We start from the raw sequence: 72,089 nt of genomic DNA, 5'->3' as shown, positions 1-72,089 counted from the left end.
TTTGCCATTCTTCCTTTTTTTTCAAAGCTCCCATAGTTGTTGGAACTCCTTAAAACATGCCCATGATGATGTTGGTCGTGAGGAATGGATCTTTCATGCTTCAATTCAACTCTTCGTAATCTTTCCTCCAACTTTTTCATAGCTTCGTCCTTTAGAGCAAGGGTGCATTTTGCCTCTTTTAATTCATTAAGAATAGAAGCTCTATGAGGAGAGTGTGGTTTGGAAGAGTCACCACTTGAATATGCAGCCATTAGAAAAAGAAAACAGCAAACACAAAGAACAAACAATTTCAAGAAAAACAAGGTTAGAAAATGGAACAATTATAGTGCTGTAATGAAAATTAAAAGACACTCAAAGCACTCCAAGAAAGAATACTTCCCTCAACCAATCTGCTCTTGAGGTATTGGTAACTCTCAAATGAAATATGTCAAAGCAAAGCACTCTCTCTTAAAGCCAATACACCACAAAACTTAAAGAACAATAAAAGACAATCAAGAAAAGGTGTAAACAAGAAAAGGCTATAGCAAAAGGAATACAAGATATATGAAAAACTCAAAGAATAGTGAAGAAAAGACAATCAAGAAAAATAAGGTACTCAATTAAAAGATGGCACACAAAAGAAACCTAGAGAAAAGCACTAGAATAGATGAAGAAAACAAAAAAACAGAACTACTGTAATTTTATGTAAACTGTGCGTGACTTTACAGATTTATCTAGAACTGAAGAAAGCAAACTGGATTATAAAATTTAAACCAATGTAAGTTCAAGATCTTATATCAACAATGGCATTGAAATCACACAAAAATAGTGCGCCAATTTATTTTGATAAATTTTGCAAAATTACTGCCAGTTTACCGTATATTTTTTGCCAAAATTACACACTGGACGTATTTTATCATTTTTTTTATATTGAATTTTGATGTACTTATTTTTTTCACTCTTTTATAACACCTCATAATACTGAAATCCAGAATTTCAGAATTTTCCAGAAAGCATAGAAATTTTGATAAACCAAACAGTCAACATGTTTTCAAGAAAAACAGAGGTAACATATTCTGGAATTAAAATCGGAATTGAGAAACTTCAAAAGACATAATAGAATTGATGTTTCAAGAACTTGTATAGATCTAAAATACAAGTAAGAACTCAAATCTAAAGAGAAAATGCACCAAAGGATCAAGAAAAAAAACACATAAAACTGCAGTCAAAACAAAATCAAGAAACCAAAATTATCAACAAAAGGACTACATAGAATTGATAACATTTTTGGAGAAACATGACTTTGACAAAACTTATAGAGATTCAAAAATCAAAATGACACAAACGCAATGTATTAAGAACAAGAAAACATAAAGAAATACCCAAAAATAAACCTAAAACAGAAAGGTAAAGACAAAAATGTAAAGTTCTTGAATTAAAAGTGCCAAAACAACTCAAACATACACAAGAACACACCTAAGGCTCTGATACCACATGATGTGAACCCAAGAACATGATATGGATATGATATGAACATGTGATGGATTCAATAAGAGTTGGAATGTGATTAGGAAATTTTTAAGAATTGGATCAATATTCTTAAACATTCAAGAACTCACCAAATCACAAGAACCAAGCCAAATTCACATAGAAACACATTTTTGGACATATGAACCGATTGAAACAAAGAAGAACACAAATGCACCGATTGAAACTCCAAGAAACGCAATTAAAACCATAAGAACAGCAAACTAAAGCAAACTACCGAACATAAACACAAACTAAACAAGTTCTACCGATTGAATCAACAAGAAACAACAAACACATGTTTTAGAGTTTGTTTCGGAATGGAAATGGAAGAAGAAGATGAAAAGGACAAGGAAACTTATGTGGTTGGAGCTCTTGGAATTGTGCACGCCACTTGAACGCTGGTTGGCTTCAAGATGAGTGTTGTTGTCGCCACTTGAGAGTCCAGGAATTCACTCAAGATAAGACTAGAAGAGAAGAAGACACAAGTCTCTCTCACTCACTCACCAATTTGGTAGAGGTTCTTTACTCTCTAAAACCAATCTTAACTTCTTATTTCAAAGACCCAAGCACCCCTTTTATAATAGAGAGGGCTGGTCACAAATGTACAAGAGAAGGAACTTTGAAGAGTCAATCTTCTAGTCTATTACTAAATTGAGCAAGAGAAGGAAAAGTCACTTTTTCTATCCCTTTCGTAAAAACTAACGCCTAAGGTACTTTACCAAAGAGGTGTCTTTTTGGTTTCCCTCTTAGCACCTTCCTAAACATTACTCCTATATGGTTTACAAATTTATAAAAAAGAAATTACAAAGAGAGATATTAATTGGAGCCCATTTTTGAAAGCTTGTAGTCTTCTTTTAGGCTTGATCCTCTCTTTATTTAATTTCTTCTTTATTTTTGAGAAGATTAGAAGGAAGAACTTTAAATGCTTGGGTGGATGGCCTCTTCCCCATTAATGAAATCCTCTTCTACTTGATCTCCATCAGAGATCCTGGCCCAGCCGTGCTCGTGGGACTCAGCTTATGTGGCCCCATCATTAGTAGCGGTCAATGACACCCGAGAAATGGTCGGTACACAAGCCTCCCAGTCTCGAGCTGTAACTTGTTCAACGAAGAGACTAAGTCCTCGCCCCTGGCGACCTACGTGGCTCTGTGTGATAAACCCTAAACCCTAAACCAAAACAACCTTACCCCCCCTCAAATCGATTACAAGGCCCTCTACCCTTGCGCCTCTGAGGACCTCCTTGCTGAGACCTATAAGCTTACCTCCGGCGACGATGTGGCCAAGCACCGGGAGGACGAAGCTGCTCACATGAATCATGTGTTCGAGCTGGAATGCGACGCTTAAGTTTTTGTTCGCCCCTGTGCGGAGGGCGAGCCTGTGTGTGTTGATGATCGCACCAACTATGGGGAACCCTTCTTCTTCCTCTATGCCACCATCTTCAAGCAGATAAAACTTCGTCTTCCTCTCACAGGATTCGAGCGGGCGCTTTTAACAGAAATAAACGTGGCCCCAGCTCAACTGCGACCCAACGGTTGGGCGTTTGTAAGAACGTTCGCCATCTTGTGCAATCACCTGGGGTTCTCTCCTTCCGTGGACATCTTCCTCTACTTCTTCGAGGCTAAGAGTCTAGGGACGAAGCTTTAGGTAAGCTTCAATGGTGTGGTGGGGAGAGCTCTCCTGACCTTGTTCCAGCAATCCTACAAGGGCTTCAAGGGGAAGTTCTTCAGGGTGTGCTGCACTACTTACGACCCCACCCTCCTAGATGGGTTTCCCCTTTACTGGGTGGGGAAACTGAAATTCAAAAAGGCCAGGGGTCTTGAGGACCTAACACCCCCTGATCGGGAACTCTGCCAATTCCTCTCAAGCTTGAGAGTAGTGTTCAACACCGCTCAGTTAATCAAGCACGAGTTCAGCCCCAAAAACCTTAAGGGCTACATTGGTATCAGTTTCTGCCCTTTCTTAGTCTTTGCCTGCCTTTACTTGCATTCTTGAACTGTGTAAAAACTCATGTTCATTCTCTTTGTGTAGAAATGGTGCTTACCGAGCAGAAAAAACTTAGGCTCGCCGAGGCTCTTGCTCGCCGTTAGGGCACCCCGACCGAGGCTGACCCCTCTACAACTGCTCCCACCAATGCCAGCCCCTTGGTTGTTGCTCCACCTGCCCAAAACTCCCCCAACCCACCTGTTGATGTGGTGGCCATCGACTCTGACGATGAGGTCACCGGGGAGGGTATAACTTTCAAGAGACGAAAGGTGGTCTCGGCGGCGACCTCGCGTTCCTCCAACGAAGCCCCCCTTTCATCTTACCGAGAGCACCCTCCTAACACTTCCTCTCCCCACGAACCACTCGCTATTGAAGGTGGTGAGGAGAACATTCCTGAGGGTGTTTCGGTACCACCCGCTCCCGAGCTTCCTTCTGCCCTCCAACATGCCCTCAAGAGATTTCAAGAAAGAAGGATTGGGGATGCATTGAACGAGGGTCCTCTGAAAGAGCGAATGGGGCTAAGTCTCATGGACTTCCTCGCCGACTCCCTCGCCTTCACGAGCAAGGCGAGGCTGGGGGCTTAGGAGGAGCTCGAGGCCAAGGTGAGGGAAATGGAGGCTAAGGCCAAGGAAGAACTCGCTCGCCAAACTCAAGCCTTTGCCCATCGTGAGACTTCCCTGACCCAGGAACTGAGCTGCCTTCGTCAAGCGGAGAAAAACCTCAAGAAGCGGATCTTCGACAAGTGTCAAGAGTACACCCAGTTGGAGTCAAAGGTTTTGCCTCTGCGCACCCGGGTGGTGGAGCTTAAGGAAGAGGCCGAGGCAACCAAAGCAAAAATGGTCAAACTGGAGGAAATGGTCGTTTCCCAAGAGGTCCAACTGCGTAAGGTGGAAGGCGAGCTTGCTGAGAAGACATAGCAATTCCAAAAGGTTGAGGCGGAGCTTCTCGAAGATGTCGCGGATGGTTACGGAGGAGGGTTTGAAGACGCCCTAGCTCAGATTGCCTTGGTGCACCCTGACTGGGACGTTACCCCCTTTTCCGCACTGAAACGAATTGTTGATGGGTAGCTCATGCCCGTTGCCCCTCCCTCTTAGGCTCGTGGACAAATTCTTGTTTTACTTGTATTGCTGAAGAACAATTGTATTTATAACTGTTGTTTTTTATTTCCATTGCTTGAGCTCTTAATTGCTTTAACCTTCTTGATTCTTGATTTGTCTGAACGCTGGTCTTAACTTGCGCTCTTTGTCTTGACCATTAACTGTTGCACTTCATACGAATGCCTCTATCAACGCCTCTAACGAACTCTTTGAACTTTAGGTAGCACGCTTGCCCGTCTCATCTACTGCGTACTCTTCGTTAGGTAGCGGGGCTTTGCACACTAACCTGAACTGACCTCACCCTTGCTCAGAATCAAGGGAGGACTAAACTATAAACTGCGATACTCAACTTTCGCGTTCTCACTCGAGAGGGAGGTGTTCTCTACGAACCTGCCCTTTCCTCTCTCGAGGCTTCTAACCAAAGGAAAAGCCTGTGACTGGCCTCTTAAAAGAGGATTTCACTGATGAACCATTTCTCTTAACCTTAACGTTCTCACTCGAAGGGAAGGTTTTTTCTGCGAACCTACCTCTCCCGCACTTGAGATCCTCTAACGCAAGGGAATGGCTCGTATCTGACCTCGTCCTTGCTCAAAGGCGAGGGAGGATTTCTCTGGTGAACCATACTTGTTCATTCTTGGTGTTCTCTACGAACCTACCCTTCCCACACTCGAGACTTCTAACCCAAGCGAACGGTTCGACCCTGACCTCATCTTCGCTCAAAGGCGAGAAGGATTTAACTGGTGAACTATTTCGTTCAAGCTTGGCGTTCTCACTCAAGGGGGGAGGTGTTCTCTGCGAACCTACCTTTCCTGCTCTCGAGACCTCTAACGCAAGGGAATGAGTTCGCAACAGACCTCATTTTTGCTCAAAGGCGAGGAGGATTTAACTGGTGAACTATTTCGTTCAACCTTGGCATTCTCACTCGTGGGGGGAAGTGTTCTCTACAAACCTACCTTTCTCTCTCTCGACACCTCTTACGCAAGGGAACAAGTTCGTAACTGCATTGTACCAAAATTCAAGAACATATTTCACCGAAATTTATTGGGTGACCTCATTAAAAAAACCCTTATAAGGGAAAAAGAGTGTCCCTTAAGAACTACGTACAATGTTACTGTTCAACTGAAATAAAACTTGAGGTTGGCCGCATTCAATGTATGAGGAATCGCGCCTCCTTCCAATGTCTCAAGCTTGTATGCTCCATTCCCAAGGGCCTCTATCACTCTGAAAGGACCAGTCCACTTGGGGGACAACTTGTTCTCTAGCTGATAGGGGTGGGCCTTCCGCATCACCAGGTCGGTGACCTGGAACTGGCAAGGCTTCAGCTTCGAGCTGTACTTGTACTCCATCCTTCTCTTCAACGCTTCGGCTTTTATTCTTGCTTCCTTCCTGACCTCATTCAGTAGGTCCAGGTTCAACTTTCTTTCTTCGTTAGACTCTTCAGCCACAAAGTTCAAGAAGTGTGGCGAGTTCTCCTGGATCTCCACTGGAATCATCGCGTCTGACCTATACACCAAGCTGAAGGGTGTCTCTCTAGTGGTGGACTAGGGAGTGGTGTGGTAAGCCCACACTATTCTGGGAACCTCCTCTGCCCAGGTGCCTTTGGCCTTCTCGAGCCTTCTCTTCAGCCCTCTGAGCAGGACTCTGTTGGCAGACTCGACCTACCCATTCGTCTGGGGGTGCTCGACTGATGCGAACACTTGTTTTATTCCAACCTCCGAGCATAACTTACCCAGTTGTTGGCTTGCAAGCTGTGTGCCATTGTCAGACACCAAGCGCTTCGGTACCCCCGAAGCGACACACTATACTCTTCCACACGAAGTGCGTGATCTTGTGAGTCGTGATCTGGGCCACGGGCTCAGCCTCGATCCACTTTGTGAAGTACTCTATGGCAACCACGTGGTACTTCATTTGTCTTATCGCCAAAGGAAAGGGCCCTAGGATATCGATTCCCCATGTATGGAAAAGCCAAGGGCTATAAATCGACCTGAGCTCTTTTGGCGGCACCTTGTGCCAGTCAGTGTGTTGTTGACACTGCTTGCACTACTGTGCGTACCTCATGTAGTCTTCTCTTGCGGTTGGCCAACAGTGTCCCGCACGAATGGCTTTTGATGCTAGAGATCGTCCACAAATGTGACTTCCACATATTCCTTCGTGGAGCTTTGCCATTATCCGCGCACATTGGTCTCCGCTTACACATACCAAGATTGGATGGGTGAACCCATGTCTAAACAGCTATCCGTCAATGAGAGTGTACTTGGTAGAGTTTTTCTTGATTTTCCTGGATTCTGTGGGTTCCAGTGGGAGTATCCCATCAACCAAGTAGTGCTTGTAGGGCGTCATCCAGGTGTCTCCTGTTCGACTAGGAAAACCTGCATTGATTCCACCCCAGGACTGAATACAGGCTTTGGGAGTCTGCAGTGTTTCCTAAGTCAATGACCGATGACTCCTCGCCCTTCCTTTTGTCGTGCTGACCTGATCCACCCCCACCCCAATTATCTATGGTGAATGTTCTAGGTGTCTTCAGGGTTTCCTGTGTGACCGTCCTCTGTCTGCCCCCCTTGCCTGAACTGGCGAACTTAGCTAGCAAGTCAGCTCAGGCCTTTTGCTCTCTTGGGACATGCACCAACTCGAACACCATGAATGACCCATTCAGAATCTGGACATACCCTACGTAGGCAGCCATCTGAGGGTCATTGGCCTAGTATTCACCAGTCACCTGGCCCGTGACTAATAGGGAGTCCCTCTTTGCTAACAGGCTCTGTACTCCCATCTCCTTCCCAACAACATGCCTGCTATGAGGGCTTCGTACTCCGTCTGATTGTTATTGGCCTTGAAGGCGAACCGTAAGGCCTGTTCGTTTCGCCCTATCATGGGTGTTAGCACTCGGTCCATCAGCCTCTGGTAGGTGGCGCCTGTGTTTTTGAGCCCGAAGGGCATCACGGTGTAACAGTAAAAAGACAGCTCTGTCATGAACGTCGTATTGCACTCGTCCCTAGGGTGCATCTTGATCTGGTTGTACCCAGAGAAAGCATCCAACAAGCTGAGCATCTTACAGCTCGAGGCACTGTCTACCAAGGCGTCGATGCTTGGTAGAGGATATGAGTCCTTTGTGTTGAACCTTGTGGTGTTCATGTTTTGAAGAATCCAAATCCTTTGAAGGATGTTGAAGCCTCTGCTATGCTTGATGTTGTTGTGCTGGTTTAAGCTTTGTTATGGGGTAGTTTATATGTTGTAATCCACCCTGTGATTAAATCTAAAGCATTAGCATTCTCAATCTTTGTGAAAGTAAAATGTTTTCAAACTAAGTTAAAACAACCGATTGTTTTGTTGAAACAACTGATTGTTTATACTTAGGTGTTTTGTGAAAAAGATTGAAAACTGTTTTGAATGGTTGAACTGTTAAGTACCAAAACAACCGATTGATTCGAGGAAACAACCGATTGTTTGTTTTGGGACCATAACAGAAAAACTATTTTCTTATTGACTGAGCTTTAAATGTTTTAACTGCTTACGCTCTAGTCATTAAATGCTTTGACCAATCTTTTAATGCAATTTAAGAGTTTGTTAAGATTTGATAACAAACTACATCTTTGAATAAATTCAGGAAAATAGATTTGACAATTAAGAATCTTTGACAAAGTTTTTCAAGAGAGTTTTTCAAAGTGCTGAGATTGCTAAGAGTTTGTGATTGATCAAAGTGTTGGAATAGGATTCTGCTTGTATTGATTTCAGATTATCTTATGTAACAAGTGTAATCCTTGTACTCTGTTGAACAATTCGTTTTCTGTGTTTGCTGAGATTGATTGTGTGTTCTCGAGGTGTTCAAGATCAGCAATCTTAGTGTTGACCAAGGAGAGTGTGTTTCTTGAGGTGTTCAAGGTCATTCTCTTGGTCTGTTTTGTAAGTGATCAAGTGGTGATTGCTTAGTGGATATCCTCAGGGTTTCTAAGAAGACTGGATGTAGCTCTGGATTTGGAGTGAACCAGTATAAATAACTGTGTACAATTTCTCTATCCCTATCTCTTTAAATTCAGTTTTGTCAATTAATAACTGGTATAAACAACCGATTGTTTCGGTAAAACAACCGATTGTTTCGGTAAAACAACCGATTGTTTCGGTAAAACAACCGATTGTTTTTCCAGTATTGTGATTTTGCTTTATGTTTTGAAAAACTAAATTCTTAATCAAGGTTTTCTTGAAGTATTTTTCATTCTAAGCTTAAAAGTTTACTAAAATCTTTCTTAAACAATTCACCCCCCCTCTCGTTTAAGGCCATATATTCTAACACTTTGGGCATGCTTTGTTGAGGTCGGTGAAGTCAACTCACATCCTCCACTTCCCGTTGGCCTTCTTCACCAAGACCATGTTGGCCAACCACTCAGGGTACTGGATCTCCCTTTTGTAGTTGGCGCTCAACAACTTTTTCGTCTCTTCTTTAATGACCTGCCGCCTTTCTTCGTTGATCTTCCTTCTTCTCTAGCGGACAGGCCTGACCTTGGGGTCCATGGTGAGGCGGTGGCACAGGAAGTCTGGGTCTATGCCTGGCATGTCCGAGGCAGACCATGCGAAGCCATCTAGGTGCCATGCTATGACCTCGGCGATCTGGTCCTGTGCTGCTTGGGCTAACGATTTTCCAAGCTTGAACGTCTTACCTCCAATCTCCCTCTCCAGGACTTTCCCTGTTGGTTCGGGTCGCCTCTCACGGGCGATCTCCGCTCGGACTATCTCTTGTGGGGCGACCACTTCTTTACTTGGTGCCCTGGTGGTAACCATGAACATCCCTCTCTTCGTCTTGAGGCTTTTCTCATAACATCTTTTATCCTCCTTCTGATCTGACTTAATGGTAATCACCTTTCCCCCCAAGTCAGGCAACTTCATCTTCATATGCCTTGTCGATGATACCGCCCTCAGCCTGTTCAGCGTAGGTCTGCCTAGCAGTATGTTATAAGCGGAGGGGGCATTGACGACTAGGTATCTGATGTTTTCTGTGCGGGACGCAGCGCCATCTGTGAAGGCGGTCCTCAGCTCTAAGTGTCCGCGCACCTCCACCTGGTCTCCCGCGAAACCGTATAGGCAGCCAGTATATGGCCTTAGCAGGTCAGGGGACAACTGCAGTTTGTTGAAAGTCACCCAGAACATCACGTCTGTCGAGCTTCCTTGATCCACCAGTACACGGTGTACCTTCCTCCCAGCGGTTACTACTGAGATCACCACCGGGTCGTTTTCGAGTGGGACGAAATCTTAGAGGTCAACGTCAAGGGCGTCATTTGCCTCTTGCGCTTCTACCGACATCACTGCTCGTGCGTACGTCTTCCGCTGAGAAGCGGTGCATCCTCCTCCTGAAAAACCTCCCGAAATGGTGTGGATTTCACCATGCACGGGGATTTCATGCCCCTAGTCACCCCCTGTCACCACCACGTCCTCGACACCCTGTGTTTACTGCAAGTAATCCCTCAGGAAACCGTTCTTCACCAACTCGTCCAGCTGGTGTCCTAGTGCCAAACAGTTGCGTATGGGGTGCCCAAACGCTTGGTGGAACTCACACCAGGCGTTCTTGTTGGGCCCAAACTTCTTGTCTATCTTTGCGGGTATCTTCAGTCTTTCTGCTATGTTGGGGATAGCGATGAGGTCCTTTAATTCTACCACGAAGTCATGCCTTAGTAGTATATTTTCCCTTGCACGCCCTCTGGTTTGGGGCTTCCTGGGTTGGTAGGGTTGCTGCTTCGCCGGAGTCTTCTTCTCTGTCGTTGCCTCGTGTACCCTCAAGGGTTGAGGTCAACCTGGTGCTCGTGGGCGTGTGGGAACAACACACATACACTTCTCGTTGACTTCTCCCTCTGTAGCGATGTGAGCCACCGCGCCTTATTTCATCGAAAGTTTTGGGACAGTTTCTGATGAGTGATTCGCTGAAAAGACCTGGTACGATTCCCTTTCTAAACGCGTGCACCATCATTGTTTCGTCCTTAATGTTTAGCCTCACCACCTGTGCTCCAAAGCGGTAGAGGAATTCTTTCAGGGACTCTTCTTGATACTGTCTTACGTTAAAGAGATCGTAAGAGATAGGTGGGGGAGCCCGATTCGCGATGTACTGCTCCCTGAACAGCTTGGACAGTTGCGTGAATGACGTTATATGGCCATCAGGGAGGCTGATGAACCAATCCATCATCGTTCCCACCAGAGTGCTCATGAACAACTTGCATCGCACCGCGTCAGAAGCCCCGACAAACATTATCTGCGTATGGAAGGCCGTGAAGTGAGCCTCTGGGTCCTCTACACCTGTGAAGGTGGCTTTGGGCCCCACGAACGTGGCTGGTATCACGACATCTATAATCGCCTGCGAGAATGGCATTGGAAATTCCCTGGGTGGCGTCATAGGTCCCTGATCTTCTACCTCACGTTCCCCCTCTTGATTCCGCAACCACTGCGCAATTCTTCATTGGCTCTCTTCAATTCTTCATTTCTCACGAGCGACGTAGCCAGATCAATTTGGATGCGTTCTTGATCCTCTTTTGATGCCGCCACCGATTCTTGGAGAGCCTGCATCGTTTCCATTATCTGTTGCAAGGTGAGGCTTTCGCCTCCATTCGATGCAACAGATCTTTGCCTCATATTTCTCATCTTTCTTGATCTTTCTTGTTCTTGCAGATGGGACAGTGTTTTAAATCGTGCCCCACGGTGGGCGCCAAATGTTCCTGCCGGTTGACTCGGTCGCCTTCGTACGTCTCACGATACCCCCACGCCCAATTCTTTATGCCTTCGTTCGTGCCTTACTCCCGATCTAACACCTGAAATCACAAATACAAAGGGCGCCCTAGAGGCCGTTTGCACTCCGACGCTCAAGTCAATTTTAGGGCTAGGAAACACCAAAACTGTTAAGCGTAAAGGCTCTGTGTAAACTGTGTGTGTAAAGCTGCGCAAATGAATAGCGTACCTTGTTAGGTCTATTATTACCCTTTATATAGTTTAGGGTTTCCACCATTTCTGCTACCCAAATTAGGATTTCTGAGGGTGTGCCCTAGCGCCGCTATTACCCACTTTTAGGGGAACCTAGCGCGTAAAGCTCCCTAACTGGAGTGCAACCTCTGACGGGATGACCAATCGGGTGCCACCTCGTGCACCTAATCTCTGGGTCACCCGTCCTAGAAATGTCCTAGCTGCTCACGTGCCATGTGTGCAGCTTCACCCCTAGAACGTGACCCTTACAGGTCGTATCCTTTCCAGTGGCTCTTCACTTGTGTTACGCCTGAACGCGCCCTCCACACCACACGCATGGACCCTTCGTGATCTAGGCTTCCCCCTAATTGATAACTGGTGTGTGGTCTAGGAGCCACATCTCGTGGCCGAGCTCTGCTGTTCGAATCATCGATGTCTGATCTCTCATCGCCCTCATTACACTACCGAGGACACATCAGCATATCCTGGTGTTCGTTCTCTGACCACTCTTCGACCTCTTGGCTCACGCCTTGCGAGACCCTAGCCAAGCCGTGCTCGTGGGACCCAACTTATGTGACCTCATCATTACTAGCATTCAACGACACCCGAGGACTGGTCGGTACAGTCATACTTTGGACCTTCATCACATATCAAGGAACAATCGTCCAGTCAACCTAGGCAGGAGTATTTACTACAGTTACGTGAACAGATAAAGGTTGAGGTAACTCAAGAGCTTAGAGAAAGCTTAATGGAGGAGTTTAATAAACGGATGGAAAAGGAGTTCGAAAAGCGGTGGGAGGGTTTAGGACTCTCGCAACAACCACCTACTATGGTAGAAGATGAACCACCTCCGGCTCCAATTAAGAAAGTCAACACTAAAGGGAGTTGTTCGGCGGTTGATCTATCGGTATATTACTTTGGCTCAACTAGCCAATGCGAGTTATATGAGTTATATGTTGAGTATAATTTTTTGACTCGATTCGTTGCCCTGGATAAGTGCTATGAAGGGGTCACAATGTTACACAATGTGCCTCTTCCTTCTGATTACATAAAGGTCACGATGGAGAAGGTCCTTTATGGTGATGTTGCAATTCCTGTGCCAACATCAGAGGTCACAATTGTAGCAGAGGCATTACATACTTTTGTTGTCTGGCCTAGACATCTCGTCAGACTTATAAACTCTATGGTATATATTTGCACTAATACTAATAGGATTATATATCAAATATATTACATTCTAACTAATTTAGGTTTTTATTTGTTTGTTGATGAGTAGCAAGAACCTAAGACAAAACTGCCTCTGCGAAAGAAGAAAATATTCTTCATTGATGATTTTGTACCAGCTTTGGTGGAAGTTGCTACAACTTTAGATACAACCGTCTTAGAGATTCTATGGGATGCCAATGTTTTTGGAAGGCATAGTGATGTACCGTTGTACATTCACATGTCTGATTTGTTGGGCCTTGCATCCAGAGATCAAGAGATTAACATAACAATTCTGCAATTATGGATGATGTAAGTTTAAATATTAAAATCTTTATACTTTTGATTTATTAAATATATTAGTACTAACTTATTGAAATTTTGGTATCTTTGTGGATTATGCTTCAATGAGGGGAAACACAATATATATGGGTTTTTAGACCCTCGAGTCATTCAATTAATTGGAAACAAGAAGTCAGAAACACACACATACATCACAACTGCCTTAAAGAATGGAGGAAAACAAATTTATTTTGCTTCGTACATCAATGAGTAAGTCCTTATTTATTAAATAAGTTATACTAAATTATTGACATAAGAGAAACTAACTTATTTTTTATATAGGCGTCATTGGAAACTATTGATCATATCTGTTCAAGATCATACCGCTGCATGGTTTTGCTCCTCGCATAAAAAAACCCCTACCTATTTTAAACACATTATAGATAGGTATGACAGTTTCATTTAACATTTATTATTACTTATACATTATATAATGTATGTATTCTAACATGAAATCTTATTATTTGAGTGCTTACTTTGGATATAACATGTTCAGTGGGAGGAGAAGTGCAAACGCACAAAAACTCACTTGGGTGTACCTTAAGGTATTTAAAGTATATTTGTTTATTCAATTTAATGTGTTTCACTCATTCATTTAATACAGTTATTTTCACATGCAGTCCAATAGGCAATTCGGAACGAGTGTGGTTATTATGTTATGCAGTGGATGTTGACTATTGTGCAATTAATAAAGGTTGGGATCATGTAATACCTCAATACAATAAACACTTAGGATAGATAAATCATTAAAATGACATACTTTTTCATATATTAGCAAAACTTTTTGTAAAATGTTATAATTTGTTGTATGTATTTTTCATATTTAAATTATGATTTTAAATGTTTTGATTTTCTGAAATTGAATATTTTATGTATATTTGAGGTTTATTAAAAAATAAAATATTTTAAACAAAAACCTACAAATAATGATGGTTCCACGTGGAACCGTCTTTAAAAGAGCCAACATACAACGACGATTCCCGGAACTGTCTTTAAAAGCCTTTTAAAAAAAAATTAAAAAAAGTAATTTAGTACCCACTTATAAAGTTGATTAACACAACCGTCGTTATAACCTTTGCTCCAGTTGCAAGATTAGAAGCTGTAAGGTTGTTGTTGGCCTTTGCTTGTATGAGTGGATTCAAATTGTTTCAAATGGATGTTAAGAGTGCTTTCCTCAAAGGAATCTGTTCCGTCCGGTTGACCTGGGACGTCTCCGTGCGCGACCTCAACCGTCAGCTAGGGACTCCTTCCCACTGGTTACCTATAGATTCCTGCAAAGAAGGACAAAAAGGGCGCCCTAGCGGCCGTTTGCACTCCGACGGTCAAGTCAGCCAGCAAGAAACACCAAAAAAAAGACTATGCACCTCCGTATCGGAGCACCGCGTATGGCACTCTGAAGGTGGTAAAAAGGAAACTGTGTCTAGTGTGTATTTCTCGTTCTAGCAAAGATCTTTCCCTAGTCCCTTGCGCGTAACCTCAAGGCTCGAGCAAGCAACTAGAGAGTTTCTGGGAAATTTTCCAAAAGTTCGAACCCCGTTCCCAACATTCTCGGCGCTATTTAAACTACCTTAGCATTTAAAGCGCCTTAAAGCGCTTTTAATCATAAAACGTAACGCATTTAATTAGCGCGTCTAATTAGAAAACGTAGCGCATTTAAGACGTTGAAACGCTTGGGAGCCTTTATAGTACCTTAAACGCTCGAAACAGAAACTGTATTAAATGACTTTAATTACCTGGTACCTGACTAAATGATGTTTCCATTCTGACTTGGCTGTCGTACACGTGGAGGGCCTCACAGCGCCATGACCCCATCTGGGGAGGTTTCTTCGTGTGAGTCCTCCTGCTTGGGAGTGCTACTGCGCAAGGGGTGACCTTTTGGGTGCCAACTCATGCCCCCAATCCTCTAGTCACTCACTTTAAGAGCGTATCTGCCTTCCTCTCGTACCCTGCGCCTGGCTACCCTGGGCGTGACCCTCCTCTTGAGTCGTATCTGTCCCAAAGGCGTCTATGGGGCGACAGGGGTACTTCACGAGTCAGGTTGCCCTACACTGGTGCTACCACTATGGCCTTGAAGCCACCTTTGTCTCCTCTTCACCACTACTCCGGATTTATCGGGACTTGAGGCCTTCTCACGGTGTCGCTCCCTCCATGGTCTTTCCTACCCATGGGTATCGGGGAACCACACTGTGATCGCCTTGTCTTAGTGATATTTAATCTTGGCGACGCCCTGGTTGGGCGACGCCTTTACCTAGGCGACGCCCTGCCTTGGCGACGCTTCCTCGTGGCGACGCTGGCACTTGGCGTTTCTTCACCTAGGCGACGCCTTATGTTGACTTTGAGTCCAGATGTTGACTTTGACCTTGACTTTGTCAACGCCCGGATACGGGACGGTACAAAATCATCAATGAGGAAGTCTATGTTGAACAACCACCGGGCTTTGAAGATCATCAACATCCTAACCATGTATACACGCTGAAAAAGGCCTTGTATGGGCTTAAGCAAACTCCAAGGCAGTGGTATGAGAGCTTAACTAAGTTGTATATGTTCATCCTATGCTTTTGGCTTCATAAGAACAAATGAGATTCTAAACATGCTTGAGGTAATGCAAAGGTATGAATGTATTTCATTATGCATCTCCCATTACTTTGAAAGATGATTTGCTTTGAAAAAGAACATTTTCTTGCTGTCTCAGAAAAACAACTGATTGTTTTACCTCTGGTACATTTGAATAAAGTTGTTATGAATTCTTATGCATGATTACATCTGTTTCTTTTCTTTCATAACCCATTATGAGTCAAATATCCATTCTTTGTGTCTCTGTATTAGATCATAAAGAGATATATTCTTTGTTTTCATTGAAATTCAAATCTTTTTATTAATGGCAACCACATTGGTAGTCATGGGGTTGATGAATATTTCCGAATGTATCTTTGGAACGTCTGGAAGGTTTGCTCTTAACCGAAGAAAGAATATTTCTACCAAATCCACCTCTTGAGCAATCATTTGACCAACTTGAACTGCTAGATGAAGAAAAGATAGGGGGAGAAATTGTGGTCTCCTTGCTGAAATTTCTGGGGTCTATGGTACTTTGGTTATGTTGTTGCCATAGCTCTGATACACCATAGATCTTTGTTGTAATTTTGATGTGGTATCACAGGTTTGTTGTTGCAATAGTGCTGCTACACATACTGCTATTATGGTTTTTCTTAATTATGCTTTTACCCCTTCTTTCATTCTATTTGTGAAGACAAATAGGGGGAGAATGGTGTGGTTTTATCTGTTGTAGTGTTGTTGCTACACTATGGTGTTATCTGGTTTTATCATGGTTTAAATTTTGTTGTTGCCATGCTCTTATTCACCATAGTTCTACTGCACACAAGTCTCATTTTGGCACTGGTTTTTATGGCTATTTGACTAGTTTTTCTGCTTAATGGCATATGCAGAAAACTAGTTTTGTGTGCCTTTGTATCCTACTGGTATACTTGCTTTGTATATGCACAAATTCAGTTTTGCAGGACCTTTCAAGTTCAAAAACAACAACAAAAACAAACCAGGGATTTGTCTTCATCAAATAGGGGGAGATTGTTGAACAAGATGCTTTGATGTCTCCAAATCCAAGAGGAAAGCTTGAAGACCTTGCTGCTAGGTGCGTGTGTGTTGTCTAGTTGTTTGAAACTTGTTAATTCACTCCTTGAGATGATCCAAGTTCATTTGAATCTTTAACCTTTTGAAAAGATGTGTTTTCTAAAAAGCTGTCAAAATTTCAACAGGTTGTTTTACCTTAGTAGTTTATGAAAAAGGTTGAAAGTTGTTTGACTTTGTTGACTTTGCTGTCAAACCAAATCAATTGATTGTTTCGACAAAACAATCGATTGTTTTTTCTGAAAACCTTAACAGAATTATGTTAAGTGGTTTTAATATGTTTTAAATGATCCTAACTAACTTGACTCCTTTATTAAATGCTTTTGACCACTTGGTTGGTCTATATAAAGGTGGTTTTACACTCCTAATCTTTGAGTAAGAGAAAGAGTTTATCAAAACAGTTTTTCCAAGATTTGAAAGAGCTTTGGATCATTCTGAAGTGTGTGGAATAGGATTAGGTTGTAATTCTGAACTTTAAGCTTTGTAATACCAAGGTGTATTATATTCCCTTCTTCCTTGATTATTGTATTTTTGTAGTTGTGTTGCCAAGGAGTGTTGTGTGTTCTTGAGGTGTTCAAGATCAACACTCTTGGTGTGGTTTGCCAAAGGTAGTGTGTTTCTTGAGGGGCTCTAGGTCACTACTTTGGTGTGTGATGTTTGTGTTGAATCAAGTGTGTTCAAGCTTTGAAGAATCCAAATCCTTTGAGTTTGATGGAAGGCTGGATGTGCTTGTTGTTGCTGAGGTGCTTTAGAATAGGATCTGGGGTAGATTATCTGTGTAAATCCACTCTTGATTGAATCCAAAGCTTAAGCATTTTCAAACCTTTTGAATTAAAAGTGTTTTTCAAACTAAGTGAAAAATAACTTGTAGTTTTGTCGAAACAACCGATTGTTTTACTCTTAGGTGTTTTGAAAAAGGTTGTAAACTGTTTTTGGTGATTAACTTGTTGTCAAACCAAAACAACTGATTGATTCGCACATTCAATTGATTGTTTGTTTTGGGACAATAACAGAAAATTGTTTTGTGCTTTGACTGAGCTTTAAATGATTTTATAACTGAATACGCTCCTGTTTTAAATGCTTTGACCAGGCTTTGAAAGCAATAAATAGTTTGTTCAGATTATGTAACTAACAAGAACTGAGATTTAATCAAAGAAAAACATATTTAAGTTTTTCACTGATTTTGCTTTTGAAGAGTTCAAGATTGCTTTGAGGTTGCTTTGATCAAGAGAGTGTGGAATAGGATTTTTATTTTGTATTGATTTCAGATCTTTCTGTAACAAGTGTAATCCTTTTGTACTTTGTGTAAACTCTGTGTGTGAAGCTGAGAAGTGTTGTGTGCTCTTGAGGTTGTCAAGATCAGCATTCTTGGTGGTGTTTGTGCTGAGCCAAATGAAGTGTGTGTCTTGAGGGGATCAAGGTCACTTCTTTGGTGGTGTTGTAAGTAATCCATGGTTGATTGCTTAGTGGATTCCCCAGTGGTTTCTGGGAAGAATAGATGTAGCTCTTGGTTTAAGAGTGAACCAGTATAAACATGTGTGTGCAATCTCTCTATCCCTAGAACTCTTTAATTTCAGTTTATATTTGTGAACTGGTATAAACAACCGATTGTTTCTGCGAAACAACCGATTGTTTTTCTGGTGCTGTGCTAAATTGCTTTGTGTTTTTGGCAAACTGAATTCTTAATCAAGTTTTCTCAAAGTAATTTAATTCTAGACTTAAAAGTTTGCGAAAACCCTCTTTAAACCATTCACCCCCCGTCTAGTTTAAAGCCATACATTCTAACAAATCTACTTTGTAGGAAACCTTGAAGAAGAGCATGCAGCAATGGTACCTGGACAGTGGGTGCTCAAAGCACATGACTGGGGATAAATCAATGTTTCTAAGCATCTCCTTTAAGCAAAAAGGGCACGTTACCTATGGGGACAACAACAAGGGAAGGATTCTTGGAAGAGGATCCATAGGAGACAAAGATATCTTGATCATCCATGATGTTCTCTATGTAGAAGGTTTAAAGCACAATCTGCTGAGCATTAGTCAATTGTGTGACAAAGGATATCAAGTTATCTTTAAAACAAACTCCTGCGAAATTTGTCTTCCCAACACAAAAGAAGTAATGTTGATTGGTAAGAGAATCAATAATGTTTATCTTTTGGATATCTCTTCTCCTTGTTCAATTGGTTGTCTTCTTTTTAAGCATGATGAGTCTTGGCTATGGCATAGAAGAATTACTCACATTCACATGAATCATTTGAACAAACTAATATCTAAAGATCTTGTGATTGGGCTGCCCAAGCTCAAGTTTGAGAAGGACCATATTTGTGAAGCTTGCCAAAAGGGGAAACAAGTGAAAAACTCTCTTAAAATAAAAAATGTTGTTTCTTCTTTAAAACCTCTTGAGCTACTTCACATGGATCTTTTTGGACCTTCAAGAACCATGAGCCTTGGTGGCAACTATTATGCTCTTGTTATTGTGGATGATTTTTTTAGGTTCACTTGGTCTCTCTTCTTGGAATCAAAAAGTGATGCCTTCTCTGCATTCAAGAAGCTTGCTAGAAGATTGCAAAACACAAAGAACAGCAACATAGGCTCAATAAGAAGTGATCATGGAGGGGAATTCCAAAACGAAAAGTTCAGCAAATTCTGTGAAAAGATGGGAATTCTGCACAATTTTGTAGCTCCAAGAACTCCACAACAGAATGGTGTAGTGGAAAGGAAGAACAAATCCCTTTAAGAATTAGCTAGAACAATGCTAAGTGAATCTTCTCTTCCCAAGTATTTTTGGGTTGATGCTGTTAGCACCTCTTGCTATGTGATTAATAGAGTGCTAATAAGGCCAATCTTGAAGAAGACTCCCTATGAACTCTTCAATGGAAGGAAACCAAACATCAATCACCTCAGAGTTTTCGACTGCAGTTGTTTTGTCCTAAACAATGGAAAGGAAAACCTAGGGAAATTTGATGAAAAAGTTAATCATGGTATCTTCATTGGCTATTCCCTAAATAGTCATGCATACAGAATCTACAACAAGAGGCTAATGACTGTAGAAGAGTTTGTTCATGTGTTCTTTGATGAAGTGGATCGCAAAAGCATTCAAATCTCAAATAACAGTGTTGAAGAGGATGAGCAGAACATCAGTTTGGAGAAGCTGGACATCTGTGCAAAAAAACAACCGATTGAAATTCAACAGCAGAGTGAGTTGCCCAAAGAATGGAGGATTCCTAGAGATCTGTCAGTGGAGAACATCATTGGGCAGATAAAGGAGGGTGTTTCTACAAGTAGCTCTATCTCAAACTTCTGTAGGCACACTGCTTTTGTCTCTCAAATTGAACCAAAGTCAATTGATGAAGCTCTCAAGGATGAAAAATGGGTTGAAGCTATGAATGAAGAGCTGAATCAGTTTGCAAGGAATGAGGTATGGTTTCTTGTCCCTAAAACGGCTGAGATGAACATCATTGGTTCGAAGTGGGTCTTCAAAAACAAACTGGATAAGGATGGTATGATCACAAGAAACAAAGCAAGGCTAGTTGTCAAAGGGTACAATCAAGAGGAGGGAATTGACTATGGGGAAACTTTTGCTCCTGTTGCAAGATTGGAAGATGTGAGGTTGTTGCTGGCTTTTGCATGTATGAGTGGATTTAAACTCTTTCAAATGGATGTCAATAGTGCTTTTCTCAATTGTTACATCAATGAGGAAGTGTATGTGGATCAACCACCGGGCTTTGAAGATCATCAATTTCCTAATCATGTCTTCAAGTTGAAAAAGGCTTTGTAAGGGCTGAAGTAAGCTCCAAGGCAGTGGTATGAAAGGCTTAGCAACTTCCTTTTGTCACATGGCTATGAAAGGGGAATGATTGACAAGACTCTCTTCATCAAAAAGTCAAATTCTAAAATTATCCTTGTGCAAATCTATGTTGATGACATCATCTTTGGTGCTACACAAGACAGTTTGTGTGAAGAATTTGTGGCTGCTATGAAAGATTCTGATTTTGCAGGATGCAAGCTGGACAGGAAAAGCACAAGTGGCACTTGCCATCTTCTTGGTTCAAGCATCATCTCATGGCATAGCAAGAAGCAAGCTTGTGTGGCTCTCTCTACTACAGAGGCTGAGTACATTGATGCTGGAAGCTGTTGTGCACAAATCCTCTGGCTTAAACAACAACTTGCAAACTTTGGATTGCAAATCAGCAAGGTCCCTTTGATGTGTGACAACACAAGTGCTATAAACCTTACCAAAAATCAGATTCAGCACTCTAGAACTAAGCACATTGAGATTCGTCATCATTTCATCAGGGATCATGTGAGCAAGGGAGACTGTGAAGTGAAGTTTATTGAGACAAAGCTACAACTAGCTGATATCTTCACAAAACCACTACCAAAACAAAGGTTCTTCTTTTTGCGAAATGAGTTAGGCATTCTTGACCTTCAAAATCTTTCCTAAATTTGTCTTATATCTGTTAAAGTCTATTTGTGAAGACAAATAGGAGAAGAATTGATTGGTTCTTATGTGTCTTTCTCTGGAAAAAGTGTTTTAAAACTGCTGAAATCTCTGATATCATAACTGTTTTTGCTTTTACTGATAGAACCAACTGATTGTTTCGTGTAAACAACCGATTGTTTGTCTGGTACATTGTTTTCAAAATGTGAAAAACTAACATGCTGCTGTAGGAAACACCGGAGTGTATATATGTTGTTTTTACAGGAATTTCTTCAGATTCAATCAAGTCCAACACAAGCAACCAGGGATTTGTTTTCATCAAATAGGGGGAGATTGTTGAATCAAGTGTGTTCAAGCTTTGAAGAATCCAAATCCTTTGATTTTGATGGAAGGTTGGATGTGCTTGTTGTTGCTGAGGTGCTTTAGAATAGGATATGGGGTAGATTATCTGTGTAAATCCACTCTTGATTGAATCCAAAGCTTAAGCATTTTCAAACCTTTTGAATTAAAAGTGTTTTTCAAACTAAGTGAAAAACAACCTGTTGTTTTGTCGAAACAACCGTTTGTTTTACTCTTAGGTGTTTTGAAAAAGGTTGAAAACTATTTTTGGTGATTGACTTGTTGTCAAACCAAAACAACCGATTGATTCTCACATTCAATTGATTGTTTGTTTTCAAATCATAACAGAAAATTGTTTTGTGTGTTGACTGAGCTTTAAATGATTTTGTAACTGAATGCGCTCATGTTTTAAATGCTTTGACCATTCTTTGAAAGCTATAAAGATTTTGCTCATCTTTTGTAACAAATAAGAACTGAGATTTAATCATAGAAAAACAAATTTGAGTTTTTCACTTTTTTGCTTTCAAGAGAAAAAGATTTCTTTGAGCTTGCTTTGATCAAGAGAGAGTGGAATAGGATTTCATTTGTATTGATTTCAGATCATTCTGTAACAAGTGTAATCCTTCTGTACTTTGTGTAAACTCTAGTGTGTTAGGCCAAGAAGTGTTGTGTGCTGAGCCAAAGGAAGTGTGTTTCTTGAGGGGATCAAGGTCACTTCTTTGATGGTGTGTGTAAGTAATCTAGGTTTGGTTACTTAGTGGATTCCCCAGTGGTTTTCTGGGAATATTGGATGTAGCTCTTGGTTTAAGAGTGAACCAATATAAACTATGTGTGCAATCTCTCTCTCCCTTAAACTCTTTAATTTCTTTTTGTATATTTGTCAACTAGTATAAACAACTGATTGTGTCTGCAAAACAACTGATTGTTTTTGTGGTGCTGTAATAAATTGCTTTGTGTTTTTGGCAAACTGAATTCTGAATCATGTTTTCTCAAAGGAATTTCATTCTAGACTAAAAAGTTTGTGAAAACCCTCTTTAAACCATTCACCCTCCCTCTAGTTTAAAGCCATACATTCTAACAGTTTGTAATCTGGATTTGATTGCATAGTGGATTACCCAGTGGTTTCTTGGGACTGGATGTAGCTCTTGGTGTAAGAGTGAACCAGTATAAATTTGTTTGTGTGTTTCTCTCTTTCCCGTATCTCACATATATTTGTTTTAATTTGTTTTTATTAACTGCTTATAAAAACAACCGATTGTTTCGACAAAACAACCAGTTGATTTTTTGGAAATCAACTAAAACAGCTTTGTGCATTGCTTTCCTTAGTTTCTTTCTCTGTGATTCTTCATTGGCTTTCATTATACCTTAAAAGTTTGCGAAAATCTCCTATAAGCAATTCACCCCCCTCTTGTTTAAGGCCATATATTCTAACAGAACTATCAACAGAGTTGTCTCCATCCAACATTACTGACCTCTGAGTTTCTTCCCCTCGTACAATGTGAAAAAATTCAGAGAGAGAAGGGAGTTTCTCCTTACCCAAAATATGATTCTGAATTAGGGAAAATGGAAAAGTGATTCCAAAAATAGACTCTAATTCTACTTAAACCTAGAATGAGGACTTATTTCGTACATCCAATAGTTTTATATCGTTTAAGAGTTAATGTCAATGAAAATTAAATTATACATTTTGTTCTTAACTATTTAAGACGTCGGTTAATAGTAAAATTGTGATGAAATTTCAAATTCTAATATAAATAATATGTGATAATTAACTTTAAAGATATTATATCATTGAAATTTCAATTCGATGGAGCAATTATATTTATAAGATCAAATTTAGTAAAAATTAATTTAAATTAAGATTTTTTTTATTCACTAACTTGTGATCGAGTTTTAGAACCATGGCTTGCATAAATTAACAAAAAGTTGAATTAATTAAATTAAATTATGTTAAATTAAATTTGATAGCAAAATTAACTAATTGAAACTTTATTTAAATACTCAATCTGAATTCAACCTAATCAAATACATTATTACTTTCATATAAATATTATGATAAGTTAAGTTTTATTTTTAATTAAGCAAATTCAAACTAAACTAAATTAAGTTTTAGTTAGATCAAATCAAGTGGTGAGTTGCTGTACTTTATTTATTAACAAAAAGGTAAAATAAAATACAATGAATGAATAAGAAAGAGAATAAGGTTAAAAAGAATTAGGCCAAAGTATAATACTTTGCCACGTGGACTTTAACTGTCATTTACCAGTGTACAGCTAACACGCTTTATAACTCCGTCATTGATTTAGTATAATTATCTTATTTGTTTTTATATTTAATTTTTATATTTAAGTTTAATATTTAATTTAGTTCAGTGATTTTTAAAAAATTTATTTTGGTTCTTATGGTTTTTAAAAAATATTTAAATTTTTTTTTTAAGTATCACCTTACACGTGTCAAGTGTTGTTTATGTTCAACCAAGTGGTGTTCAATGTTTTGAATAATCCAAATTCTTTGAAGGATGTTGAAGCCTCTGTTTTGCTTCGTGTTGCTGTGCTGGTTTAAGCTTTGTTCTGGGGTAGTTTAATGTTGTAATCCACACTTAGATTAAATCTCAAGCAATTAGCATCTCAATCTTTATCAAAGTAAAATGTTTTTTCAAACTAAGTTGAAACAACCGATTGTTTTGTCGAAACAACCGATTGTTTACACTTAGATGTTTTGAGAAAGTTTGAAAACTGTTTTTGAATGGTGAAATCTGTTAAGTAACAAAACAACCGATTGATTCGAGGAAACAATCGATTGTTTGTTTTGAAACCATAACAGAAAAACCGTTTTGTTTGACTGAGCTTTAAATGCTTTAACTGAATACGCTCCAGTCATTAAATGCTTTGACCAATCTATTTTAAATGCAATTAAGAGTTTGTTAAGATTTGATAACAAACTATATCCTTGAATATATTCTGAAAAACTGTTTATAAGGATCAAGAATCTTGAGACAAAGTTTTAGAACTAAGAGTTTTTCAAAGAATTCTGAGATTGCTAAAGAGTTGAGAGATTGATCAAGGTGCTGGAATAGGATTCTACTTGTATTGATTTCAGATATTCATCTGTAACAAGTGTAATCTTTGTAAACTGCTGAACAATTCGTTTGTGTGTTTTTGCTGAGATTGGCTGTGTGTTCTTGAGGTGTTCAAGATCAGGAATCTTAGTGTGTGCCAAGGAGAGTGTGTTTCTTGAGGTTTTCAAGGTCATTCTCTTGGTTGTTGTGTAAGTGATCAAGGGGTGATTACTTAGTGGATTTCCTCAGGGTTCTGAGAAGACTGGATGTAGCTCTGGGTTTGGAGTGAACCAGTATAAACAACTATGTACAATTTCTCTATCCCTATCTCTTTAAATTCAGTTTTGTCATTTTGAGACTGGTATAAACAACTGATTGTTTCGTTAAAACAACGGATTGTTTTTCCAGCTTTGTGCTTTTGCTGTTTGTTTTGGAAAAACTGAATCCTTAATCAAGGTTCTATCAAAGAATTTTAATTCTAAGTTTAAAAATTTTCAAAAATCCTTCTTAAACAATTCACCCCCCCCCCTCTCGTTTAAGGCCATATATTCTAACAGTTTATATGGCAAGGAGAAGTGAGATTGGTTGTTGTGTAAGATGACAAGTGATATACATTGACAGATTAAGGAAAAATCAATTAGAGGTTAGGGTTTTTGAATTGTAATTGGCTTAGGATTTTTTAATTGCAATCAGTGTGGCAACCGGTGAGTTTGTGAGGTGCGATCCCGTGATGTGCGATTGGGGTGGGGCATCAATTGTGTGAGGTGCAGCCATTGTTGAGCATGATGCAGTTTTGTGTTTGCTCCTTTATAAGGTTAGGACTTTTTCACTTACCCTGTGTTGGTTCAATGATTACAAGTTCTTTAAATGTTTTTTAATCCATTGCTTTATTTTATATATTGTATGTTCTGTTTCTGATTCCTTTGAGAGAATATTTACAGAGTAGTTTATGATGTAGTATCCCACCATGTGCAAATAAATTCTATGTGTGGTCCAACATTTGGTTTCTGACATAATTAAATGAAAGATTGATTTGTAATTTCTTTGGTATATGTGGCCATATGTATATTTTACAAGGACACCTTTTATAAACTCCATATCATGCCAAAAGGTTATTTTTACCTTGTGATCCACCATAGTGGGACATTTTCTGATGGAAGAGGTAGAAGTTTACCATGGTGATGCATCAACATGGTCATGTGACTCTGATAGATGGAGTTACTTTGAAATAGTTGACATTGTAAAGGAGATGGGGGTTTTAACCGTACAGAAGATGTGGTATTCACATGGAGGTTGTTAAGTGTTGGAAAATAGATTGCAGCTTCTGGTTGATGATGGTGGTGCAATAGAAATGCTTAAAATTGCAAATACATATTGTGAAGTTCATTTATTTTTACTGCACGTTGTTTTAGAGGTAGAAGTTGTGTTTGTTTTAGGTGATGTTGATGGTGTAGAAGATGATATTGGTGAGCATGATGGTGTGGAGCCTCATGGTGTGGAAGGTGTGATTGAGGGAGATGATGAGGAGGAGGAAGGTCATGCTGGTGTGGAACCCGAAGGTGTTGAAGGTGATGTTGAGAATGATGGTGGTGAGGACATTGGTGAGCATGATGGTTTGGAACCTCATGGTGTGGAAGGTGTGGTTGAGGGAGATGATGAGAAGGAGGAAGGTTGTTCTAGTGTGGAACCCGAAGGTGTTGAATGTGATGTTGAGGATAATGGTGGTGAGGACATTGATGAGCATGATGGTTTGATGCCTCATGGTGTGGAAAGAGTGGTTGAAGGTGATGAGGAAGAGGAGGAAGATTGTGCTGGTGTGGAACTCGAAGGTGTTGAAGGTTATTTTGAGAATGATGGTGGTGCGAATATTGGTGAGCATGATAGTGTGGAAGGTGTGGTTAAGGGAGATGAGGAGGAGGACGAAGGTTGTGCTGGTGTGGAACCTGAAGGTGTTGGAGGTGATGTTGAGGATGATGGTTGTAAGGACATTGGTGAGCATGATGTGGTGGAAGGTGTGGTTGAGGAAGATGATGAGGAGGAGGAAGGTCATGGTGGTCAGGATATTGGTGTGGCTATTCATAAAGATCACACTAATTTCAGTAGAGGAAAATCAGATAGTTGAATTAGTACACAATTCTTGGATATTAAAAACACACTTGAATACACTTGTCAATTGATTGAGTTGATTTGCACAGAATCCAGTACTTCAATTATTTCTAACAATACACTCAGTTTTACACAAGATATTCAGGTGGTTTTCCAGAAAACAAGAACAGTATGAGCAAACCCAGAATGAACAGATTCAACTTCAATTGAATAGATTTATTTCTTAACAGATCAGCGTATGCAACAGTTTTTTAGTGCAGAGATTAAGGAAGAAATGAACACACCACAATTATATTGGTTCACTCAAATGAGCTACATCTAGTCTCACCTAATCCAAGGTGAAATCCACTAAAGAACAATTCAAAACAATTACACAATAACTGTTCTTGAACCCTACAAGAACATGGCACACCTTGCCGAAAAACACTATTCCAGCATACACAACTCTTCAAGAAACCCTATCAAGAAGAGTCTTACAATCACACTTTACAAAGAATTGAAAGATGAAATGAATACACCTGGAAAGAGAATGCAGAAATCTGACTTAGACCAGTAGAACAACTTGCACACACAGTCAACACCTCTAACCAAGCCTTAGAACCAAGCAAGAACAAACATAGTTTCTGGTTTTGAAAAACTTTCAAGAGCATGTGCTTATTCAATGAAAAACTCCTTAATCTTTGTTGTAAAACTTGTTTTCTCAACCTTACTTTCAAGACAGAACACACTCTCTTTTTATAAGAACATTTTATAACTGACTTTTTAAAAAAAACATTTAAAGCAGTTATTAAAGAAAAAATTAAAAATAAAATGAACATATTTATTTTCAAAGGCAAAGAGAGTTTTGGAAAAGATGTACCTTGTTTACAAGAGACCTAAGCCAAGCTTTTTGGTGCAAACCACCAAAATATATGAAAAACACTTAAGTACCTGGCACCAGACTAAAAAGAATCTATTCATTTAAGGAAGAACATATTTATTTTCAGGAGATATTTGAACAGATGAAACACAGTCGCTTTTTATAGCATGAAAAATGAGTCAAGATACTTGATATATAAAACAAGGTGTTCCTGCCGGTTGACCAGATCGTGCTTCGTGCGCAGCTAAGACTCACGTATCAAGGACTCCTTCGTCTTTGTTCCAGATCACCACTATTCGTCGCCGTGAGTACCTGAAATAGAGAGAACAAAGGGCGCTCTCGCGACCGTTTGCACTCCGACGCTCAAGTCAGTAAGGCAGTAAACACCGTGCACCTCCATATCGGAACACTGTGACTCAGGTGTTCTGAAGGTGCGTAACCGTTTTCTAACTAACTTCTCTTTGGTGCTCAAATCACTCGTGCGTACAAGGTGTAAGCTAGCAAATGATTCGAGTGCGTGTAAGAAATGTCAAAACGTACCTCACTAAGCTTTCAGAAAAGCTTATATACCTTAGGTTTCAGTGCTACTGCCATGGGTCACTTATGACTTAAGCGCAACTCCACGTGGAAAGCCTTACGACGCTGTAACCCAACTTAGGGAAATCCCAGCGCGTAAGTCTTCCCTCCTTGAAGTGCATCCGACGCAGGGGATGACTACCTGGGTGCCAACTCATGCACCCCAGCCTCTAGTCACTCGCTCCGGGAGTATCTCAGCCTTCCTCTCGCACCATGCACGTAGATTACCCTTGGGACGTGGCCCTCTCCCGGGTCGTGTTTGTCCCAACGATTCTCCAAAGGTGGCGTGGATTGCCACGTCCCTACACCTCATGTATGGGTACTTCACGAGTTAGGTCACTCCGTGCTGGTACTGGGAATATGGCCTCAAAGCCACCTTTCTCTTCTCTTCATTACTGTTTTGAGGTACCGAGGCTTGAGGCCTCCACGCCCGTACCGTGGCCTCTCACTGTGTCGCCCCCTCCATGGTCTTCCCTACCCGTGGGTATCGGGGGGTGGCGCCATTTGGCCCAATGCAAGCTCTCAGGATAACAGGTCACACCTTTAAGGTGGGCGACGCCTAAGCCTGCCGACGCCCATACCTGGCGATGCCCCAAAGCTGGCGACGCCCATACCTGGCAACGCCCAAGGCGGTCAACACTAACTTTCTTCCTTGGAGCCCCTTGGTGGGTCCCATCATATGTTTGACTTTGGTCAACACCCGAGGACGGGTCGGTACACAAGGTTATTCAAAACATTTAGCAAGACATCAGTTTAATAAAGAATTTATTCATTTAAGAAAGAACAGATTCATTTTCTGTGCAGCAAAGAGTATTATGGCAAAACCTGTGAAAACATTTTTAGAAAAGATTTGTGTTTGCTCTTATCACATGGTTAAGGGTTAAGAGATGGCTCATGATGATGCAAAAAGCTCACTTTCAACAACCTCTAATTTAACCCTAAGACAATCCCTAAAAACAAACTTAAACAACAAAGCAAAATACACAATTGGCTTCATCAAACACATTGTCTTGAAGAGAGCAGCAACCATCTTCAACAGTCTCCCCCTTTTTTATGGAGACAAAACCCCATAGCTTTGTTGCTTTGGAAAAAATCAGCACTTGTACTGGACCAAATACCAAAATAGAAAAGCTGAAAGTAATCATACCATAAACCAAATTTTAGTATCAGAATGTAACTCCTTGTACACCCTTATCACAACAGCTTATCCAGTTTCATTAGAGTTATTTTTCTCCCCCTTTGGATTCATCAAACAACATTTAAGCATAGAGAAAGATAAAACCAGATAAAAGCCAACCATAACAGTCTACAAACAAACATTACAAATTGTTCAACAGATTCCAGAAATATAAACTAGGTAAAAGATAAGCAAAGAAACACAACACTTCTACTCCTTGTAGTACAGTTCTGCCAACTGAACCTGAACTCCTTCAATTTGATGATCAAGATGTTGGAACCTAGCTTGAGTTTCCTCGAAATAGGTCATTTGCTCCTCTGACAGTGCATCAAGTCGAGACAGGACTTGCCTCTCAAACATGGACAAGGGTTGGGTTCACCTCTGTATTCTAAAGCTTGGTAGGCAACAAGAGCATTGTGGTGAGTTGCAGCAACATCTTCATTCATTGACTGTTGAGCTTGTGATCCTCCTCTGAATTCTGTAGAATGAGATCTCATTCTTTGACTCCTAGCATGGTCAACAGGGGACTCCATTCTATGTGATGAAGTGTGGTGAACTTCATAGCAGGATTGTTCAGCAGCTTGCGCAGTATCATCTTCCATAGGTACAACATCATCTCCTTCATCATTGTTGAGGTTTGAACCTCCATGTTCTTCCCTGTGAGTCTTGCTTTTAAGAAACACCCAGCAGTCATCCACTTTGTGAAATCCCATCTTTAAGAGAGTTGAGTTATCAATCTCACTCACAACTTTGATGGTCTCATTCCTCTCATTAGAAGTGTCAATACCAAAATGATCAATTAATTTTGACACAAGAATAGCATAAGGAAATCTATAATTAGTTAACCTTTTTTATTTCAACATATGGTCCATGATAATGTACACCCAGTTAACTTTGATCAGATTCATAATGCAATACAGAAGAATTAAATCTTCTTCGTGCAAAACTGCATTGTTAAAGCCTCTAGGAATCAATTGCCATGCAATGATGTATGCTATTAATCTTGAGGTTAAATTCAGATTACCTGCATGGAACCTATTGATACCCAGAGAAGGATTTCTTACACAGTTTCTGTAGCATTGAATTTTGTTGAACTCCTGAATCCCATTTGTGTTTCCTTTTCCAACCTTCAACCCATAATATTTGATTCCAGCCACTGAATTCCACACATCATTTGTGACTTTCATCTTGATGCCTTTCACATAGGACACAAGGTTTTTCCCATCTAGAGTTAAATTGGTGTAGAATACATTAACCAGGTCAGGATATACATTACCAATCATCTCAAGGAACTGCTTCAACTTGTAATGCTTCAATGCAGATCTGGTTTCAGCCAGTTTCTCAGTTTCCAGCCAGGAGAACTCTAGAACCTTGGGTATGTTGACTTTCTTTCTACTCATCTCATGTATGTAGGCAGTTATCCCTTCTTCATCCTCAGCAAACCAGTTTTCCAGTACCCCTTGTGAATTGTTGTGTTTTTCCTGATTTTTCTTTTTCTTACGTGAAGAAGAAGCCATTTGTGAACTAGTCTTGAATCTGCACAACAGTTAATCTTGAAGACATATTAGCATTGAGTGAACAGCATGTAGAAGCACATAATGAAGGAAAGATATTACCTTACCAAGTCTGAGTCAAGAGATGAAGGGTGAGAAATACAAATGTTTAAAGCAGATTTATATAGAGAAACACAGTGAGGTTTTGGTGAAGCGGTTTAGAGCAGAAATTGCACGAGGATTTTGTTCTCTGTATGTGTCTAGAGAATCTTTGAAAAGGGGCAGAAAATATTTGAATCACGATGCACACATATCACACCTCAATTAAGCAGCCAATGCATCAAATCAATTACATGACCATGGCCAAAATCGTCAAAGATATGGTGGTTAATACACACTAAGTCAGTCAATCAGTCAAAGAGCAGATATTTACGTTTGTCTTTCCTAGTCATCAATGCACATCAATATCAGAAAAAAAATAGATGCATTTAATTGATAATAAACATATTTAATTTTTTACTGCAAAGGACAATTAACATTTATAATACCCAATTCATTTAGCAAAAAATTAAACCTATCTTTGGCCAAGGGTTTCGTAAACAAATCTGCAAGCTGTAAATCAGTACCAATGAATTTAATCTCACATGTTCCATTTGATATATGTTCTCTTAGAAAGTGATGCCTTATTTCAATGTGTTTTGTCCTTAAATGCATAATAGGATTTTTAGTTAAATTGATGACACTAGTATTATCACATAGCAAAGGTATATTATTAAGCAAGATACCAAAGTCATTTAATTGTTGCCTTAGCCATAGAGTTTGAGCATAGCAACTCCCAGCAGCAATATGATAAGTGTCTAATTTCAGTAATATTTCATATTAAAATATAGGCACTTATGAGGATTTATTGCTAATTTACATATAAAATAATCCCTAATTTATGAATTTATACCTTTTTACATTTTTTATGATCTTTATTTGAATAAGAGTATTTTATTCCCAAATTTGGTGTTAATTGCAGATTTCTAAGGAAGATTGGAGATTTGGATTAAAGATGAATGATTTGAGCTAAAAAGATAAAGATAGAAGGTCCCAGAAGGGAAAAGATGCAAAGAAAGATTGGGCCTTTTTTTTATGTTTTATCATTTAGCCCATTAGCGCGACACAATAAACAACCTAACCCTAGAAAACTAGGATAAATAGAGGGCTAGAGGCTCAAACTTAGTGTGCCAGATTGAGAGGAAAACACCATAGAGTGAATTGTAACCCAATTGGGAGAATGGAAGGTGATAGAAGTATGCGTGGCTAATTCTACCCTTTGGGATTGGGAGTAATCTGCTCAAACTCTTATGTATTGAGGTGATATTTTATATATTAATATTCAGTTCTTGATTGATTATTGGTATTGTTGTTTTACTTTTAATTCTCCGTGACAAATTGATAATCTTAAATATGACCGGGAGGTATTTTTAGGGTTCGGACCTAAACAACAATACTTAACATATTTGAGTGCTAGGAATAGACTTGAAATGTTAATTGCTATTAAACGTCTGAGCTTCGTTCTAAGTTGTTCTTATAAGTATGCGAGGGATCGATAGTTAGGAAACATTCTTAAGGATTTTATATGCGAGGAATCGATATAAATGATTTTTATACGGGCATCAATTTCAATTAAAGAACTTAATATTAACATGCTAATCAAAATACATGAGAGTGAGAGAGATGAAACTTAATCCCAATTTTTCCAATTGAAGCAACTAATTCTTTGTTTGTTTTCTTATTGATCAGTGTCAACATAATCACTTCAAACTCTTTTTTATTGTTCTGTTGTTATATTTAGCGAATATTGTACTCGATAATTCACTGTTCTTTGTTGGATCGATATTCGTCCTTAGGGACAATTATTACTTCTGACAAACGCGGTGCACTTGCCGTAAAAAGTCATCACAATATACTCAGCTTTAGCAGTAGAAAGAACAACACAAGCCTGCTTTTTTGCATTGCCATGAGATCAAGCTTGATCCAAGCAAATGACAGGTGCCACCGATGCTCTTTTTGTCAATCTTGCATCCTGCAAAGTCTGAATCAGAGTAACCTGTCAAGCTTAATGAAATATTACCTGGATACCACAAGCTAACTTCTTTTGTTCCTTGTAGATATTTCATAATCCTTTTAGCAGCATTGAAATGTGATTCTTTTGGAGCAAATTGGAAATGAGCACACATGTACACTGTAAACATTATGTCATGTTTGTTGGCAGTGAGATATAATAAGGACCTTATACGCCATCTGTACTTAGTCTCATCAATAGGATTTCCAGCAATATCTTGATCTAAATGGCAGCAAGTTGAGAAAGGTGTGTTGATTGATTTGCACTTCTCCATTCCAAATTTTCTCAGCAGATCCTTGCAATACTTAGCTTGGTTTAAGAAGATTTCATCCTTGAGTTGTTTGACCTGCAAGCCTAGAAAATAATTCAACTCACCCACCATAGACATTTCAAACTCACTCTTCATGATTTTCACAAATGTTTCACACAATTCTTCATTGTTTGATCCGGATATGATATCATCCACATACACTTGAACTAGAATTGTGTCATCATTTTTCTTCTTAATGAACAAAGTTTTATCTGATGTGCCTCTGTCATAGCCCTGTGAGGTAAGAAAATCACTCAACCTCTCATACCACTATCTAGGAGCTTGCTTAAGCCCATAGAGAGCTTTCTTGAGTTTGAATACATGTTATGGATGTTGATGATCTTCAAATCTTGGGGGTTGTGAAACAAATACTTCTTTATTGATGTAACCATTCAAGAAGGCACTTTTCACATCCATTTGAAATAGCTTGAACCCTTTTATGCAGGAAAAGGAAAGAAGAAGTCTGACAGCTTCAAGCCGAGCCACTGGTGCATATGTTTCATCATAATCTATTCCCTCTTCTTGGTTGTACCCTTTAGCCACAAGTCTGGCTTTATTTCTGGTAATCACCCCATGCTCATCCATCTTGTTTCTGAATATCCACTTTGTTACAATGATGTTCATTTCAGGTATTCTAGGAACAAGAGACCATACCTCATTCAGAGCAAATTGATTCAATTCCTCTTGCATAGCCAGAATCCAGTTGCTATCCTTGAGAGCTTCATTCAGATTTTTAGGTTCCTCTTGTGAAACAAATGCCATTGTCTCACACAGATTGTTTAGAAAATTCCTAGTTGAGACACCTTTTTCAATATTCCCAATGACATTATCAAGGGTGACATCTCTTGGGGTCTTCCATTCTTTTGGTAAATCTGCAGAAACAGTAGGTTCTTTGACAGATTTTAAATCATCACATTCTAAGTCATCTGTAACAGATTTTGGTATGCAATTATCAGTTTCATCAAATACAACATGCAGTGATTCTTCCACTGTGAGCAATCTTTTATTGAAACCCCTATAAGCATGACCATTCAAAGCATAGCCAATGTGAATGCCTTCATCAAATTTTCCCAAATTCTCTTTGCCATTATTCAATATAAAGCATTTACATCCAAATACTCTAAGATGACTAACACTAGGTTTTCTACCCTTGTATAGTTCATAAGGTGTTTTCTTAAGGATAGGCCTAATTAAGGTTCTATTCAACACATAAGCTGCAGTATAGACTGCATCTGCCTAAAAATACTTAGGAAGCTTAGATTCATTTAACATAGTCCTAGCAAGTTCTTCTAGTGATCTATTTTTCCTCTCAACAACATCATTCTGTTGGGGAGTCCTAGGGGCTGAAATGTTATGTGATATCCCATGTTTTTCACAAAACCTTTCAAACTTAGCATTTTGAAACTCACCCCCGTGATCACTACGAATAGATTTCACACAGCAGCCATTTTCATTTTGCTGAACTTTTGACTATTTCTTAAAAGCCTTATAAGCATCATTTTTGTAAGCAAGAAATAGAGTCCATGTATATCTAGAATAATCATCAACAATAACCAATGCATACAAATTTCCAGCCAAGCTAGCAACTCTAGAGGGTCCAAACAGATCCATTTGCAAAACATTCAATGGTTTCTTAGTAGAAATAATGTCCTTTGATTTAAAGGAAGTTCTAATTTGTTTACCTTTCACACATGCATCACAGAGCCTGTTATTCTGAAATTTTATATTAGGCAAACCAGAAACAAGATCTTTGGATTTCAATTTATTCAAGTGATTAGTGTGAATGTGAGCTAACCTTCTGTGTCACAGCCAAGACTCATCACTTTTAGACAAAAAACATTCATTTACATAATCATTACTCTCTTACCAATAAACAACACCTTACTAGAGGAATCATGTGAGATTGTGCATCCATTTGACTTGAAGTTTACCTTGTACCCTTTGTCACATAGTTCACTGATACTTAGAAGACTATGCCTAAGTCCTTCCACATAAAGCACATTCTCAATGGTGGTTGAATTTCAAGTTCCAACAGTTCCTCTTCCTAGGATTCTTCCACGGTTATTGTCCCCATAAGTGACATGTCCCTCTGCCTTGACTTATAAGCTTGTGAACTTGGTTAGGTCATCAGTCATGTATTTTGAACATCCACTCTCCAAATACCACTGGTTTTTCTTACTGCTTTTCAAATCAAATATTGATCCTTCATCTTTCATCATGAAGCACAAATTTGTTTCTTCACTTTTTATTGAGGAGTTGAAGACACTTCATTCTCTTCCCAAGAAATGTAAGCTCTTCTCCCCTTGCTTCTTTTAACCTTCTTGCTGGCTGGTTTGTCCTTAGATTGATTGTTTGGAGAATCCATATTAATATGTTGTGTTTTACCACAACCAATGCAAGTATAGTTAGAAGAATTTGATTCATTCGGTTTAGGATACCTTCTTTTCTGTTGATTCCTATCTCTTCCTTTCTTCTTTAGGAATCTGTTGAACCTCTTTGTAAGTAGACTAATTGTTTCATTATGTTCAGCATTTTCTGCCTCCTCACTGATATCTTTCTGTACACTTGCTTTCAATGCAAGTCCCTTAGTTTTCTTTTCCACTGTTTCTTGTTCTTTAAGCCTTTTGAGCTTCAGCTCATGCTCCATCAATTTTCCAAATAGTGCAGCAGTGGACAACTTTGACAGATCATGACTTTCTAAAATTACAATTACTTTGGGTTGCCAACTCCTATAAAGACATTTTAGCACCTTTATATTGAGCTCTTCTTTGTCAAACTCTTTTCCCAGTCCAGTAAGATGATTTACAATGTGGGTAAATCGCTTTTGTACATCAGCTATGGTTTCTTCAGGTTGCATCCTGAAAAGCTCATACTCTTGAATGAGTGAATGCTTCCTTGATCTCTTCACATCATCCGTTCCCTCATGATTTACTTCCAAAACCTACCACATTTCCTTGGCAGAGTTGCATTGAGATATTCTGAAGAATTCATCCATTGTCAGTGCAGAGGTTATGATGTTCTTCGCTACTGAATCAAATTGAGCTTTCTTTCTCTCACTTTCACTCCATTCAGACCTTGGTTTCTTCACTGTTTCATCCTTGATAACCTGCATTGGCACAAAAGATCCATCGACCACAACCTCCCAAATACCAAATTCAATAGAATCCATGAAAATTTTCATTCTAATTTTCCATAAAGCATAATTCATCCCACTGAACATAGGGGGTCTATTAATAGACGAACCCTCAGCAAAAAGCACTTTAAACTCAGACATATTGCAAACAAACTTGAGTAAAATAATAGTCCTAGCTCTTGATACCAATTGTTGGGTTTTGTTCCGTCCGGTTGACCGGGACGTCTTCGTGCGCGACCTCAACCGTCAGCTAAGGACTCCTTCCCACTGATTGCCTGTGAATTCCTACAAAAAAGAGGACAAAGAGGCGCCCTAGCGGTCGTTTGCACTCCGACGCTCAAGTCAGCCAGCAAGAAACACCAAAAAACTGTCCACCCACGTATCTGAGCACCGCGTATGGCACTCTAGGGGTGGTAAAAGAAACTGTGTATCTGTGTGTGTGTTGTCTCCTTTAGGCAAAAAAATTCTCCGGTCACTGGTACGTAACTTTAAAGCACGGGCAAGCAACCAAAGAGTTTCTCGTAAATTTGCCAAAGGTTCCAACCCTTTTTCCGACATTCTCAGCGCTATTTAAACTGCCCCCAGCATTTAAAGCGCCTTAAAGCGCTTTTAACTCGAACGTAACGCACTCATTAAAGCGCTTAATTACGAAACGTAGCGCATTTAAGACGTTGAAACGCTTGGGAGCCATAATAGTACCTGAATGCTGAAAAGGGAAACTGTATTGAATATCTTTAATTACCTGGCACCTGACTAGAGGGTGTTTCTATTCCGGCATTGCTGTCGTACACGTGGAGGGCCTCACGACGCCATGACCCCATCTGGGGGCGTTTCTGCCCATCTGGGGACGTTTCTACGTGTGGGTCCTCCTACTTGGGAGTGCTACTGCGCTAGGGGTGGCTTTTTGGGTGCCAACTCATGCCCCCAAGTATCTAGCCACTTACTCTGAGAGCGTATCTGCCTTCCTCTCACACCCTGCACCCGGTTATCCTGGGCGTGACCTTCCTCTTGGGTCGTATTTGTCCCGAAGGCGTCTCTGGGGCGGCAGGGGTACTTCGCGAGTCAGGCTGCCCTTCACTGGTACTATCACTATGGCCTTGAAGCCACCTTTTCCTTCTCTTTATCACTTTCCCGAGATATCGGGACCTGAGGCTTTCCCACGACGTCGCTCCCTCCATGGTCTTTCCTACCCATGGGTATCGGGGAACCACACCGTGGTTGCCTTGCTTTTACACTGTTTGATCTGGCGACGCCCTGGTTGGGCGACGCCTCTACCCAGGCGACGCCTCCACCCAGGCGACGCCTTGCCTTGGCGACGCTTCCTCTTGGCGTCTCTACACCTGGGCGACACCTTGAGTTGACTTTGACTCTCCAGTAGTTGACTTTGACCTTGACTTAGTCAACGCCCTGATACGGGACGGTACAGGTTCAATAGTGTCTAAGTTCAAGAGAGGGGTGAATTGAGCTTTTAAAACTTTCGCACAGATTCAGGTTCATCACAGGACAAAGTAAAAGAATCTATTTATTTTGATATGAACGGATTTATTTTTCTGCTTATATTAACGAAACTGTAATTCAGAGATGTGAGTTCTTAGTATTAAGTGGTTTGATTAACACGCAAAGATCACACTAATTTCAGTAGAGGAAAATCAGAGAGTTGAATTAGTACACAATTCTTGGATATTAAAAACACATTTGAATACACTTGTCAATTGATTGAGTTGATTTACATAGAATCCAGTACTTCAATTATTTCTAACAGTACACTCAGTTTTACACAAGATATTTAGATGGTTTTCCAGAAAACAAGAACAGTATGAGCAAACCCAAAATGAACATATTCAACTTCAATTGAATAGGATTTATTTCTTGACAGATCAACGTTCGTATGCAACAGTTTTTTAGTGCAGAGATTAAGGAAGAAATGAACACACCACAATTATATTGGTTCACTCAAATGAGCTACATCTAGTCTCACCTAATCCAAGGTGAAATCCACTAAAGAACAATTCAAAACAATTACACAATAACTATTCTTGAACCCTACAAGAACATGGCACACCTTGCCGAAAAACACTATTCCAGCATACACAACTCTTCAAGAAACCCTATCAAGAAGAGTCTTACAATCACACTTTACAAAGAATTGAAAGATGAAATGAATACACCTGGAAAGAGAATGCAGAAATCTGACTTAGACCAGTAGAACAACTTGCACACACAGTCAACACCTCTAACCAAACCTTAGAACCAAGCAAGAACAAGCATAGTTTCTGGTTTTGAAAACCTTTCAAGAGCACGTGCTTATTCAATGAAAAACTCCTTAATCTTTGTTGTAAAACTTGTTTTTCTCAACCTTACTTTCAAGACAGAACACACTCTCTTTTTATAAGAAACATTTTATAACTGACTTTTTAAAAAAGCCAATTAAAGCAGTTATTAAAAGAACATATTGAAAATAAAATAAATATATTTATTTTCAAAGGCAAAGAAAGTTTTGGAAAAGATGTAGCTTGTTTACAAGAGACCTGAGCCAAGCTTCTTGGTGCAAACCAAAAGATGTGAAAAACACTTAAGTACCTGGCACCAGACTAAAAAGAATTTATTCATTTAAGGAAGAACAAATACATTTTCAAAAAGATAACTGGAGATATTTGAACAGATGAAACACAATCGTTTTTTATAGCATGAAAAGTGAGTCAAGATACTTGATATATAAAACAAGGTTATTCAAAAATTTAAACAAGACATCAGTTTAATAAAGAATCTATTCATTTAAGAAAGAACAGATTCATTTTCAGTGCAGTAAAGAGTATTATGGCAAAACCTGTGAAAACATTTTTAGAAAACATTTGTGCTTGCTCTTATCACATGGTTAAGGGTTAAGAGATGGGTCATGATGCAAAAAGCTCACTTTAAACAACTCTAATCTAACCCTAAGACAATCCCTAAAAACAAACTTAAACAAAAAAGCAAAATACACATTTGGCTTCATCAAACACATTGTCTTGAAGAGAGCAACAACCATCTTCAACAATAAAGACGTGGAATGTGATCATGATGGTGGGGATGATGATGGTGGGAATGTGTCAGGATATTCTTTTGGTTAAGGGAAGTTGAATTTATTGAAGGTGAAGTTGAAGTTCTGAGTGGGGGTATTAGAGTTAAGGGTGAGGGTGAAGGTACTACAGATAAGGGTGAGGGTGAGGGTACTAAAGATAAGGGTAAGGGTGAGGGTGAGAGTACTACAAATAAGGGTTAGGGTCAGGGTACTAGAGATAAGGGTAAGGGTAGGCAGAGGGGCATAAGTAAAAGGACGGTTAGTAATCCCATAGAAGGTTTAGAACCAAATTGTGCAGATGATTTGCAAAATTTAAGTGTCAATGATGATGAAAGTGAAGGAACATTTGTGCATGGTAGATGGTTGTTGGATACAAAGCGAAATTTAGACAACATGGACGAAGTTGAAGATGGTGAGGAGGATATCAGTACTGCTGGTAAATTTCCACCCTTTCAAATGCCGAAAAACATGGCAGATCCAGATTCACCTTACGCTCTTCATTGGACTCTTCAGCAACGAAGTTCAGGAATCTGGGGGAGCTCTCCTGTATCTCCACAGGAATCATGGCGTCTGTCCCATAGACAAGGCTGAAGGGTGTCTCATGGGTGCTGGACTGTGGGGTGGTGTGATAAGACCATACAATTCTGGGGACCTCCTCTGCCCAGCCTCCTTTGGCCTTGTCTAGTCTTCGCTTCAGCCCCCTGAGCAGTACTCGATTTGCTGACTCCACCTGCCCATTGGTTTGTGGGTGTTCCACTGAAGCGAAAACCTGCTGTATCTTTAGCTCTTCACACATCTTCCTCAGCTGATGACTCGTGAACTGGGTGCCATTGTCGGAGACCAGCCTCTTGGGTATTCCGAAGCGGCAGACAATGTTCTTCCAGACGAAGTGCTCGACTTTCTGTGCGGTGATGTGCGCGACTGGCTCTGCCTCCACCCACTTGGTGAAATACTCGATGGCCACGATGAGGAACTTCATCTGCCTTGTCGCCAGGGGAAAGGGTCCTAGGATGTCAATCCCCCATGTATGGAATGGCCACGGGCTATGGATGGACCTCAACTCCTCAGGGGGTGCCTTGTGCCAGTCTGCATGCAGTTGACACTGTTTGCATCGCTGAGCAAACCTTATGCAATCTTCCTTCAGCTTTGGCCAGTAGTACCCCGCGCGGAGTACTCTACTTGCCAAAGCTCGACCACCTACGTGGCTTCCGCACACCCCCTCGTGCAGCTCAGACATGAGTCTGATGCATTGCTCGCCGTGTACACAGATCTGCACAGGGTGAGAAAATCCAAATCTAAACAGGCTTCCATCTATAAGAGTGAACTTACTTGAACCCCTCTTTATTCTTTTTGCCTCTGCCAGATCGAGCGGGAGTACACCATCTTCTAAGTATAGCTGGTATGGCGTCATCCAGGTGTCGGGTTCCTTCTCCGCATGGACCTCCATCAACTCATCGGTCTTTGAGGGTCACGATCTCACCCTCGGTGCTCTTAGCGTTTCTTGGGTCAACGACCGATGACCGATCGCTAGACGCTCCATTGACTTGTATACATGAAGCACCTGGTTGTCTTATACGAATGCGCGCGGCACCTTCAGGGTCTCCTGAATGACGGTCCTCTGCTTCCCCCCTTTGCCTGAGCTGGCCAGCTTGGCAAGCAGGTCTGCTCTGGCATTTTGCTCCCTTGGCACATGCACTAATTCAAACTCGGCGAAGGACGTCTTCAGGAGCTGCACATACTCTAGGTAGGCTGCCATCTGGGGATCTTTCGCTTGGAACTCCCCTGTAACCTGCCCGGTGACCAGCAAAGAGTCGCTCTTGGCCAGCAGATTTCTTGCTCCCATTTCTCTTGCTAGCAACATTCCTGCGATCAGGGCTTCGTACTCCGCCTGATTGTTGCTAGCTTTGAAGGCAAAGCGGAGGGACTGCTCGATCAGTACCCCGTTTGGTCCTTCCAGGATGACTCTCGCGCCGCTTCCCTGCTGATTAGAGGAGCCATCCACCGATAACACCCATCGGAAATCTAGCCCTTCTGCAGGTGTCGCGATTGATGATAGCTCGACTACAAAGTCCGCGAACACCTGCCCCTTGATCGGTCCTCGGGGCTCGTACTGAATATCAAATTCTGACAATTCTACTGCCCATTTGACCATCCTGCCTGCTACATCAGGTTTCTTTAATACATTCTGGATAGGCAGATCAGTCATCACCACCACTGTGAAGCTGTGGAAATAATGCCTGAGTCTTCTGGCTGAGAACACCACCGCCAGAGCAGCCTTCTCGAGGGCTTGGTACCTGGTTTCAGGGCCTTGCAGCACTTTACTCACGAAATAAACAGGCCTCTGGGCCTGGTTCTGCTCTTGCACCAGGACTAAGCTGACTGCTCTCTCCGTCACAACAAAATATAGACGAAGAGGGATGCTTACCTGGGGTTTTCGCAAGACTGGTGGGCTCGCCAGGTACCCCTTTAACTTGATGAAGGCCTCCTCGCACTCCTGTGTCCAGAGAAATCTGCTATTGCGTTTGAGGCACTGGAAGTATGGGTGACCTTTCTACCCTCCAGCGGACATAAACCGGGATAGAGCTACCAAGCGACCGGTGAGCTGTTGCACCTCCTTCACCGTCGTTGGGCTCCTCATTGCCACGATCGCTGCACACTTCTCTGGGTTAGCTTCGATTCCCCGCTCTGTTAAGAGGAAACCCAAGAACTTCCCAGCCTCCACACCAAAAATGCATTTCTCAGGGTTGAGCTTCAGCCTGTACTTGGCAATGGTGGTGAATAGCTCTTCCAGATCAGCTGCATGATGCTTCTTCTCTTGGGACGTAACCACCATGTCATCTACATAGGCGTGTACGTTCCTTCCCAGCATGGGCGAGAGCACCCTATCCATGAGCCGCTGGTAGGTAGCCCCCGCATTCTTTAACCCGAATGGCATGACCTTGTAGCAATAGCAAGACCGTTCCGTCATAAACGCAGTCTTGCACTCATCCATAGGGTGCATCCTGATCTGGTTGTACCCCGAGAAAGCGTCCAAGAAGCTGAGCAGCTTTCCCCCCGATGCGCTATCAACTAGAGCATCTATACTGGGTAAGGGGTAAGAATCCTTGGGGCACGCCTTTTTGAGGTCAGTGAAGTCCACGCACATTCTCCACTTGCCGCTTGCCTTCTGCACCAGTACCACATTCGCTAGCCACTCGGGGTACTGGATTTCTCTGATATGCCCTGCGGCAAGGAGCTTCTGCGCTTCGTCGTGGATCACCTTCCTCTTCTCCTCGTTGAATTTCCTTCTCCTCTGTCGCACCGGTCGAACCATGGGGTCCATCGACAGACGATGGCAGAGGAAATCGGGGTTGATTCCTGGCATGTCGGAGGCTGCCCATGCAAAGGCATTCATGTGCTTCTCAATCACACCCATGATCAGCCTTCGCTCTTCTTCAACGAGGGATTCCCCCAACTTGAACTTTCTTCCCCCGATGTCCACTTCGACCCATCCTTCAGCTGGGTAGGGCCTTCTCTCACTGGCAATGACCGCTCTCGCGATCCCTGACTCGCGAGGAGTGATCGCGCCTTCCTCTTCTTCTTCAACTTGGGCTACCTGGGAGCCCCCCACCGCAGCATCCTCCATCCTCTGAGCGCCCTGTGTCTCTCTGACCACCGATCGCTCTTCGTGCACGCCTGGAGGTGGTTTTGTGGTGACATGGCACACACTTCTTTTTTGCTTCAGGCTGTTCTCATAACAGCGTCTTGCCTCAGCCTGATCCGACTTGATGGTTATCACGGTCCCCTCCATCGACGGCAGCTTCAATTTCATATGCCTTGTCGATGGTATTGCGCCCAGTCTATTGAGTGTTGGCCTCCCCAACAGGACATTGTACGCAGAAGGGGCGTTCACCACCAGGTACTTTATCTTTTCAGTGCGGGCTGTCGTTCCGTCAGTGAACGTTGTCCTCAGCTCGATGTATCCCCGCACCTCTACCTGATCCCCTGCAAAACCGTAGAGACAACCAGTATACGGTCTCAGCTGGTCAGGGGATAACTGTAACTTGTTGAATGTTGGCCAGAACATGACGTCTGCCGAACTTCCTTGATCTACGAGTACTCGGTGCACTCGCCTTCCCGCAGTGATGAGAGAAATGACCACAGGGTCGTTGTCGTGTGGGACAACGTCGCGTAGATCAGCTTTCCTGAAGATGATGTCCACTTCAGGGTAATGACTCTCATCTACCGCATCTATCGCCATCACCGATCGAGCGTATCTCCTTCTTTGTGAAGTTGTGCATCCCCCACCAGAGAAGCCTCCCACGATCGTCTGCACTTCCCCATGCACAGGGACTTCATGCTGCTGTTCTCCAGTCTGGGATCCTGACGCGCGATCCCCTTGCGGCTCACGCAGGTAATCTGCTAGGAAACCAGACTTCACCAACTCTGCCAGTTGGTGTCCCAGCGCCAAACAGGAATGAAGTGTATGGCCAAAAGCCTGATGAAACTCACACCATTCATTCTTCTTCCTTCCAAGTACCTTATCTGTCTTCTCTGGTACTCGTAGTCTTGTTGCTACAGCAGGAATGGCGATGAGATCCGCCAATCCCACCATGAAGTTGTATCTCGGGGGTGCGTTATTCTCCCTTGCGCGCCCCCTGCTCTGGTCTTTGCCTGGTGCATAGGGACGAGGTTTTTCCCGCACCTTCTTCCCCTCCTTGGCCTTATGCACTCTTGCTTGCTGTGGCTTTCCTTGCCCTCCACACGGTCTTGGTGGTGCAGCACTTCCTCTCTTCTCAGAAACCTCTGTTTCTGCCACTATGTGCGCCACCGCACGTCGTCGAATCTCTGCAAAGGTGCTGGGATGGCTCCTGATGAGAGACTCGCTGAAAGGGCCAGGCAGCACTCCCTTCTTAAACGCGTGCACAAGCATATCTTCATCTTTGCTGGGCAGTCTAACCACTTGTGCCCCAAAGCGGTTGAGGTAGTCCTTCAGCGACTCCCCCTGGTATTGGCGCACGTCGAACAGATCGTAGGACACCACTGCAGGTGCCTTGTTGACGATGTATTGTTCAGTGAAGAGCTTCGAGAACTGAGAGAAAGACGTGATGTGTCCTTCTGGTAGGCTTACGAACCACTCCATGGCGATTCTGCTGAGCGTACTCATAAACATTTTGCAGTAGACAGCGTCTGAACCCCCAGACAACATCATCTGGGTGTGGAACGCCGTCAGATGCGCATCCGGGTCTTCTACCCCCTTGAACGATGCCTTGACCCCCACCAGGTTGGGAGGCACCATGGTTCCCATGATCTCAGGGGAGAATGGCATGGGGAACACTCTTGGAGGTGAGGGCATCCTAGACACCCTTTCGTCAACCACGTGTTCCCTTTGCGTTTGCAGCGTCCTTCTCAACTCCTCATTGACGCGATTCAGCTCGTCATTCCTGCTTTGCGACGCAGCTAACTCCGCCTGCATCTTCTCTTGTTCAACCTTTGACGCTGCGGCGTTATCCTGCAGCGTGCGCACCATTTCCAGGACCTGCCAGGACCTGCGCCATTGTCACAGCTCCTTCGTCAGAGGATGGCGCAGGCGATGGCTGTCTATTTCTAGGCATCTTTCTCTATCAACGAAACTCATAAAACTTTGGTAAGCTTTAAAACTGTGGTATATATGGGACAACGATTCACTCGGGCCCCACGGTGGGCGCCAAATGATCCTGCCGGCAACTCGAACGTGGATGAATCGCTTCGTAGCACTCTCTGCCCTGTCTACGCGACTGCGTCTTCTGCAGAATCACCCTCCGAACCTTCTCTTAGATGTCTTCAAATGTGACCTGCAAAACACACAGACGGCGCCTCTAGCGGCCGTTTGCACTCCGACGATCAAGTTAGTCCACAGAACCACCAAAAACTAGAAAACTAGCAGTGTGTGTGAAAAACTCTTGCACTCTGTTTTTCGTCTCTCTTTTTTCTCCTCCCCTCACTCTCCCCCTGATTCTCTCTTTTATCTCTCTTTCCCTGCTTCTGGGCATAACAGAATTCTGTTATGCTTTTCTGGCATGTGTCAGAACCCTGTTATGCTTTTCAGAGAAAGCGTACCTTCAGAATCAGCAGTGGGGAGCGTGAGAGCCTGCGCATGTCTGCGCGTCTCTGCGCTTGGCTGCGCCTGTCTGTACCTTCAGTGGTACGGAGTGCTCTTTTTTCTGGACCGCACCCCTCTCAGATGATGACACGTGGAGGCCTGCAACTCACATCTAACCACACACGTGTCACTTACTGGAAGGGCTCTAGGCTTTCTCTTTGTGTGCCTAAGTTACGCCCTTGCGGAGTAACTCAGGATGTTTCTCTTATCTGGGTAAATCGCATACTCTTAGGAGAACGTCGGGTGTGGCTGGTCTAGGCACACTCACCAAACGTTGCTCTCTGCGTAGGCGACTTACCCTTCACGATGCCACGCACGTAATGGGTTGAGGGAATCGCCAATCACCGACTGGCTTACTAGTTCCCTCAGGCCACTCTCGTGCGTGATTCCCTGAGGTGTGCTCATGCGAGGTCCATGCGTAACGCTCTCGCTGGGAACCTCAGTCCCAGTTTAACTGCGTGTAACACGAGACCCCGATGACAATACACCCGATGACTGATCAGTGTTTATTCGCTTATCGCGCTCTGCCTCCAGGCGCGAGTCTGGGAACTGGTCTGCTGGTGGCCACTTGGCTACTGACCACCGATCACCATTCTGGGTGATCTATCCCCCGACCTCTCTGCCGCCTGATCTGTCGGTGGTAACTTGGTTACTGACCACCGATCACCTCTCTTGGCGATCGTCCCCCCTACCTCTCTGCCACCTAGTCCACGTGTCACCCTTCGAGTGGTCCACGTGGTTCTCTGATGCTGACGTCATCGACTACCGATGACCGATCGGATCAACTTTATAGTTGTGTATTTTGAAAAACAATTATTGTAGGCTTCTGTTAATGTATTTTGGAATGACATTTGTGTTCTTGTAGCCAATGTATTTGGTAATTTTTGCAGTACATTAATGTTATCAAGTTCTATGATAATTAAGTTTGTTTCATTCCAGGTGCATATGCTTATTTCATTTTCTTCAAGGTTAAATTTTATAATATATAGCACATTACTTGATACTGAAATAGAAATTAAAATTTTAATTCAGTTTAAAATTTCATTTTGGTTTATTTTACTTGATACTGAAGTATTATACAATAGATCAAATATTTGGTTCATTCAAATTCATTTTGCATTGATATAGATTTCAAGATAACCTGGACAAATTGAACTCAACACACTAATACATATTACATTAACTCATTCAATCATAATCCCAAAATAACACACATACGTCACTGATGGGAATTTTAAGAAAATAGTCAACATAACATTGTTTATTACAACAACAGACAACCCTACTAATAACATCTTAATCCACTTTCTTAACATCTTCAGACATTTTTTCAAACTGCAAATCTTGTTTGTTTGTCTAGCAATAATCCCATCTCTGTCATCTCAGTGTCTTCAATGCACCATCTGAAGAAATTGAATTCCATGCTTAAGTCACTCCTACTCTGTGTTAGGCAAAACGTTAACCAAAACAATCAATACCAATGCATATTTCTTCATACAACACAGTTCAATACATATCACCTTGTACTTTTGACACCCCCAAAATTGTCTCCCGTCATTTTTAACCGTTGTTGTTGTTCTCAAAACCACAAATTCCCCACAATTGCAAATGAGAGCAACCAATGTAGTCCTACTCCCACCACCATGGCTACAATTAGATTGGTCTGCACTTCCATTTGATTACATGTGCATGATGATACAGATGCAGACCTATCGACGGATGTCCCGACCAGTCCTCGGTCATCGACCCGGAGACTGACATCAGACATCGCGCACTGATGCTTGGTGATGGAAGGGGGGCTACGAGGTGGACCCCAGACGCACCCACCAGGGGGAATGGTTAGTCTTTGGACATTGGTATTCTAAGCCCGATGTTGAAGATCGATGTCGGACCTCACCAGTAGAGAGAGAAGATCGGACATCGGTCTTCAGGACATTGTTAAGGGCCACGTAAGGTGGGCCTTAGAGTTTCGCTAAGATAGCAAGTTAAAGACAAGAGATATGTGGGAAGCCTAAATCACGAGGGATTCGTGCACGTGGTGTATATGATGCACGTAGGCACAACACGTGAGGATAATCCTGGGAGGCGTTAAAACTCATTAGGTTTAGGGTTCCCAGGGAAGCTGCATGCATGGCATGTGAAAACTTAGGGCACCCACGAAGCAAATGGCGTTAGAGAATAGGTGCACAAGTTGGTACCCAAGCCGCCACTCTGTCATTCATTGCACTCTAGTTAAGGGAAGTTCATGTGCCAGATACGCTAAGATTCTATGAATAGCAATGCAAGGACATTCTCCAAGGAACCTTAGTCAAGGGTAACGATGCAAAGGTAAACCTTAGTTTCAGCCTATATAAAGGGTGCCCAAAACCCTAGTAAGGTACGCAGTTTCTAAGACTGAAGCTAATATACACACTTGGTGTTTCTTTGCCCTAATACTGACTTGAGCGTCGGAGTGCAAACGGACGCCAGGGCGCCCCTTTGTCTTTTGTAGGTGAGTGGTTTCTTGATCAAGAAGGCACGTTTCTCAGGCTAGATCGAAGGGCCAAAGCAGCTGTTGGAGTCAACCGGCGGAGCGAGTCAACAGGCAGGAACAGCGGACATTCCCACTTAAGGAAACAACAAACAATAATGAATCTAGGAACCAATCACAAAAGTCAACTCCTTCCTCCCACCAACGAATCCACAACACCGGACTCCACCACAAACAACCTTCGTATCTGTGAAGAAACCACCATCCAAAAACGTTAACAAGAAGAAGAAACCCTAACCCCCACACTTTATTAATTTATGTCAAATCCAATCTCATGCCACCTCACACAACACCCAATCTGATGTGTCTTTAAATTGATAGTCCACATGAACACTTCTATCTGCCACATAAGCAACACTTGATGTCATAAGGTGAGACTTAACAGACCAATTTGAATACATTTTAAAAAACATAAGGACTAAATTGATATTTTTTAAAACCACGGTACTAAATTGAATATTAACCCTTGTAGGGACGAATACGATAATTATACCTTATATTTATTATATTTCTTTCTTTCTTAAATAATTTACATTTTATGTTTTACTAAGTTACTTATTATATTTTTTATCTTTTTCTTCTATCTTTTCTTTTTTTTTTCTCACTCAAAATAATATATACACGAGATATGAAAATATTTTTAGTAAATATTATTATTCACTCAATAAATAAAAATAAATACAGTCGATCTAATTTAATTCATATTTATTTATCTTGAATATTTGGTTTATATATTAAGTTTATGTTTGATAGAAAATTTCATAATTTGAGATATTCAAATATATTGAATTTAAATTGACTTTCTATCAAATTGTTTTATTTTAGATATTTTGTTTGGATAAGATAATTTAAATTCAGTAAATATTACTTTTCTCGTCAAGATAAAATATTTTAATCATCATCAAATATAAAAAAAAATCAAATAATTATTAATAATTTAAAAATACTTAGTCAATCTTAGTTAATATTATTTTTCAATCATTTTGTATAATTTTTTTTAAATTGATCAGGATTATTTTTATTTTTTATGATACTGATAGTTGGGAGGGGGCTTTGTTGTCTTTCTCATCAACATTGATTGAACTTGAACATTGGTAAGAAAAAATCATTGTTGATGTTGGATGAATGTTTTCCCAATTAACATTAAAAAATTATAGGATACTATACCTCAATTGAAAAAAAATATATAATTTACATAAAAATATAATCTCTTCAACATTTTTCATAAAATCCTTACTAATATTCGAATAAGAAATAATATTGTCATGCAACAACTTTTTTTCTACCAATCACAAAATAATTTGTAACAATATTAATAGAAAAATTAGTGGACATCAACTCAACAGTAATAATCTTGACAATAGTTTTAGACAAACCAATAAACCAAAATTAAAGGAGAATATACGAAAAGAGAAAAAAAAAATGTGAATTTAAGAATATGAAGAATTCAAATTCTTACTTTACTAGTTAAATTTTAAATTTTATAATTTTATTAATATAATTACTTGAATGAAGTTATATAATTAATTTTTTAAAAAAATTCTTAGCAAACAACATATTTTTACATAAAATATTTCAAATTTCCTAGACAAATATATTATAAAGGAAATTAATTGTACGTTTATTTCTTGAACCTATACACACTTGATATTTAAGATAAAAAAATATTAATAAACTAAGTTTAATTAAAAATTATTAAAACTTTAATTGGAATAGAGAGTATGAAAGATCTTATTATAAATACGTAATTAAGTTTTAATTTTCTCATAAGTTTGATATTTTTAATTGAGTTCTATCAAAAACAATTTTTTTAATAACTATTAATTTTTTTATATTTTTTAACCGAGTTCCTATCTGTTTGATTTTGCCAATGTAATTATTAATTTATGTTGTCATTGTTTAAGTGTTTGTACATAAAAATTAAATAAAAATTTAATTAAGTTTTAAATCTTACATAAATTTGAGGATTGTATTTTCAATTGAATTTCTATTAAAAAAATTATATTCTATTAAGCGTTTGTAATCTTTATATTTTTTTAATTAAATTACTGATTAAACTACGTATTTATATAATTTTGCAATCTTACCTAGATTTAAAATTTTGAAATCCTAATTATATTAAAAAAAAAGTGCTATGTATCCATAATTTTACATTTCATAGTAACAATTTATATTTATTTATGAGAAAACCATTTTTCCTCAAATGTTTCTTAATTTTCTTCTTAAGTCCCCTCGATTAATCAGAAAAATATTAATTTAACATACTTATTATTATAAAATAAAATAAATTATTCATTAGTCCCTATAAGAAAATAGTATCTGCACTTAAAACATTTTCTCTAGTCTTTACGTGTAGATTTTTTTATTCTTTTTAGTTCTTGCACATATCACATTAATTTCTTTAGTTAGTTAAAATAACTCTCTTTCTCTCTCTATATATAGATAAACTCCCTCTCTCTCATATATCTTTCAAATACAAAGACTCAAAGGAAAACTTTTTCCAACAAAAAATACATATTAAAGAAGTTTTAAATTATTTTTAATTCATTCTATATTATGCACAGATAATATTTATATATATAAGCAACACGTATTATTAGGTTCGGACACTCTTCTTAATAATGGTGTGTTCGTATCGAACATTCACATTCGAAAGACACTTGTAGGACACGTATCGTTTAAGTATCAAATTCAAAAAATACTTGTTGAATTTCTGAAAATTCTAGTATGATTCTAACATAATTTTTTAAAAAAGAGAAACACATCAATTTTCTAAAACTCAAACTTATTGTATGAATTTTTAGTATGATTATAAAAATAAGGAACAAATCATTTTTGAACTAGCTATGAAAAATATCTTTCGGCTTAAAAAAAACATAAACATACTTGTTCATATAAATCTTTATTGTTAATTTATATAATTCATAATTATATAATATACAAATCTTTGTCTCCGTATCCTACATTTAAGAGGAATTATACTTATTTTCGTATCATCGTATTTGTATCATATGAGTGTTCGTATCAATATTTGTGTTACCTAGAACACATCCACATAAAATAATCTTGATTTTTCTACACTCTGTTTTGTACTACTTTATAGCACCTCTGTATTTCTTGTTACATAGTTCTATCTCCTTTTCTTTTTCTGTCTCAAGAAATTTCATGTACACGACTGGTTGGGTTGGTCTAAAAAGATGGGAAGAAAAAGGAACATACGAAGCCTTTTGCCATTTAAGGTTTAGACCTTCCCGAGGTATAATTGGAATCGAATCTACTTCAAAATCTAAAAAAATACTTATCTTGCAAGAGAGAACATACAAAGTTAAAAAATGTTGAAATCCCAGGTTGCATGTTTCTTTGCTGAGTTACTTGTTCATTCCACATTCTCATTTTCTTTTGGGGAATCCATTTGTCTTATCTGTCATATAATTTCTTTGCTTCCTCCAACTGCTTCCTCTTGCTTGCAGTTCTCTGAAGATTCATGCAATTAAAAAAATATAATAATCTGCAAAAGTTGTGGTATATAACACAATTTTTGGTAGGTAAACCAAGTGGTTATGATTTATCGAAACATTGAGCATAGCTCAGAAAAAAAAATGACTGAGATAGTTGAGATTGAAAGTTTGTTTAATTATGCGATGAAGGGACAGTGGAGAGAAGTGTTGGAGGTGTACAAGAACAACCCTGGAGCATTGGAAGCTAAAGTCACAAAAGCAGAAGACAGTGTGTTACACATAGCCGTGTATGTGGGCCAAACCAATTTTTTGACGACCCTTCTTGAGAACATTAACGAAAATGTTTCTCTTGCTATCCTCAGCATACCAAACTCAAAGGGAAACACTCCTTTGCATCTAGCAGCAGAGCTTGGGAATGTGGATATTTGCAACACCATAGCCAAAAGAGATCCCAAACTCATTTTCTATCAAAATTTTGAAGGTGAGACCCCTCTTTACTTGGCGGCAATTCATGGTTCCAAAGATGCCTTTTTCTGTCTCCATGCTCACCTACAAAACAAACATGATTACTCGCCATGTATTAAGACCAACGGGGACACAATTCTTCACCATACCATCTCCAATGAATACTTTGGTTAGTGTCAGTGCTGCAATATATTTTATGCCAAAATTGTTTCAGATTTAATGTATTTCGTTCAAGTACTTAGTTTGATGTATTTTGTAGGTTTGGCAGTTCAAATAATTCGATTGTACCCAAATCTTGCTGATGCTGTCAACCAGGATGGCTTTTCTCCTCTTCATATTCTTGCTATGAAGCCTAATTGTTTCCAAAGCAGCACAAGGATGGAGTTCATGGACCGTATGATCTATAACTGTAAGAATACTTCTATATCAACAAGACAGTTTTGCAACATTTTTTTTTAAAAAAAAATTTACCTTCGTTCATGTAAGATTTTTAATTTTAACTGTTTTGAAAACTAAGGGATTTTTAATTAGATGACATGGTAAAATTAAATGACATATGGCTTTTCTGTTACCGACCTTGCAGATGACATATTCTAGTTTTATAATAGTACTACTACTGATATTTTACCTGCATTGTGAGTTAATTAAATTACTTTGATTTAAATATAGTTTTAGTGGTTTAAATTTTGAATTACAACCTACTTTCATTTTACACATATCTGGCACGTTTCTGAGAAACGGTTATGGCAGGTTTGCTTGTTGATGAGCTGAAGGAAGAGACAGAGGAGGACCAAAGTAGTAAGAAAGGAGACACAAAGATTCTTAACCATCCAATGAACTGTGAAACATGCCTCAGCTTCTTATATTTATTGAAGAATGCTGTTAAAGTTATAAGTGCGTTCACGTTAATCCCTTTTCATATTTTCTTTTTGCTTTACCATTTCATATACACATCACCATCCTATATATGAAACTCTTCAATCGTACGTTACAGCAATAGGCACAAAGGATAGTAAAGCTGGAACTGATGATGGTGATGAAGAGAAACTCCAAAGATCATCCAACATCAAATTTGGTAAAAATCCATTGTTAGAAAACCATGATGTTAGTGCATTCATTATACTTTATAATTAATTCTACTCCTAGCTGAGCCAATTTCTAATGCTCATGCATGCTAGCTGCTACTGTAAATGGTCATTTAGAGTCTTCTGAATAGTCAACAATACACAATTTCTGACACATTCTATGTTTTACACAGTGGAAGAGCGAGCAAAGAAAGAAAAGAAACTATATCGATTTCCTCCAAATTGGGAAGTGCTCATCCGATTTCTAATCATTGTGATGAAGGCCTTGCTAATACCTTTTGGTGTGGGTAAGTAAGCACATCACCACGTATCATTTATACGTTTACCCTGCTAAATTGAGTGACACAAACGTGTAACAGGAGCATCTTGGATAGACAAAATCCAACGAAGGAAGGAAAAACACATGTGGGCTAACAAAGTGATGGATGAATTGATTGAGCGAGCTTCTTTGTACAAGTATGACTACACTGAAAATAATTCCTTTGTTCTTCAGCGTGACAATGATATTGAAAGCAGTGAAAATCATAAGAAAAAACAAAGTGTTGAGAAAAGGAAAAGGGTATCACCAATTTTAATTGCTGCAAAGATGGGAGTGAATGAAATGGTAGAAAAGATCCTCGATACCTTCCCTGTGGCTATCCAAGATGTGGATTCTGACAACAAGAATGTTGTTCTTTTAGCTATAGAGAACAGACAGCCTCGTGTCTACAAGATGCTCACTAAGAGGAATTTGGTAAAGGAAAGTGCATTTCGTCACATAGACAATCAAGGTAACAGTGCATTGCACCTTGCTGCCAGGTATAAGGAACATAGGCCCTGGCGCGTCCCTGGTGCTGCCATGCAAATGCAGTGGGAATATAAGTGGTACAAGGTACATGTTCTTCGTATCAATCTCATAATTTTAGCATGTTAACAAGTGTTTTGTGAAAGAGAACATAGGCTTCGTACCATCAAAGACATTGTGTGTAATCTTAAATATCATATATACAATGATGAGTACTAATAAGTTGATAGTGCAAACGTTTTTTATAATACACAGTAATTGAACTCAGACAAAATGAGCTATGCACTTGTAGAAAGGACATGTGTATCAGATGTTCACATTTAGTTTCTGACAATGCTTTTAAAAGTATTACCTCTATGAGAAGGAACATGTGGGAAGAAGAACAAATTTAGAAATATTTGCAAATTATAGAGGGGGGTAAATATAAGTTTTGTTTTTCTTTGCTCACAATTTTTGTGCCATTTCAGCTTGTTAAGAATTCTATGCCAGCAAATTTCTATGCACGTTACAATAACAAGGGGCAAACAGCTAAACAGGTTTTCATCACCAGTCACGAACCACTTGTGAAAGAGGGGAGGAAATGGCTGTCGAAAACCTCAGACTCGTGCACACTAGTTGCAGCACTTGTGGCAACAGTTGCATTCACAACCTCAACAGCAATACCAGGGGGTTCCAGTGAGGAAACTGGTGTGGCAGTGTTGAATGGACAACCTGGTTTCAAAGTGTTTGCTGTGGCATCACTTGTGGCACTGTGCTCCTCAGTGACAGCCCTTGTTCTGTTTCTTTCAATACTGACATCTCGGTTCCAAGAAAAGGATGTTGCTATGCACTTGCCAAAAAAGCTTCTCCTCGGAATGATTTCACTGTGGACATCTATAGCATCAATATTGGTTTCATTTTGTGCAGGACACTACTTTATCATTGAAGATGGAATGAAATCTTCAGTATATCTGATATATGGTTTGACATGTTTGCCAGTATCATTTTTTGTGTTGGTTCAACTCCCTCTTTACTTGGATCTCACGTTGGGTATATTTCGGAAGGTTCCTCAACGCGTTTATAAGGTCTTTTCCCATTAGTTGCTTTACTCTCTTTTCTTAATTAATTCCACTTTTTATTCACCATTTCATAACTTTGCTTTCTCAACTATTTAGAACCTTCCTTCTTAATTCCACTTCTCATTATCTCTTATTCATGCCCACATGGTCCTAGTAAATAGTTGTACATGGTAACTCACATGGCGTCATCAATAGGAAAAGACCCATCTAAAAAACTTACACATCTGGAAAAGAATAATCGGGATAAGAAACTTGTAACTCTTTAAAAGAATCATGAATCTCTGTGTAGAACCATTGTTCCTGATTATTACACATTTTCTTCTTTCCTTTAGTCTTGGGCTTCTTCATCTTTTTCAAGTTTTTGGTTTCTCAAAGCATCATTTTCCTTTCTCAAATAAGTAAATGTCAAGTTTGTCATATTTCAATATTATATATAAATGATAAAACTGGAAAAAAAATATGTCCACAAAATATGTACACTAAAATAAAATAATAATAAAATAAAATATATTGATGAGGGTAAAATTGATAAAAAAAAAGTGTTCACTAAAACAGCCGTTACAAAAGAATAATCATCATTGTAATTTGATTTTAATAGTAAATCAAAAGTTTAAGAGTAGCTAATAGGACCAAAATAACATTTATTAAATATTAAATATAAAAAAAAATAAATGTTTTTGGAAATATCAATTCTATTTCGGACCAATTTTGGAAATATCATAAACTCATTTAGCCTAAAATAATATAAAAAAAGAGTGTTACGATAGATAATGTGTTCAAAAGAGTGAATTAGAAAGTGTACTTTCTTTCTATAAAATAAATCAGAATTCTTTCATAAATTAAAGCTAATAATGCTAAAAGAATGTAGATTGAAGTGCTCTAACACTAAATGTTCAATTCAAGCATGGAGTACCGTGCAAGGGCCAACTTGCAATGGCAGTTCTGCATAGCTCTTTAGGAACGTCCAAGGATATTATTATATACTTAATGAGAAGAGAGCAATTGTGCACAACATCATCCAAAGATGGAGACAAAGTCTCACATAATGTTTCTTTTGAGATTAGCCTTCATGATATAAAACCACTGCCGTTTTCTAATACAGTTCGGATAGCTTTTGTTAAATGGATATAATTACTCTTCTTTTCTATGGTTTATTTCTGCTTCATAAAAAAAATAGAGAACTACTATAAAAAATCAAAGTACATAAATTGATTGATGAAAAACAAATAAGTCCACTTTTGTGCATTTGATTTGCTTTTTAATGTACATTTTAAATACTTAAAATCATTCATTGAAAAACGCAGAAAGATAGGGAGAGAAGAGTTATATTTGCCATGTTCATTGCTGAAAGTTCCTCCAAAGTACCTTAAGAAATCCAGTGGCATACAAGGCAGTTATAGTCTTTCGCTGCTACAAAGACGTCCAACTAAGTGATGAAGAAAAGATAACATGACTTTTACATGTAAAGACAAAAGAGAGTGCACCGATATGCAGTGAGTATTTCTGCTAAACCTCACACCTGTAGTATTTCGCAGCCTACCACTAACAATAACAAAAAGTTACTACACATCTTAAGGGTGCATCATATCATACCCTACTGCACTAGGTTCATCTAATCTAATTAAAAGAAAACCGAGTCTCCAATTTCGCTCCCAGGCAAAAGGGATATTCAGTCACCCTCGCTCGTTCATCTCAAGCCATAACAATGAATTGGGAGGGCACCCGGATCAAGTTCCCAGAAGTCTCTCAGTTTTCCATGCTCTTCTGTCAGTTTGAAAGCTGGGATTTGGTGGGAGAACCTAAGCAACTCTTTTTTTGGTATTCTCAGGTTGACAGATGATCCTTCATTTGATTTGCCCCTGTAAACGGAACTAAACCCACTGACAAACTCCAGAACTACAACATTAATGAACAAATCAGTTTCTTCAATAACTTCCACTATGTCATACTCCCATTTTTTCAACTCAGAACATTTCATTTTATTTGTCCATTTTCTATATAACGCCCAAACTTCACCTTTCCTCGGAAAGATGGCATAATTCTTATTCTTTCCAACAGCATCAGCATGCACTTGATGTGAAACAGAAGAGGTAGTACTATAAATACTGAGAAATTCATCTGTTTTATTAACTTTGTATCGGCCGCATGAAATAAGCATACCCATATCTTTGTCCTCCCATTCAGTGGTATTCTCTGGTAGCCAGTAGCAAGTAAGCCAGGAAACGTGTAATTCAAGATCTGGACTTGTCACAATCTTATTAATGTGGCCGTAGTATTTTGGCAATCCATCCTCGTCACTGTAAAATGCCCAAATTTGACCAATCTGAAACTTCTCAAGGGACCTCCCAGCATCAAAATTAAAGAATTGAGTATCAGGAATTTCAATTGTTTTAGATCTGGGTGCTGGAGGAGCACAACAATCATCGCTGTCATCTACAAAATCCTTGTTCTCTCTCACCAAACTGCTTCCTTCCAAATTATCCTTGGGAATGGAACTACCTCTCTCAGATGTCTTCAAGGGTTCTGATCTATCTGAAGTCCCTGTATTCTCACCACCAGATGCACCGTGAGCAACCTTCTCTTCAAAATTTACTGGCAAAGCTCCAGGATCAAGTTCATAAGATCCTGTAGGTACACCAGCCCTTTCCTCACCAGTCATTTTGAAAGATGGAACCCTGTGAGAGAATCTAAATAACTCCAGTGGTGGAATTTGAAATGATTTTTTGGCTTCCTTTATACTTTGAAGGAAGAGACTTACAAAACCTTTCAACTTAGTCAAGTAAACAACATATACACCCTCATCTTCATCATAATCTGTCAAGATTTCAACAAACTCATATTCATACCGCTGGTGAGATTTCACATCCATGTACCACTTAATATCCCAATTTTTAAAAAGGGCCCAAGTTTCTCCCTTTCTAGGATACACTTTAAAAGTAGTACGGCTAACTTTTTCACACAAAACAAGATGAGAGAACATCAGATGATCTTCAGTGACGTCAGTGTCACCAAGTTTATATTTCCCACAAGCAACAGGCAATTCCTCGTTCACCCACTTGATTTCATCCTTCCAGTCAGGATGTGATTCAAACCATGTTATCTGCAGTTTGAATCCAGGAGACAGAACTTTCCTGATTAAAGCATAGAATCTAGGCATACCTTCTGCTGTGTCATAAACAGCCCATATCTGCCCAGCAGCAAAACATTCTTTTCTCTTATCTTTGTCATAATCACCGAACTCTGCATCAGGGAAGACATAAACATTTGGTTGATTTGATACTTTGGAGGTTAAATCTGGAGAATGATCTGAGGTTTCATCCACCTGCTTCGACCCTCCCACAACATCTTTTCCCTTAGACATGTTAGTTTCCTCATTCCTTTCCGAATACAAGTGTTGCTTCTGATTTACTTCTTTGTGTGCAGCAGCTAAACCATTCTGATCATTCATTTTACTTTTCTCACCATGGGCCTCACCATCACCACATCGTTCTGAGAACCCATCATCATTGTTGTTCACATTCTCCTTGTAGGAAACTTGATGCCTCTTTCGGGTAGATCTGCGTGGCTGCCCTTCTCTAGAAATTGAATGGTTTTCTACACTGGAATAACCACCCTTTCCAGCAACTTTATCTTTTTCTGAATCACTTTCGCTCAAAGGATCGGAATTTTCACTGGATTCTGCCACCTGCTTCCTTTTTCTCTTTCCATTAAGTTTTCCAGAAACACTAGCAGGTTCCTTTTTATCAGTTGACCGTGTATTAGACTTCTCAGCATGTGAATTGCCTTGAGATGCAGCACCTACCTTGAAAGAACCATGATTCAAAACACCTTTCTGCTGGTCAGAACTTTCACTGGATTCTGCTACCTGCTTCCTTTTTCTCCTTCCATTAAGTTCTTCAGAAACACTAGCAGGTCCCTTCTTATCAGATGACCCTGTATTGGACTTCTCAGCATGTGAATTTCCTTGAGATCCAGCACCTACCTTAAAAGAACCTTGATTCAAACCACCTTTCTGCTGGTCATAAGCTTTCTGAGTTGAATTAGTTGCTGGTGATGGTGTACCTTGTTTTTCCACTTCATATGCAACAAAGGGCCTTTTACAATTTTGACAGCGAAGAGTTTTATTTAAAATTTCTTTGTAATATTGATACCTAACTGAACAAAATGGGCAGACTGTCCAAAAAGTAGGGCGTACACCATTTTGCTGCTGCTGCATTGACTGCCTAGATTGCTGCTGCTGCATTGGCTGCCTAGATTGCTGCTGCATTGGCTGCCTAGATTGCTGCTGCTGCTGAGAAGTTGAGCTTGTAAAGTTGGGCCTAACATTCCTACACACCGTAGTACTAAAATGTGATGTAGCAGGTTTGTTCACTGTAACTCCTCGCTTCATGTCAAAATGATAACGTTTTTCTCTGTCCAAAAGTACTCTTTGAGCTTCCCCAATCAGCTTAAATGCGGCTTCAGCACCAGCAAACTTGTTTTTGTCAGGATGGAGTTGGAGGGCGAACTTTTTATATTGCTTCTTAATTAGTGCATCAACAGCTGTCTGTTCAACCTGAAGAATTTCATACCAATCCATCTCATTACCAAACAATTTCTTCTCAGCACAGCAGTGCACATCACAAACAACAAGCATTTGAGCAATATTTTCCAGATCAGGGTACAGCTGCTGAGCCTTTAGAGCAATTTTACGGGCCCCCACAAAATCCCTGTTTTCCATCTTCTTTTCAGCAATATCCTTGGCCCTCAAGGCCTCTTCTTTATTGCAGTCCATCAAAAATCCACATCCCAGAACCTTTTAGTGAGTGTTGTGGCCAAGTGAAATGGCAAAAAAGGCAATATTCAATCCAACTTTCAGGAGTAGCTAGACCAATATTAAAATGCAGAGAGTGAACCTTCCAACATCCCACCAGTCCACCAATCAATATATAGAAGCCAAATTCATACTTACCCTGCACATTTTTAATAACTTCCAACAATTAGATCCTAGATCATTGATGCTGAAGTATGTAGATTAGTCTTGGATTGTAGATTCGTTGATGTTCAAAAAAATTTATAAAAATAATATCAACGCAGGTATATAAGTTTTGGATTGGTGATTCCATTATAACAAGAGCAGTACAATCAGAATAAAACCAACATCAGAAACTGTATATGATCATGTCTCGCTGTATGTGAACTTTTCTCAGACACAAAACAAGCAGAATATCTACAGAATAACAGGGGTGTAGAGAAAACCAAACAACCGATCAAAATGCTTGAATTCAACAACTACATCAAAAAGCGATCAGAAAAGTAAAGACCCTTCAACATCATCACCAAATTAAAACATGCAAACAAACGCATTTGACAATAAACTCCAAAACCATAACATATGCAAAAAATAGGTAAAAACCCTAACTATTTCGGGAAAATAGCTGGAAAAAATATTTGTAGAAATAATTTAAAATAATAAAGCAACCGTTACGTTATGCGTGAACGAAGACATTAGTTTTCAACTTCATGGCAGGGAATGGTCTTAACAATTTGAACATGCATTAACGTAATTACAAAGGGGACAACGAAGTGAATGCAAAATAAAATACCTTAGAGCATTAACTGAAAAAGAAAGGGAAAAACAAAAAGGGATTGTAAAAGGTCAGGCAATGGAGTTGAACGGACCTTCGGAAGAAGGGAAAGGAAACGAAAGGGCGATGACTTCTCACTTCTGAAAGCGACAGACAGAAAAACAGGGAGACATGGACACCCTCTTAAATAATCACAATGTTGGGGCCTTCAATTTGTATTTGGGTGTTTTTTCCTGAACCCTATCATTCTTTTTTCTTCACCCATCAAAAAACGTTAAATGACAAAAATGACCTTAAAAGGTTTTAAATAAATTCCACAGTGCATCCCTCCCTCTCCTCGTGTGATTTTCATGGGCTTTAAATGGTTTGTTGTATGACAAATTCTCCCTACACCAGATCATTTCGCACTATATTCAATATGCACAAGTGAAAATATCAAAATATCTTTAATTAAATGAAAATTAGAGTTTAGGTAAAATGTGCACCCAATCCAGCAGCATTTTACCCTTCATTGTTTTGTGGTCATTGCGAGGCAGCGCAGAAGTTTGGAAACTTAAACAAAGAGCAACCCAAGCACGTTCATTCTTGTCGTGACTGTAGCAGTGACAGAACTCGAAAGCAGTGTTGAGGCACCACAGCCACAACAAATGAAGCCACCGAAGAAGGAGACGCATTGCAGAAGGTCAGTTTTGATGTTGCCTGTGGATTCCACATTTTTTCATCCAGAAGTGTGTTGTGTGTTGCAGATATTTTTATCTGAAAGTCTGTTTATGGGTCCGGATGCATATGTCCGGAAGCGTTGTACAATGCTTTGTTCCGGATATTGATATCCATAATGTATTTATTATGATCGTTTTTATGTGTCCTCAATGATGTTCCTACTATCTTTGCCCTTAAAATTGGTCTTATAAGTTATAATATTAACGGTTAGTTCCTCAAAGTACCTTTAACATGATGTCTGTTTTTTGGAGGAACAATTTTATTTTTTATTTGATGGTATTTTTATGAATAGTAAGATGGTGATGACTAGAGGTGGAGGATCTTCTAATTCGGACCGTGTGCAACCAACTGCATCTGTGAGAAGAAGGCGGGGTGGTCTTAGTACTTCAGTTCCAAATGAGGACTTTGAAGATTATATTGAACAATAAAAAGTTGAAATTGATGATGAAGGCTACCCAAGAGGGCCAGTGGATAAGTCTTTATTGATTAATTATTAAGATCATGTGGCCAGACAATTATGAGATGGTTTGGTAAGTAATGAACATTGATTGAGTGTCTCTAGTATGTATGTATTTATTAATTATATGTGTTGATTATTGTAGGATCGTGATGAGATGAAGGTTGTTTCTCATGGGAGAAAGATGAATATGTTAGGAGAACCTCATGACTGCATACATGATGTTGTACAAATGTCTGGCTTAGGTGATCTGGTTCATGTTAGTTATCAAAATTTAGACTGAGGATTGCCCTATGCTTTTATAGAGAGGTGGCATGCAGAGACAAACAAATTTCATTTACTTGTCAGAGAGATGACCATCACTCTTGATGATGCGTTAAATTTGTTGCATTTTCCCATTGTCGATCAATTTTACACGCACCAGACCTTAAATGCAAATTCGGCAAATGATTTATTGGTAGAATCCCTCCATGTTGACCATGGAGTTGCATTTGAAGAGATAAGACACTACCGGGAATCTCATGTGCGCCTCAGTTGGTTAAGAGATGTGTATGAGGACGCATGCTTAAGGAGGCAGTGGACTGTAGCTACCATAGCTTATTTACTTCACCTTGTTGATTGCACTATCTTCACCGACAAGAGTGCTACTTCAGTTAGTATGAATTATCTTGGATTTTTTGTCAATTTGAGGGTGACCGGGGGATATTCTTGGGTGGCAGTTGCTTTAACTCACATGTATGAGCAGCTAGGAGATTGTAGTTATGTAAAGACTAGGCAACTAGCTGGTTATGAGACATTGTTGCAGGGGTGGATTTATGAGCACTTCCTGTCTATAGGCAACTAGCTAGTATTCTGAAGACCAACCTCGGTGTAGAATGTATGAACCAATAAAACTTACTTCAATTGGTGTTGTTCGATTGTAGCTAGATAATTAACACCAGGTTCCATTCGGGTTTCCTCATACGAAGAGCACGGGGAAGAACGTCCATATGAGTGGATATTGTTATTCTTTGATTATTTGAGGCTAGAAAATTGCACACAATTGCACATGCCATAACGTGTTCTCCGTCAGTATGGATATGCGCAGATCATCCCTCGACACCCATATGTAATTTGAGATGGCGGTCCTACTATAGATGAAATGGATCGGCGATGGTTACATTTCAATGATTATGTCATACATGATATGGACGTAGCATCTTATCCTGTTGTTTGTGTTCAACAGTACATGGAGTGGTTTCGATCTGTATCACATTTGTTCTTGTTGGTTGACCTGCTCGTCGGTTGACTATGACAACAGGCTCTAGCTTCGTCTGTCTCTTCACGAATCTGTCCCTTACTCTTGTTGCTCTGAACATAACTCCGTTGAAACAGAGGGGACCCTACCTGCTGAGTGCAATCCAACGATCAAGTCAGTAAAGGGCTTACCAAAAACCAAGAAGTATTTAGTTTCAGTCTTAGAAACAACGTACCTTTACTTGGAGTCTCAAACCCCTTTTATAACTTACCTCTTGTAACAACTTTCTATCACGAGAATCTAATCTCAACTGAAAGCATACTCAATAGGAGAAAATCCATTATGTTCCAAGGCACCTTCTCTCAAGGTGCTACAACAGAAGAGAATCTTACCTGCCAAGAGTGCATAAAATAATAATAGAATAATCATCAGGGCACCAACTCATGTGCCAACATCAAGGCTACATTCTACTTACATGGACACCCTACTCATGGTGCTACGTTATCTTTTACTATACATGCAACTTAACCTCTACGTGCCCTAAAACACATGGGCTTAAGTTTGAAAGGAAACATTTAATTAACCTAGACCTCATGAGCGTCAAACACACCCCTAGGTCTACATATATCCTTTGTTAACCCCCTTGCCTTTATGTACAAAAGGTTTCCTAAATTATACCAATACGGGTTTACTTGTCCAACCGGAGCTCAATCACATGGCCCAACAACCGAGCTGACTTGCATGTGCCATACACCAAGACCTGACTACCAAGCACTGAGCTCTGAAAGCTTTGGTCCAGTACACAAGCCCCCTAGGCTCGAGCTGAGCTTGCTTCAACAAAAAGACTACTCGCGTGCTCTGGTGGCATACATGTCAATCTCTCAATGAGCAGGTGTAGCACAGCACACAAAACGTTTCGGAGGTGACATGATGGAGATCAAGCTCAAGAGGACATGGAGGCCAATCAACAAGATGAAGACGAGGTGGAGGCACAAATAGAAGACGCCCATGGAGGTCAAAGTCCACCTCAAAGGATTACAAGAAGCATGTTCAAAGCTTTGGGAGCTAGAGGACATTTATTTTCTCTTTTTGTAATTTCTTTAGTTAAAGGTGCTTAGAGGGAAACATTAGAAACCTCTTTTGTTTTAGCATCTTGTAGGCTTTAGTTAGGAGCTTTAGGGGGGTGTATTAGTAGGTAGGTGAAGAAGTAGAATAGGAGGTGCCAAAGTAGAAGTAGAATAGGCGCCGGTTTCTAGAATAGTTTAGGAGGGAATTTTGAATTGTTTTAGCTTGCTTTTTCAGCACCTTAGGCTATAAATAGAGGTGCTCTCTTTGTAAAATTCAGATTGGAATTAATCTAAGAAAACTCTACTCAAATTTTGAGTGAACTTTGGAGAGCTTTTGGAGCCTTCTTCTCTAGTCTTATCTTGATGGATCATTGGAGTCCTCAAGTGGCGGCATCACTCTCATCTAGGAGCATTCCACACTTCTAGTGGCGAGATCATCCAACATTCTTCCATCTTCATGAGCACTCTCTTCTCCTTCCTTCCTTCTCTTTCAATTGTTCATGTTGTCTTGTGTTCTTGAGTTGTTTGATTCGGCTTTTCTATTTTTTTCCAGCACCTATGTTCTGTTCTTGTCTTTTAATTACACTTTTGTTCGGTTCATATGTTTGATAATTCAATTCTGTTCGGTCCTTTCAATTTTACCTCTCTTTGTTGATTCAATTTGACAATATGTGGAGCATCCAAATGAGTTTGGGATTTGGTACTAGTTTTTGGTGAGTTCTTGTCTTAGAACAATGATCCAACTCTAAGAAAAGTGCCTCTATAATGTCCAGCTCAAGGTGATTCCTAAGAATGTCAAGAATCATTCTCTATATGGCTAGTGGAATCACATCATGTGGTATCATGAGTCTTAGGTTCATTCTTGTTTAATTGTTGAGTTGTGTGCACTTTATTTCAAGAGCTCTTTTAATTTCTTGCAAGTTAAGTTTCTGTTTTAGAATTTTACTTGAGTATTCTTGCTGTTTTTGTTTTACACCAAGTGCTTGTGAAAAGGTTTATGACACTCATTCTTCTTATGAGTATGGTTGCTCTTTTGGAATGGCATTATCCTTCCTAGAGTTTACCTTAAGCTTCCTTTCACTTGTTGTTAAAATTTGTGATGTGTCTTTTAATTTTGTAATCATGTCAAGTTTTGTCTTAGTCATGTTATTCCATATATGTCATTACTTCTAGTAGTACTTTTATTGCTTTGATTGTTTCTTGCTTTGGTGTCATATAATTTTCTGAATTGATGTTGATCCTTTGTGCATTTTCTTTTTAGAATTGAGTTCATACTTGTATTCTAGACCTATACAAGTTCCAATACATCATTTTCTATTATGTCTTTGCTAGTTCATCATCCTGTTTTTTATTCCTATTAGGATTCCTCTGTTTCTGAAAAAAGTGCTTACTGTTTTTCCTTATTGCAATTGATTTACGTACTGTAAAATTCTGAAATTCTGGATTTGAGATATTCAAAGTGTTAGAAAAGAATAGAAAAAAGAATCATTCAAAAATACGAAGTACACAAAAAATGTTAAATAAAATAAAAAAAGTGTACATTCCTGCCAAAAAAAATACGGTAATCTGGCAGCGATTTTAAAAAAATTTATTTCTCTCAATTGGCTTACTGTTTTTAATTGATTCCAGTGCCATTATTGAGTTAACATCTTGAAGTTTCTGTGGTTTAAATTTCATAATCCAGTTCGCTCTACAACGTTCCAGTTAAATCAGTGAATATCAAGCACAGTTTGCATTAAAAAAAAATAAAAATTCCAGTAGCTAATTTTTTTTGTTTTCTTCATCTACTCTAGTGCTTTTCCTTAGGTATTCTTTTGTGTGCCTACTTTTCTCATTGAGTTCTTTATTTTCTTGATTGTCTTTCATTCTTACTCTTTGAGTTTGTCTTACATATAGTATTCCTTTTGCAATTACCTTTCCTTGCTTATACCTTTTCTTGTTTGTCTTTATTGTTTCTTTGGTTTTGTGGTGGTTTGCTCTTGAGATTGGTGTGCTTGCTTTGACATATTTCATTTGAGGATTCCAAGGCCTCAAGATCAGATTGGTGCAAGAACATTATTTCTTTGAGAGTGATCTCTTTTTTCAGCCTCATTTCACTTCGGCAGTTTCATTGCCAAAAGCTCACTGTTTTTGCTAATTTTTAACTTGTTTGCTGTTTTTGTGTGTTTGCTATTTTTAATTACAAATGGCTGGATTTTCAAGTGATGCATCCTACAAGCAGAATTCTCCTTCCAAAGCTTCAATTCTTGGTGAATTACATGAAGCTCAAAGAACAATTAGACGGTTGGAGGAGAAAATGCAAAAGATGGAGGTCCACCAAGCTAGACCATCTCCTTCTATCCATGATGGACATCATTCTCATAGACCATCTTCAAGAGCTTCTTCAAATGATGTTGGCCGTGAAGATGAGCATAGGAGAAGGAGACCTCCACCCCAAGTCCATGGACAAAGACATCATCACCAAGGGGAAAGAATTCACTACGGCAATGGCTTCTATCATGATGCAAAGTCCAAGCTTCCTTCGGTCAAGTTACCTTGTTTTAATGGTTCTAGTGATCCAAATGTATATTTAGATTGGGAGGCTAAGTGTGAACAAATTTTTGAGATCCATGAGATCCAATATGAGCTTAAGCTCAAGCTAGCCACCCTAGAGTTTAGTGATTATGCCATGAAATGGTGGCATGGAATTGTAAAGGACATTATCTATCACAAGGGTCCTCCCGTGGACTCTTGGAACTCTTTAAAGGATCATATGCGCGCTAGGTTTGTGCCCCCACATTTTAGGAAAGACCTCATGTTGAGACTCCAACGGTTTCAACAAGGCACGCTAAATGTGGATGAATATTATAAGGAGCTTGAGACACTTGTGCTTAAAATTGAATTAGAAGAAAGTGAAGAAGCCATGGTTGCTAGGTTTGTGAGTGGTCTTAGGAAGGATATTCAAGACATTGTTGAGTTACAAGAGTATTCATCATTGGGCTCTTTAGTTCATCTTGCAATGAAGGTGGAAGCCCAACTTGCTAAGAAAAACTCTTTTAAAAATGCTTCCAATGATGGATACTACTCAAAGTCTTGGAGAAACAAAACTTCTTTTTCTAAACATCCTTCCAAAGATTCTTCTTTCAAACCCAAGGAATCTAAGCCATCTACTTCTAGACCTAAGTCTCCCACTAGAACATCTAACACTAAATGCTTTAAATGTATGGGTTATGGTCATATTGCTGCAAATTGTCCTTCCAAACGAAGTATGTACATGCATGAGGGCATTGTAGTTAGTGAGCATGATTCGGATTCTCCAAAGCATTCATTGCATTCTCATGCATCTAGTGGGGAAGAGAGCGAATGTCCACTTGAAGGGGACTTGTTAGTTGTGAGAAGACTTCTTGGACAAGTTTCACAACCTTTTGATGAAAGTCAAAGGGAAAATATTTTCCATACAAGATGTCTTATTCAAAACAACATTTGTTCCTTGATAGTGGATGGGGGTAGTTGTGCAAATGTGGCTAGTACAAGAGTAGTAGATAAGCTTGGATTGCCTACTATCTCTCATACAAAGCCCTACAAGTTACAATGGCTTAGTGAAGTAGGAGAAATAATTGTTAATAAACAAGTCCTCATCCATTTCTCCATTGGAAAATACAAAGATGAGGTATTATGTGATGTTGTGCCCATGGAAGCCACTCATGTTCTTTTGGGAAGGCCTTGGCAATTTGATAGAAAAGTTTTACATGATGGCTTTACCAACAAACTATCTTTTGAATTCCATGGTCACAAGGTTACTTTAAAATCTCTCTCTCCAAGAGAAGTCCATGAGGACCAAGTTATCATGAAGAAAAAGAGGGAGAGTGAAAAAGATAAAAAAGATAAGAGTTCTAAGCCTACACGCCTTGTGTCTAGGCGTGACATTGAAAGGGAAATAGTGGCTCATCATCCTCTTTTCTTAGCCATCCCTAGAACTCTTAGAGTAGAATCACTTGTTGATAGTCCTCATTGCTTGGAAAATTTGGTAGAAGAGTTCCAAGATGTGTTTCAAGATCCTCCAAATGGACTTCCACCTTTGAGAGGGATTGAGCACCAAATTGATTTGATACCGGGCTCTTCTTTACCAAATCGTCCAGCATATAGGACCAATCCAAGTGAAACCAAGGAAATTCGCCAACAAGTTGAGGCTTTGATTGAGAAAGGGTGGGTGCAAGATAGCATGAGTCCTTGTGCTATGCCTATCATCTTAGTGCCAAAAAAGGATGGCACATGGCGAATGTGTTCGGATTGTAGGGCCATAAATAACATAACCATTAAGTATAGGCATCCCATACCTAGACTAGATGATTTGTTGGATGAATTACATGGTTCTAAAATCTTTTCAAAGATTGATCTTAAAAGCGGCTACAATCAAATCCGTATCGAACTGGGTGATGAATGGAAGACGGCTTTTAAGACCAACTTTGGTTTATATGAGTGGTTAGTTATGCCTTTTGGTTTAACTAATGCACCAAGTACCTTCATGCGCCTCATGCATCATGTTCTTAGACCTTTCATTGGTAAGTTTGTTGTGGTTTACTTTGATGACATTCTCATTTATAGCTTATCTTTGAATGACCATAGGTTGCATGTTAGGCAAGTTTTGGAAACCCTTAGGAAGGAACATTTGTATGCTAATCTTGCTAAATGTATGTTTGCTCTTGATCATATAGAATTCCTAGGGTTTGTTGTTAGTTGTAAAGGGGTCCATGTGGACAAAACAAAAGTGGTGGCCATTCAAAATTGGCCTACACCGAAATCTTTGAATGAGGTCCGAAATTTTCATGGGCTTGCTTCTTTCTATAGAAGATTTGTCCCAAACTTTGGTACCATTGCCGCACCACTCAATGACATAGTGAAAAAGGATGTGGTCTTTCATTGGGGAGAAGCACAACAAAATGCTTTTGATACTTTGAAAGAAAAATTGACTAATGCTCCCATCTTGGCCCTTCCTAATTTCACTAAGACATTTGAGATTGAGTGTGATGCTTCAAGCATAGGTATTGGGGCTGTTCTCCTTCAAGAGGGCCACCCCATAGCCTATTTTAGTGAGAAATTGAAGGGAAGTCATCTCAACTATTCCACCTATGATAAGGAATTATATGCACTTGTTAGGGCTTTGTTTACTTGGCAACACTATCTTTTTCCCAAAGAGTTTGTGATACATAGTGATCATGAATCTCTTAAATATTTGAAAAGCCAAAACAAAATTAACAAGAGGCATGCTAAGTGGGTGGAATTCATTGAGCAATTTCCTTATGTGATCAAACACAAGCAAGGCAAAATAAATATTGTGGCGGATGCTCTTTCTAGAAGATACACCTTGCTAAATCTTTTAACCTCTCAATATCTTGGATTTGATCACATTAAGGAACTTTATCATGATGACCTTTATTTTTCTCTCATCTATCAAGAGTGTCTTAAGGGAGGACACAAAGACTGTTTTATTCAAGATGGCTTTCTTTTTAAAGGAAAACGTCTTTGTGTTCCCCAATGCTCTATTAGATTATCTCTTGTTAGAGAAGCTCATGAAGGGGGTTTAATGGGACATTTTGGGGTTGCTAAAACTTTGGATGTGTTGCATGAACATTTCTTTTGGCCTCATATGCATAAACATGTTCATAGTTTGTGTGATAAATGCATAGCTTGCCGCAAAGCTAAGTCTAAAATGCATCCCCATGGTCTATATACTCCTCTTCCTATCCCTTCAATGCCTTGGGTAGATATATCTATGGATTTCATCTTAGGCTTACCCAAGACATCAAAGGGAAAGGACTCCATTTTTGTGGTAGTGGATCGTTTTTCAAAGATGGCTCACTTTATTCCTTGCCACAAAGTGGATGATGCATGCCACATTGCAAACCTCTTCTTCCAAGAAGTGGTTCGCTTGCATGGGATTCCTAGGTCTATAGTGTCCGATAGAGATCCTAAATTCTTGAGTCACTTTTGGAAGACCTTGTGGGGCAAGCTTGGAACTAAGCTTTTATTTTCTACCACTTGCCACCCACAAACTGATGGTCAAACCGAGGTGGTGAATAGAACTTTGGGACAACTATTGAGATGCTTTATTTCGGGGAATCCTAGAGTGTGGGAGAATTTACTACCCCATGTTGAGTTTGCATATAACCGAGTAGTAAATTCTACCACCTCCCATTCTCCTTTTGAGGTGGTCTATGGGTTTAATCCCCTAACACCTCTTGATCTTCTTCCTATTCCCCTTCTTGGAGATGTCTTGTGCAAAGATGGAGATGAAAAAGCTTCTTTTGTAAAAACTTTGCATAAAGACATCAAGAAGAGAATTGAGAAAAAGGTTGGCAAGTATGCTGAACTTGCCAATAAAAGGAGAAAAGCATTGTTGTTTGATGAGGGCGATTGGGTTTGGCTTCACTTGAGGAAGGATCGTTTTCCTACTCAAAGGAAGTCCAAACTAATGCCTCGAGGGGATGGACCTTTCCAAGTCCTCAAGAGGATTAATGACAATGCTTATGAGTTAGATATGCCTGATACATTCTTAGGTAGTCATACTTTTAATGTCAGCGATCTAACTCCTTTTTCTGTAGGTCTCCAGAATTCGTGGTCGAATTCTCTCCAACTCGGGGAGTATGATGGAGATCAAGCTCAAGAGGACATGGAGGCCAATCAACAAGATGAAGACGAGGTGGAGGCACAAATAGAAGACGCCCATGGAGGTCAAAGTCCACCTCAAAGGATTACAAGAAGCATGTTCAAAGCTTTGGGAGCTAGAGGACATTTATTTTCTCTTTTTGTAATTTCTTTAGTTAAAGGTGCTTAGAGGGAAACATTAGAAACCTCTTTTGTTTTAGCATCTTGTAGGCTTTAGTTAGGAGCTTTAGGGGGGTGTATTAGTAGGTAGGTGAAGAAGTAGAATAGGAGGTGCCAAAGTAGAAGTAGAATAGGCGCCGGTTTCTAGAATAGTTTAGGAGGGAATTTTGAATTGTTTTAGCTTGCTTTTTCAGCACCTTAGGCTATAAATAAAGGTGCTCTCTTTGAAAAATTCAGATTGGAATTAATCTAAGAAAACTCTACTCAAATTTTGAGTGAACTTTGGAGAGCTTTTGGAGCCTTCTTCTCTAGTCTTATCATGATGGATCATTGGAGTCCTCAAGTGGCGGCATCACTCTCATCTAGGAGCATTCCACACTTCTAGTGGCGAGATCATCCAACATTCTTCCATCTTCATGAGCACTCTCTTCTCCTTCCTTCCTTCTCTTTCAATTGTTCATGTTGTCTTGTGTTCTTGAGTTGTTTGATTCGGCTTTTCTATTTTTTTCCAGCACCTATGTTCTGTTCTTGTCTTTTAATTACACTTTTGTTCGGTTCATATGTTTGCTAATTCAATTCTGTTTGGTCCTTTCAATTTTACCTCTCTTTGTTGATTCAATTTGACAATATGTGGAGCATCCAAATGAGTTTGGGATTTGGTACTAGTTTTTGGTGAGTTCTTGTCTTAGAACAATGATCCAACTCTAAGAAAAGTGCCTCTATAATGTCCAACTCAAGGTGATTCCTAAGAATGTCAAGAATCATTCTCTATATGGCTAGTGGAATCACATCATGACATTTCACCATACTTAATTGGGAGCGTACACGTGGCCTTTTCATCGATGGTGGAAAGGCGTTGCTGCTTGTCATTCCCTCATTTGCTTAAGTTAACACTTACTGTTTCATTTCTTTCATATTCACGAAGCTTTCACGCCCCTCTCAAACTCTCTACGCCTCCTTCACCAACCTGGGAAACCACCTCGCCCTCAATTTCTCCCTGAAACAAGGTACTTTCTCTCACCCAAACCATTACTTCGTGCTTGCATGATGACCTGTTCGAAATATTCGCTGCAATCATACTGCCTGAGTTGGGTCTGTTTTGGATTTATCTTTTTCTGCTTACACTTGTCATTATCTTTGCTAATAGCTTCGCTTGAATCTGAAATGCAACTTTGAGTGTGGTTTTCTTGGCCTGAATGTGTGTTTGCATTTTCTTGTTGTTTGTATTTCTAGATACTTTGTATGATGGATTACCAAGCTATGTACCCCTGGGCATCCGAGAACCTATTAGAAGAAGTCTCGATATACACCTCTCACGAACAAATATTGGCCTATATGAAAAGCAAACACCAAAAGAAATGCCTTTT

The 72,089-nt window shown here is 39.7% G+C and overlaps 3 protein-coding genes across 4 annotated transcripts; 2 read left to right on the top strand and 1 right to left on the bottom strand.

Moving 5' to 3' along the window:
- The first annotated feature begins 12,270 nt into the window (after nucleotides 1-12,270).
- Nucleotides 12,271-16,353, top strand: LOC150028762 (uncharacterized). The gene is made up of 6 exons (XM_090300103.1): nucleotides 12,271-12,708; nucleotides 12,799-13,037; nucleotides 13,089-13,277; nucleotides 13,350-13,454; nucleotides 13,688-13,772; nucleotides 16,225-16,353. The coding sequence occupies exons 1-6, from the start codon at nucleotides 12,271-12,273 to the stop codon at nucleotides 16,351-16,353; spliced, it is 1,185 nt and encodes a 394-aa protein (XP_090156229.1).
- Nucleotides 16,354-51,561: 35,208 nt separating this feature from the next.
- On the top strand, nucleotides 51,562-55,200 carry LOC137806954 (uncharacterized). The gene is made up of 7 exons (XM_068607355.2): nucleotides 51,562-52,112; nucleotides 52,203-52,352; nucleotides 52,694-52,837; nucleotides 52,938-53,018; nucleotides 53,202-53,315; nucleotides 53,388-53,899; nucleotides 54,280-55,200. The coding sequence occupies exons 1-7, from the start codon at nucleotides 51,581-51,583 to the stop codon at nucleotides 54,889-54,891; spliced, it is 2,145 nt and encodes a 714-aa protein (XP_068463456.1). The 5' UTR covers nucleotides 51,562-51,580; the 3' UTR covers nucleotides 54,892-55,200.
- Nucleotides 55,201-56,211: 1,011 nt separating this feature from the next.
- On the bottom strand, nucleotides 56,212-60,771 carry LOC137806955 (uncharacterized). Of its 2 annotated transcripts, none has more exons than XM_068607356.2 (2): nucleotides 60,532-60,771; nucleotides 56,212-59,822 (listed from the first exon to the last, which is right to left on the bottom strand). In XM_068607356.2, exon 2 carries the CDS (start codon nucleotides 59,642-59,644, stop codon nucleotides 56,558-56,560), a length of 3,087 nt encoding a protein of 1,028 aa, XP_068463457.2. In that variant the 5' UTR covers nucleotides 59,645-59,822; nucleotides 60,532-60,771; the 3' UTR covers nucleotides 56,212-56,557. The 2 variants fall into 2 exon arrangements, with proteins under 2 accessions (XP_068463457.2, XP_068463458.2); XM_068607357.2 differs by having other exon boundaries at nucleotides 60,456-60,592.
- Nucleotides 60,772-72,089: the final 11,318 nt, after the last annotated feature.

This window comes from Phaseolus vulgaris, chromosome 3, assembly GCF_051622355.1.
Source record: "Phaseolus vulgaris cultivar YP4 chromosome 3, ASM5162235v1, whole genome shotgun sequence".
NCBI lineage: Eukaryota > Viridiplantae > Streptophyta > Magnoliopsida > Fabales > Fabaceae > Phaseolus > Phaseolus vulgaris.
This window is presented reverse-complemented; position numbering and strand designations above follow the sequence as displayed.

What these genes read in the sequence shown, in the direction of transcription:
- LOC150028762 (XM_090300103.1), top strand. Translation starts at nt 12,271, where the DNA reads ATGGAGGAGTTTAATAAACGGATGGAAAAGGAGTTCGAAAAGCGGTGG. An exon ending in TTTGCTTCGTACATCAATGA is followed by an intron (nt 13,278 to 13,349) that starts GTAAGTCCTTAT and finishes TTTTTTATATAG; the next exon opens with GCGTCATTGGAAACTATTGA. An exon ending in TTTAAACACATTATAGATAG is followed by an intron (nt 13,455 to 13,687) that starts GTATGACAGTTT and finishes TTTCACATGCAG; the next exon opens with TCCAATAGGCAATTCGGAAC.
- LOC137806954 (XM_068607355.2), top strand. Translation starts at nt 51,581, where the DNA reads ATGATTTATCGAAACATTGAGCATAGCTCAGAAAAAAAAATGACTGAG. An exon ending in GGACCGTATGATCTATAACT is followed by an intron (nt 52,353 to 52,693) that starts GTAAGAATACTT and finishes CGGTTATGGCAG; the next exon opens with GTTTGCTTGTTGATGAGCTG. An exon ending in ATCATCCAACATCAAATTTG is followed by an intron (nt 53,019 to 53,201) that starts GTAAAAATCCAT and finishes TGTTTTACACAG; the next exon opens with TGGAAGAGCGAGCAAAGAAA.
- LOC137806955 (XM_068607356.2), bottom strand. Translation starts at nt 59,644, where the DNA reads ATGGACTGCAATAAAGAAGAGGCCTTGAGGGCCAAGGATATTGCTGAA.